This window comes from Mytilus californianus, unplaced genomic scaffold (assembly GCF_021869535.1).
Source record: "Mytilus californianus isolate M0D057914Y unplaced genomic scaffold, xbMytCali1.0.p SCAF_6, whole genome shotgun sequence".
Classification (NCBI taxonomy): domain Eukaryota; kingdom Metazoa; phylum Mollusca; class Bivalvia; order Mytilida; family Mytilidae; genus Mytilus; species Mytilus californianus.
In genome coordinates, this window is record NW_026262712.1 from 53,581,118 (window position 1) to 53,653,206 (window position 72,089).

Consider the following 72,089-nt stretch of genomic DNA (forward strand, 5'->3'; position numbering starts at 1 on the left):
TAAGACCGGCTTACTGTGTGGAATCTACGCCCGTCTGATTTATCTACCAATATGTAAAAAGATAGAACAAAGGGATTATCTTTGCTATCGGGACATTGTACTCGTTTTAAGATTTTCGCAACATTCTTACAAGTACCAAGAATACAAATTCAAAGATAACTAGTAATACTCATAATGATAGCTGTCTGTTTTCGCTAACTTTCTAAAACTAAAGTTACTTATGCTTTGTGACCCTATAACTTGAATATTTGATTCCCATTTTTGTTAAATCATTTCATCCTTTTCACCTAATTAATAATATGGCTTGAAAACATATGTTCTGTATGGACCTTGATATTCATTTCTTCTCTTTACTCCTGTTTGTGTTTTCTTTTAACTCGGCAACAAATCCATTGTAGACACATTACTGATAAAAACCCTATTGTTATAAAAGTGATAATTACATCTATAAGGTAGAACGAATACCAAGGCATATCTATAGAAGAATGTCGGAAGTGTTCGTTGCCATATTTGGTAACTAAATTAATCAAGTATGCAGCTCGTTCAGGTGGAGTTTGTGGACGGCTATGAAAAATCGCAGAAGCTTTCATTATGTTAGATTTAAAATGGCCCTTGAAGGCAATATTTCTTATATTTTCTACTAAGTTTTGAACTGTAAAATGGTAAAAATCCATAGTTATTCCATAATGTTTGGATGTAATTACGGCAGCATTTGCTGGTTGGTCTACGCCAATGGGGAAAACTATCATTGGGATGCCGTGGTGTAGAGCCTCAAAAACACTACTTTTACCTCCATGAGTAATGAATAACTTAGTCTTCGAATGTCCTAATAAGTCATTTTGTGGTATCCATGGCAACATCAAAACATTTTTCATATATTTTACCTCTTTTCCTGTGGCAACTACGAAAATTAAGTTCGTCACCATATTAAAAGCTTCGAGCATTTTGCCTAATGTGTTCGTTGGAAGAGTTTTAATAATGCTTCCGAATGAAACAACTACGATGCCATCTTGGGAACTTTGAACAAAATCATCTAGTTTGTAAGGTAACTGAATCGCAGGTGTTGCAGCAAGTCCACCACACATAATGACATTTGACGGGACTGGATGTGGAAATTCCAATAACATATCATTATCAGCAATATACATTAAGGACTTTTGTTTTATTTTTTCATTAGAAATACTTTGTTTTTCCGGTACATATCGTTCTGATAAATTCTCAAAAGAAGGTACTGAAGGACGTAATGATAGCATTAGATATCTAACAGTATTTATAATTCTTTCAAGGAAAGTCATTTTATCACTAAAACTAGAAAACAGTGTTGGCATGAATGATGGGTTAAATGGCACTCTGTTCACTGAAGGGTCAATAAAGGCCCCTAAAGAAATAAACGGCAGATTTAATTTGTACGCCATGACAGAGAAGCAGAGAGTAGGTGCATAGTCTACGATGGCATAATCAAAATGCTGGGCGGCTAATTCTTGCACATGCGCCGTGTCATTTAAATATCCATGACAGAGTGCGTTGGTCCCTTTCAACCACTCGGTCAATGCTGTTATTTTAGCTCCTGACATCATCGTTTCTACCATCTCTCTTATAATGTCTTCGAAATAAAATTGATCAAGACTCTTTGCTATAATGGTTGAAATATTAAATCCATCATTTATCAAGTCAGTGTTCATCCTTGATGCCACAGCAAATGTTACTGAATGATTTAACTTATTTAACTCCTTTGAAATTGCAATCATTGGTAACATGTGACTTTTTGACTGTGCCATAATCGCAATAAACTTTTCTGCGTGTACGTGTAAACTTATTTGGTTACTTAAGGACATCAAAAGTAAAAGTATTTTAATCATTTTTGTTTACCAAATAAAGACAGTTGTAGAATACGTAATGAGAATATTTTTCTTATCCTTCATGTATCAACTTATTATTATCATTTGGTTACTTTCATCCTTTTGCGACACCTTTTATAATGTTAAACTCGTGTTGTGTAGATCTATTTTCCAGCAACTTAGTGCATGACCTCTTTGTTGCAAAGGAAATACACTGAAACGAAATAAAAATACAAATATATTAATGTGAAATCCTCTTTGGTGGTTACAATGATTTTAATGTTAATTTGTGTTACTGTTTATGTGTGCATCTTTGTATGTGTGTTTGTGTGTTTGGATTATTGACTCATTCACGTTTTCCCAACATTTCCATTTATTCAACAAATCTATAAATAATAAAACCTTGCAATAACATTATCGAAATGTTTCCTTTGAACGTTTCGGATAAAGGTATTAAAAACGCGTCGGGTGCACTAAATCTATAAAGTTTTACATCATTCGATGTTGTTCTGGTTGACTGTCATTCTATGATGATAAAACTATCAACTTTATGACCACTAATGTTTAGTAATAATATAACTCGATTGATGCATTATAACTAAGTTCTTAGTATATAAATTGTGTAATGATACGAAAACGGGGGTTTCAACTCTCTCATGGAAAGTATTGGACGGTTTCATGCATGGGGCGAATTACATAGCAATGTAATGCATTGTATTCCAATTACTTTGACAAAACCAGCATTATAATACAATCACAATTACTTGTATTTTGGAAAGTAATGCATTACATTAAAATTACTTTACCAAAGTAATGCATTATATTACACATTACATTTTATAAATCTTATAATCAAAAGAAACATTATATATACAATATTTTGTATTGAAATCCTGGTAACCCTTAAATAGGTTTTTTTTAAGTCTACACAAGGTGGTTGTTATATTTAATCATCATTAAAGTTTCAAATGTTTCATCTTTCATACACATTCTGTCTGGTCTGAAAACTTTTCCAGCTTTACTGAATAATCGTTCAACTGGTGCAGATAAAGCAGGAACAGACATATATTTTGATGCTAATTTTGCCATTATTGGAAATTTATTTTCTTGTACTTTCCAATACAAAAGAGGATTGGCATCAGATGTGTCACACTCTTCTCCAATGCAAGTGGCAATACACTGAGTTGATCCTGACATGTGACGTTTTCGCTTAGGAGTACCTCTAGGAAGAAAACTGAACAAATCATCAGTTTTTAATTTTTTTAGCAGAAGAGGAAATGCTGTCAGCATCATCATCCTCTGATTTGAGAGAATTAATCAAAGAAAACTTCTTTTTCAAATCAACCATAAGATCATCAACATCTTCTGTCTTGCTCCATAAAAGTTTAAATCTAGTGTCAAGAATTGATGAGGTTGTGTATACATTATCCTCCTCATATTTACATAGCCTTTTTGAGAGTGATGCCAATAGAGCAGGCACACATTTAGTGCTGTAATCACTTAACAGCTTGCAAATGTTTTGTTCAAGTGTAATGTAACTGGGGTCACCATACTACCACTGACATTTTTCTCTCTTTGACCAAGAAGTGTAGCATCCTCAAAGTGTTTGAGAATCTTACAAATTTTACATAACACCTTTCTGTCATATGCAGTATTGCTTTCACAATCATTTTTTTCCAATTTACATCTAGAATGTTCAAAATTAAACGGATCATGTGCATTTTGCTATTCCACCTAGTAGCATTCATTGCATGCAGTCTTTTTTCATCCTTGAAATTACCCCATGCCTGGACGGTATTGATAGTTTTCGATTGTTGTAATTTGAGTTATACTAAGTACTTGTTTTGCTTCGTCGCCATCTTAAAAGGCAACCTGCAAGCAATCCTTCATCAATCGACCAATACAAATTGTTATCTAGACTGCTCAACTTTAAAAGATATAAAGTTTTTCGAACAATTTTCTTTTGTTAAAGTCTTGTCTTATATATTTTTTACATTGTATATGCCTATAAGTGGATTCTTTTGGAAATAAAATATTATTATTCATATTCGTCACTACGATCTAGTAAAGGTCTTTTATCACATTTGATTGTTCTACCATACCTTTTAGTTTTGTTTAATTACAAAATCAACAAGTTTGATCTTTAACATTGCAGCCAAGGACGATATCTCCAACTCAAATTATGTCAATGGAAATAAACTCATCATAGATATCAGGTTTTAAATATTGTATTTGCGACAAACTATCTATTTAATTGAATGTACTACTCAAAAGTTTTAATGCTCTCCTTTTAATTATTTTGCGTCTAAAACTTTTGATCCTGAGCGTTTCTGATGATGGTCATTGAAGTTGATATCAATATTGAAGACCTACTATTAGCCTACAGATGTCTTATGGTATCTGTTTCGTTGGATTAATGTCTAACTGACATACACCAACGTATCCGTTTTATAGCCTTGGTGGTTTCGATGAAGCTTACTCTCCTCGAGTACGGAAGGTCGTTGGTTCGAACCCCAGCCAGGTCAAACCAGGCACTTGAAAATTGGAATTGTTTGCATCTCCGCCTAGCACACGCCATTTAGAAGAAAGAGCAAATACTGTTCGGCTCGAAGTCAGAACAATGTGTTCGAGTAAGGTGATATGTCTTCCTACGGACTGTTACATTACAAAATATCTAAATAAATATCCGGCTCAGTATGTCAGTCTAGTACAAAGCATGTTTTATATTCATATCTCATGATGCATTAAATTGGCTACTGGACATTAAAAGCCATTCATCATCATCGTTATCACAAATTAATCGTTTTTGTTTCAAAATTACAGATGAAAAATGTTTTCGAAATATCATGCAAATTGTAAAGATCTTTCGCATAATAAAAATTTTATATTTTATTAATTTTACTTCAGCAAAAAGTAATAATTTAGAATTAAACGAGATCCAAAGTTCCTATCAGTAATGAAAACAGCATTGCTCAAATGAGCCCAGAGCCAATGTTGTGGATCCTGGAGATCAACGATAACATTTAGATTGAACTCGGAGCAAAGAGCCATTGTTATCCCCAAATGATATATTATTACACAGTTCGCCTTGTTCCAATACTTTATTTACATGTATAACGTGAAAATTGGTACGCTCTGAAATCGGTATAGTACGTTTATATTACGTTCAGATGGTTTTAATATTAAAAAGGCTTCCATTTACATAGCAACATAACTGTATATAATGAACTGTAGTTTCGACTGTGTGTAATTTCGATAGAGCATTATGCAAATGTTTTAATTTAGATAGCAACACGTCAATTACCGATGCTAAAGTTAAATTCAATGGATAAGTGGTTGACGCCGTCTCAATCGGAAACAGTACGTCTAAAAAAAATGTATTCGAGAAGTTATCTAATAGAAGTCACCGGAGAACGAAACATAGGTTTTTTATATTTTTATGTTATTGTATTTATACGTCTAAATATGTAACAACTTTACGACATATGTTTTCAATCAGATAACCTGCTGTTAAACAGGGCTAACACTATATTTTATACATACTTCGTCACAAATTTAACCCAACAATCTTAGATATGTAAATTGGAACCCCTGCATGTGAGACATCGTGACAACACCGCCTGCACTGTGTCTAACATCCTAGACCACTCGACCAACTAGACTATATAAAATATAGCGTTCGTCGGTCAAGTAATGCCTTTTCTTCGTCGGATTTATCCAGGGTTGTAACACAGAACATGATGTATAGTGGCAAGTAGATGGTTTACCTTGCACATCAGCTGTTATTTTTTCTGTCGTAAAGGATGATAATTTTACTTACTATGCCGTCACATCAAATTTTAGTTATATTATATACGTCTAAATATGGGACAACTTTACGACAGACGTTCTCCATCGGATAACCTGTGGTCATGCAGGGCTAACAGCATATTTTAAACATACTTCGTCACAAATTTAGCCCAACAATGTTAGATATGCAAATTTGAGTTGGAAAATTTTTGTTCCATCCTCAGCCGGAAGATATATATATATATGTCTTTTGATTGAGTTAAGCCATTTTAATTGATATTTTATAGTGTGTCTTTCTATGTTGATATGTTACACTATTGTTTCAGATAAGGGTGAAGGTTTGGTACCATTAAAACGTTAAAATCCGCTGCAATTGTTTGCAGCTGTTTTAAGTCAGGAATCTGATGTTCAGTAGTTGTCGTATGTTGATGCTGTTCAGAAGTGTTTCTCGTTTCTCGTTTTTTATATAGATTAGACCGTTGGTTTTCCCGTTTGAATGGTTTTACACTAGTAATTTTTGGGGCCCTTTATAGCTTGTTGTTCGTTGTGAGCCAAGGCTCCGTGTTGAAGACCGTACTTTGACGTATATTGGTTTACCTTTATAAATTTTGACTTGGATGGAGAGTTGTCTCATTGGCACTCATACCACATCTTCTTATATCTATATACATATGTAGGACTCTAAAGTGCGATGGTAATCCAAAGTGCGATGGTCACGCTAAAGTGCGATGGTCTACGCTAAAGTGCGATGATGTCAGACGCTAAAGTGGTTGTTTGTTTTTTAAATGCGATCAGATGACACTCTAAAGCGCGATTATATGACACGCTAAAGTGCATTGGTATAACACGCTAAAGTGCGATGGTGTAACGGGAATTGTGTTCAGGCTATGGTTTTTGTTTTTTGCTGTGTTCGAGTACCCATCTCTTAAACAAACATGACAAACCATATTGTGAAAAATTGTTTATAAAATAATTCAATTTAAATGTAAAAAGTAGACTTTATTTCACGCAAGTAAATGACATGGGATTACAAACATAGAAGGAGTTTCTAAATCAAATTTGGACGAATTAAATACTTTGACACTTGATGTATTTTGCCGTTTTCACTCTCTTTTACAGTATACACCTTCCCTTTATTATCGTCAGTTTCTCTGTCTATAAGAAGTCCTTTTTTTCCAGAACCCTGACAGAAACACGTTTGTTCCCGCTGACAAAGCTGAATTTGGTTTAAAGTCTATAGTGTCATTAACAACGGGATCAAAGGTTTGCATTTATGTTACTGTGGATGATTTTTTGGGAAATAACTCCTCCGGATACATACCACTGTCCCATTCTTCACGATTCTGAAAATCGTAAAAATAAAGTTACAATGAAATATAACATTGAATCAAAACATGAAAATAACAAATGTAACAAATTGAAACAATTTAAAGAAAAATGTTGAAGTGATTTCGAATTAAACAAAGTCCTCACGTAAAAGAAAATTTTCACTATGAATGCAAATATTATTTTTTTTTGTTTGGTAATTTCAGAATACTTTTATATAGCATTCAATAGTACATAACCAACATATACAAGCATACACTTTTTCGGTCACCTTAAATATAATTTATGTTTTGTCAAAATAAATAAGTTGCTTACTTCAGACACATAAATATCGGTTTCCAAATGACGGCGTTTAAAGCCTGTAATACCGGAATCAGTATGTTGTATGAATCTCCTTGCATATAGGTCCTTATAATATGGGCTAACTTCTGACTGTAAGCAAATACGAAAAGGTTTGAAAATATTCCATAATGTTTAAGCGTGCATAATATTTTGTACATAAATCAGGTCGTTAGTGTTTTCGTTTGAATTGTTTTACATTTGTTATTGCGAAGCCTTTTATATCTGTCTATGCGGTATGTGTTTTTCTCATTGTTGAAGGCCGTACGATTACCTATATTTGTAAACTTTTATGTCATTTGGTCTCTCGTAGAGAGTTGTCTCATTGGCTATCATACTACATCTTATTATTTGTATATTTTAACTTTTTAAAACAAAATTAATAATTGAATAAGTATAGTTTAGACTGCATTGTAACATATGCAATATACAAATGGCATTTAAAAGTAAATCCAGTAAATGACATATCTTTAATGATATTATATTTTATTTAATTTTTATCAAAAATATACATGATGTTGGACAAACGAACAGAGGTAAATTTATTAAAACACTTAGTACGCAAAAATAAATATTAATTTACATTTGTATAAAGTGTTTGAATAATAACTCATAATACTTTAACACACGCCCTGCTGTAAAATCGAAATACATTTCTATACATTTCTTTTAAAAATACCATTGAAGTTGATATTGTTTAGGCTATATTTTTAAGAGCTACTTTTCTCTAAGTTATTAAATTAACGTACTTGATGTAAAGTTGTATTGCGCTTCATTTGTGAATTTGAAATATCTCGAAGTGGCTAAGACATTTGAAGCTGCTGTTGTGACGGAATCATTTCATTCGATCTGTCATAAGTCTGTTAGGTATTGTTTACCTAAAAAAATAAAATTATTTTTTTTTATTAGGGTGTTAATTTTGAAAGTATACTAAGATTCACAAAAGTTAGGTAACCAATTGTACTTTTTTTTTCAAGAGTAAAAAATCAAATGTTATTCCAATACCCAAATTGTCCATATCTATTCTAAACGTTCAATAGTGATCAAACATGTAAGCAACACTTACCTCATAGTTTTCTACGCCATTAGCGGGCTGCATAGAATGCACATTGCTAGTTGTAGTTTCATTTTCCGTTATTACCTAAAATGTAAAGAAAACAATTATAATCATTCATATACAGGTATAATGTACACAAATTCAAAGTACTTTATCTGCTATTATCTATCCCCCCCCAAAGAAACAAATCGATTGTAAATATTAAAGCATTGAAAATTTTAAATAATTATATGAAATGACTTAATTTAAAAACAGTTGGAATAAACAGTTATGTATCATACCGATTCACGTTCATTGATCATGTTGGTAATTCTTGTGTTCCACAACGACTCAACAAATTCCTGATAATCATTTTGAGCATCCACACTGGCAATATCTTGAGCTTTTTTATGCATACTATCACAGTTAATCTATAAAAAGGCAATCAAAATGTGATATAAAGCAAGTTTTATAACAAGAAGGGTGATTTAACCTATTTTAAAAATAGAAAATTATATTATGCAATGTTTTACTTTGTTGTTTTAAAAACATTTTATTGAAATTTGAACAATCAAAATATCTATATCACCAATGCGCTATTACGTAGAACAAGGTTGTAGCACTCACCTCAGTATTTGTATCTGATGCACCAGCTGTCACAGAATTATTGGTTAAGATATTATGTATAATCACAGACTGCTGGTTTTCATTATTTTTCTATGAGAAATCTTTATAATACACTGGTACTTTGTTAGCTAACTCTGCAGGTGGACTATCAGTCCCCGAGGGTATCATCAGCTCAGTAGTCAGTACTTCGGTACTGACATGATTTATAACAAACCTTTCTAAAATTGTCCGTTTATAAATTTTGAAATTATAAAGAAACTAAGGTTTCAACTCCCTCAGGCAAAGTTGGCCTTAGATGAATTTGGTTATTTTTTTAGGTATTTTTGTCATATAGCTCTTCTACTGTTTCGGTACTTATACATCCTCGGATTTTAAATGTTTGGCTTTGAGTGTTCCTGATGAAGGTAAATCCAGAAAAGCGATTCGGACGCATGAAATTATAAAACGTGTTGTTTTCAGTTTTTTAACAAGTAATAGATGTATATAAAATATTGTAATTTCATTACATTTTTTTATTACGACAAATGTGCAATTGACAACTCACATAAATCAAATATTTTGTTTCCCAAAATCCATTATTTTTTTATTTATTTTATTTGAACAAACAACTATTTTCATACCTGTGTAACAATCCCTAGTTCTGCATCAGTAATTCCATTAATTTTGACAGATTTCAAGTTTTCCTCAGATGTCAAGTTATCGTTGTCGTCATCATTTTCCTTAACATCCAAGTGAGCCATCTCCAGAAATTCTTTTTCCTCTTTAGTTAAATTACACTTTGCAACCTTAACATAAATAGTAGAAAAAAATTGTTTAAGTAAAAATGAACAAACGGTGATGCGTGTGATCGTCCTGTATATGCATGTTATATTTGTCACTGTACGTTCAACATGCAAACATTAATTTACATTGTGTGTTATTAAAACTTGAAGAAATTACATGAAATAATAAAACCTTCTACTAATATTCTACATTAACACAATCTTTCAACTTTTTTACTTAAATCTAACTGTTGAATTTGTGTATACAATTGTAGAAATAAGAAGATGTGGTATGATTGCCGTTGCATTGTTTATATGATGATCTTTTAAACTGTACTTTTCAGAGTGGGGTTTGATCAATAAACAAACATCGTATAGTAACCTTTATTTGTTTTTATATACGTGATTTGTATTATAATGGATAGTTGTCCTATTGGCAATCATACCACGTTTTCTTATTTTCATTTTAGATAATATAACTTTTAACCATAACTGTGCGTGGAATGAACAACTCATTATTATTTACTTGTTCTAATGCCATTGAAAAGTTTGGCCACTTGAAAAATCTTTGATGGGGTGTCATTGGTCTAGTAGATTAGTTAACTCTGTTGTTATATTTGTAATAAAATTCTCCAAGTAAACTTGGCCAATCTCGTGTGTCAACAAATTGGGCTCTAAAGAATGTAACAACTGTCATATTAAATCTTTCTACACGTCCTGAAATTACCGTGTAAAAATGTTTTATGATACTTTTTAAAATTCTATATTTAATGAATATAGCATCTTGAAGATAATTGTTCAGTATAGTAATGTAAAGTTATACCGTTTGTCTACAATGAAGGTAATCAAAAATAAGGAATATTCATAAAATAAGTTAAAAAAGGGGGAATAAGTCAGGGTTAAAAAAAGCCTAATTAAAGATGTAAACCTGGACCTAATGTAAAGACAATATATATTTCTCTTTCTATTTCTATTGTAATGATTACGTGATACTAAATTATTATTTAATATTATAGTACAATTAAGTTTATTAACTAACCTTGTGATTGGGGATGGTACGGGCGACCATTATTTTTCTTGTTTTAAACTCATCCATCATTGCACAAAGATCTGCATTGTTAAATTCTTCCCCGTTATCCGTCTGGAGAATCCGAGGTAGACCAAATATGTACATAAATCTTAGGAGCAATTCGGAAACTTCTTTTGCCGTCTTTTGCTTTCAATGTCCACCAAAGGCAAGCCGGCTGTAGCAGTCGACAATATTACATATGTTATTATATCATTTACATGGAGGCATCTTCTTTAAATCCATTTTCCACCGACTATTGGAATAGGTAGCTGGTATTAGTTTTCTAGTTCTCTGTGTCTTCGGTAAATCAACAGCTGCAAGGCATATGGAACATGTTACATGTTGTTTAAAAAGTAATCTAGTATTTTCACTAATTACGGGAAAATATGATTTCCTTAGTGTTTCACTTTTACGGTGATCCACTTTATGATTTTTGTTGGTTTCCACTATCATATCTTCTTTAGATAAGACTCTTCTGTGAGATTCTCCTACCTTTTTACTTCTGTGGTACATTGAACAAGTATCGTCATCATACATACAGATGGCTAAATACTTTCTAATATTTGTTTCTCCCATTTGTAAATTTAGTTCCTCCTTTATTTTTTTGGCACCCCAGCTGTTTTGATCAAATTTCTTTTTACATATCAAGTTAACCTCTTCCAGCACCGACCAAAAATGTTCCGGATTGGGATCATTTGTTTCTCTCTTCTTTCTTTTTTTTTTGTCTAGTAAAAACCCTTCATCGAGACACACACTCTCGTTTACTGGCATTTTTTGTTCGTACAAACTGCTTGTAACGTCATAATGATACTTAACGTTTCAAACGTCCATACTTTCGCGAACAAACGCACTTTCGCGGAAAAACGCACTTTACCGTATTGAGGCATCGGACTTAAGCGTGGTTCATTTAATAGCACAGACCATCCCACTAATGCGTATCAAACCATCGCACGTTAGCGTATGCCATCGCACCTAAGCGTGACCATCGCGTTTTAACGTCCCCATCGCACTTTAGAGTCCTACATATATATGCCTTTGAAAGGGATGCTTTTATCGGTCCCATGTTGCATCATTACGATATTATATATTCGTTACAAAAATACGTCACTGTTTGTGATGTCCTGTGCATTCGTTAATGGAAGATGATCGTTGTTATTCTGCGGTTTACATGTTGTAACGACTATTATATTATTTATTTTTGCGTTTCTCTGTGCTGAGTGTTCTTTCGTTCGTTTGTGCTGTATATCTGTCACATAGTGTTGTCATTTTAGCTATATTTTTTAACATTGCCATATAAACGAGAGGTTTGGCTAGCCATGAAACCAGGTTCAACCCACCATTTGTTATTAAAATGTCCTGTACCAAGTCAGGGATATGGCAGTTGTTATCAAATAGTTCGTTTCTATGTATGTTGGCGTTTGTTTTTGTTGCACTTCAGTGTTTCTGTTGTTCCGTTGTTTTCCTCTTATAGTTGATGTGTTTCCCTCGGTTTTAGTTTGTAACCCGGATATGTTTTCTCTCAATCGATTTATGACTTTTGAACAGCGGTATACTACTGTTGCTTTTATTTATCTTGTACTAAGATATCTAACGTGGATGTTAGAAGTATTCCGATTTTAGAGACCACAAAACGTTTTTCTGCAACTTTTAAACCTCACTGGTGAAGTCAGTTAAGCGTGAGGTGAAGATCAGCTTGACCTTCTTTGGACACCACGAGGCTATTATTAGTACACTTCCCCAGATATATCCAAGTCCCTCTAATAACATATCCTACCCCTCCCCTTTTTCCCTTTTCAGATGCTCCCTTACTTTAGGTCAAAGTACCATTGATTTTTTTCTTTGTTTCTTAGAACGAATTTCATACAATGAACATGCAGAATTCAAATATATGCAGCATGAAATATAGATCAGATTGACCTACGTTTGATGAGAGCTGTTATTTTCGTCCAGGTGAACGTTAAAGCCAGTGGTATACTATCTTAGTAATGCAACAGGATATAAACGACCTAAGCTTATAGTTATGCCCCGCCCATGCTGTAGGTGTCATCATGTATTCGGTTTTTTCGTCCGTCCGTCAGTCATTCGGTCTGTCTGTTCAACCGTCATTCTATAAGAACGTCCCGAAGTTTTTGATAAAAGGTAGTTTGCCATGAAGTAATTTGTCGCATCAACTTGAAATTTAGTACACATTTTCTTTATGATATGAACTTATATAAAAATGTATGCCAAATTAGGATATTGACCCATATTTCATTGAAAATTTAAATGTGATAGTGTAAGCTGGCCATGGTGTCCAGTGGACACATATTCTTGTTTCTCCTCTTAATGTATATGCATAGTTTCATAGAGATGTGTGATTGTATGTAAGATAGTTTCTGTGAAATGAACTTAATTAAGTTACCCAAACAAAAACCAATGAGCCGTGAAATTTAAGTCATGATCTCGTTGCTTAGGATAAATGGTCATACTTTCTAAAATAATGATCGTTTTTTTTTATTGAGTGAGCTCATTATGTTTCTAGTATAATTCATATCAATATTGGAAACACATTCTTTTGGGTCCTCCTTCTGTTGACGAAATAAGCATAGATGAAGAGGTGATGAGGGGTTCGAATGGAAATTTTCCCTCAACATTCTGATTTTTAGATAATTGATCAATTAAATCAAACCGTTTTACTTTTGTTAATTTTTAAGGCGTTTTTTGACTTTAAAAAGTAATTGTTCTGATAAATAAACCTTACCTGTAATTGATGTCGGTTATTCAATTTACATGAAGGACTGATAAAGACACTTCATTATCAGTATCTTAGTACTTAGTACACATCTGGGTCATCGTTCGAATAATAAGTTATCAGTATATTTAACTTTGAAATAATCACAATTTCGTTGTTTATTGTTTTATAAAGGCAAAAATACTCCTTAGGTTTCGTAGCAATATATGCATACGTTTAATATGTTTAACGATTGAAGACTTTCCAACCTAAATCTAAAATGATAAATACTTTGCTTAAGTATCTGACTTATCTCATATAAATGTGATGCATTTGTAATGATTTTCATTTTAGTTAATTTTTAATGAAGATAGTTTTTTTTGTTTGCTTGAGGGGGGTTAACGGGATTTAAACCATATTGCATCACTCATTTTAAATGCATTATTCGCCCGATACCTACTTAAGTCGCAAGTTTGGACGGCTCTTTAATGAACAAATATTATAAGGATATTGCACATGCAATGCAGTGTTCCAATTACGGCCTGTACTATTAACATTTGATGCGGTTACCCTAATATGGGTAAGTTATTACTAATAAAAAATAATCGCCCAACCGTAACGACACTCTTACTTCACCTGTAACGTCTTATGTTATAGCTGTATACCAAATATATAATCAATTGCCTCGCGTATCACAGAACACGTATGGACACCTAAAATGTCCAAGCAATTTATCAATTTCTATAATCACCAACCATCCCTCAATTGAAACGTAACTTCAACTATGTCTATAACTTTTTATGATACAGCTTCAAATCAAATATCAAACCAATAGATAAGGGCATTACAGAAAAAAGTGGGAAAAAAAACAGATTTTCAAGTTTCTAAGGGTGAATCGAAACTCAAACTCGATATCTAACTTCTTCTTATATATATAAGATTATACCAAATATCAAACCAAAAGCAAGTTTCTAAGGGTCACAACTTTTGCAGAATATGCTCAACCTGAAGAAATCTCAAACTCGATCTGGAATATCTTATGGTATGAATAGCTGCCAAATATGAAACCAATTGATATAAACAGTACAAAACGTGCAAAAAACTTACCTAAAGGACATATGAATGGACTGACGGCCAGAGGGAATGCTCATCTGCAGTCCCTTTTAGCTTCGCCAGTAAGGAATAATACAATGGGATGTGGAGTATACGTCAAAGAGAAAACAATTATAGCAATATTCTAGCAGCGCCTGCATACGGAGTATATATCTCCCAGTTGATACGATATTCAAGGGCTTGTTTTTCTTATCATGATTTCCTTGATAGAGGGTTCTGCTCACAAGGAAGCTATTAAACCATGAGTTCCCAGTGGTGAAGTTGAAATCATCTTTTTCACGAGTTGGTTGGCCGTTATGGAATATCTGTTGCACAGATGACAACGTATATGTTCCAACTGTCATAACTACAATCCCATTCCCTTTTCCCCGAATGTGAACTACCGAATTAGACTTTAAATAAATCACCAGATTTGTACTTAACACGAGCAACATGACGGATGCCACTTGGAAAGCTGGATCTGCTTACCCATCCGAAGCACCTGAGATCATCCCTTGTTTTGTTTTAGAGGGGTTCGTGTTGCTCTTGCATTAGTTATAAGTGTTGCTCTTCGTGCTTTTTGATTTTCCAATGTTTGTGTTGTTTATAACGGTAACAATCTCGTCTATCCTTTATCATGAAAAAACATGTTTCAATACCAAAATTTCCCATTCGGTCACGTTTCAGGGTTAGAACATTTTACATGACCGATGGTCTGGAATTTGGTGATGTCTTAGGGTTAGATAAGAGTCAATTACCAATCCGCTATTGCGTGATGTCTAATCACTTGATATAACTTATCAACGTATTTTATAGGAGTAACATAACGGGTGTCGCATGTGGGGGGGGAAATGCTTACCCTTCCGGATCATCTGGGATCATCCCCAGTTTTTGTTGTGGTGGTGTTACTCAGTCTTGAGTTTTCTATGTTGTGTTTTGTGTACTGTTGTTTGTCTGGTTTTTTTTTTCTTTTTTAGCCGTGGCGTTGTCAGTTTATTTTCGACTTATGAGTTTGCATGTCCCTTTGATATCTTTAGCCTCTCTGTTATAGACACAAACATCAAAAAAACATTCGACTCTTTACATATAAAACATCACAAATAATAATACCGTAATACCTACAAAACTTAAAATGAAATGAATTCTGTTGTTCCATCAAACATAATGATTTACTTAACCATCAACATAATGATGTAGTACAGATTATGCAATGTATTGACACATACAAAAACTATTGTTCACAACTCATTCAAAATGACTAGTTTGTCTTGAATACGGATATTGTTTTACCGTCATTATTTGCAATGTAAACCTTAGATAGTTTCTTACTGTAACAGAATGCAAGAGGTTTGAACAAATTGTCTTTCAAAAAGATGTCTTCAAGGGTTCCAGAAGATGTGAGTTTATGAATGTTTTGTGAATCGCGTCCAAGGACGTATATGTTGTCGGCATCATCTATTTGAATATCCCGTGATTGACGAAGATTGGGAGAAGTATAAGTAAAAACAGTATTTCCATCTGACGTTATGCAGTAAATTTCATGATTGAATGAATAACAAATGTTTCCATTTGAGCAAACGGATATGAAGCCAGGATAATGCTCAACTGTTTGCGCATTTATTGTTCTTTCGAAATTTCCGCATAAGTCTAGGACATGTATGTTTCCTTTAGCTCCTACAAATATCTTATCTTTTGTTGCAGTAACACCATCGGTTCCTTTTTGTTTCAATTCTATTTGTTTTAATATTTTTCGTCCATCTATATCGACGAACAGTATGTACGAATTATATGCACAAGACACAACAGCAGTGGTTGTTTGTTGTATTGCTGATATATCCCATGGTGCATATGGATAGCCGATAGATAATAAGAAGGTGTCGTTTTCATCACAAAAATAAACTTTTTTCGTATTTACATCACAGAAAATCAATGTGTTATTGTCTGATATCGTGATGCCTGTTACTCCTTCCAATTTTTCTCCTTGCATGTCAATGTCGTAGAGATAGGTGATGGAGGTAACCTGACGCTTCAGAACGACTGGAACCTGTGACTGCCGCTGCGTGTATGGGTCAATTGAAACGGAACAAGGCGTGTATTTCCATTCTATTGAACCGAGATCCGTTAAATTTTCTTTCGGGACTCTTTCGACGAACCAAAGACTGGTGTCTACAAACGATTCGGTTAGCTCTTTAACTTGATTTTCAATGATATCTAAGATTGGTTTCGATGAATAAATTGAAATAAACGCTTGTTTTTCAGAACCATGATCTCTTATAAATTCAAACACTTCTTTTTGTGTTTTTGTAGATGTTACCAAGTCACCTATATCTTTCTCCTGTCGTTTAATACCAGTGACATCTTTGTTTTTTAGTTCGGATAGTTGTTTAAGAAGTGACTCTTCTAAAGATTCCAAACGCTTGATAATATTTTCTTTTGTTTTCGCTATTTGTTTTCGAATTTGTGTTTCTTCTTGTTCTATTCGACTACAATTTTCCTTTCGATTGGTGTTCAGTCTCTCTAATGCTTCTAAAATAAAGCACAACTGTTCTTTAAAATCCATGAACGTCTCTGATTGTTTAGAACTCTTTGATGCAATATCAATTGATGTAACGTTCTTGCATACTCTGTGATTTTTTGGCAAACATTCCTTACAACATACAATATCATGATCAACACAAAAATAGTCTAAAGGCAAATGTTGATGCATCGAACAATTATTGGATAGATGAATGTTCTTCGGTAGTTTACCTATCTCAACCAAATGGTGACTTCGTGACATTTTTTGGACTTTATGAGCTTCTGTACATTCGGAACACAATGCCTCTTCACATTCGGTACACCATTGGAAGGCTGTTTGGGTCATACCACGTGCAGTGCATGGTTCACAATATTTTGCTATCATATTCCTAGATCTACAATATTATGAAAATATTGTGCATATCATTTTCTGAAGGGAATCTTTTCTTAAATACACTACATGATGTCGAAAGTATTTAGTTTTTGAAATATTCTCATACTAATAAAAATTTTAAAAGTAGGCAGGAAGGATGCAAGAGAGGAAATGTGTGTTATTATATTATCGACAGCACATAAAGGAGAGATACTGTAACGAATAAAACACCGAATATGTGTAATTCTTGAATAAGAAATCATTTTGATTTAAATCAATGTTGAAGTCTTCTTTTCAAAGGTCGAAAAGAGGGAGGAGGTCTTTCTCCTAATTGAACTAAACTGTACAATCTAAATTAATTTATAACGATTACGTAATATAATTATCGTTTTCATTGGGTTAATTTTGAATGATGATTTTAAAAGTATTTGTTCTGAAAATAAAACATACCTGTGAACTGTGTCAGTTGGTAAAATTACATGAAGGACTGATAAAGACATTACATTATCAGTAGTTAAGTACACAAGTTTTTATAAACTGGTCGTGTTAAGTGTACCTGCGAGAATTATTTCCATGACAACATGATCTTTTAATTAATTTTGAATGAAAAAGAGGCGAAAAAAGCATACACTACTGAACGAAAAAATATTGTGTTATATGTTTCTTGTGATAACCAATGGTGAATCAGTAAATTCTGTAAAATATTATAAAATCAAAGATGGAAATAATACAGAATAAATAGAGAAAAAATCTTCCAAACCAACAAATAAAAAAAAAATATGGAAAATTGTCTTTGATTATATCTTAAACCATTGTCGTGACGTCAGCCTATTCATTTACCGTGGATTCATTTTCTAGAATCAACGCTTTCTAAATCTGTCGCTGAAATGGATTAACCAAATTATATTCAATTGTTTCCTTTGTGTGCCTAATTTCATTAGGTTTGAATAGCTAATTTACTGATTTCTATTCACTAATGGAATTAATTAAAAAACTGACCTTTAATTTTTGTAATTTTTACATGCCTTCACTGGGGATCGAACCCGTTCTTGAAATCTGTTATGTGTGACTGACATCAACATATCGACGAAACCTCTCGGCTACCAATTGGTTACAATTTAAATGTCTATTTTATATATATAAATGAACCTATGATATACATCGGTACAACGGACACACAGGGCTTGTACCTTTATATATACATATTAGGCAATCGTATAGTATAAGTTGGAAGCCGCGAGATTAGCATGGTTAAGATCAAAAAGTAAAAGAGTCAAGTTAAAGGTAGTGAATTGTCGGTTTAGGTTCGAATCCCTGTATTCTCTTTGTTGTCCCTATTCTTTAGTTTTCCTGATTTTTTTCTTATTTTGTATGTTATTGTGGATATTTTTGTAATAATAGTGAGTTTTACCGTTTAATTTTGGATTATCATTGGCTATTTCACATATTTGAAACGAAAATGATTACATTCAATTTGTCCATTTTTGTTTTATAGATATATAGTAAGATTTCATCTGTTTTACTTCATAATTTTACAAATGTTTATTCGCAAATTCCTATGCGAGTAAATCGTGATGTGCCTAGAATTAGGCTTCTTGCTAGAAATTTCGGTAACATACTTATTATGTAGACTTTATATATGCTCTTTGGTCAGGTTGTTGTCTCTTTGACACATTCCCCATTTCCATTCTCAATTTTATTAGAAATAAGTTCGAATATATCTTAATTGGTAAACACAGATAATATTCAGATGCCTGATAATTTAGAGACAGACGTGTAATGTTATATTTGTATTTTTCTAACCAATTAGTTGTGATCTTATATTTAGTAATGCATCGTTGAACATAATACCATGGTTAAACTCATTAACAATACCTTCTAATTAAGAAAAGGCTTTAATTTTGAAAAGATATCAACACAATAGTTTAAGTTATAGATACAATGGATAAGCGTTGATTCATGAAAAACAAACCATTCGCCCTCCGGGCTCATGGTTTCTTTTTTCAAGAATCAACGCTTTTTTAGTGTATATATTACATAACACAAAAAACTGTAATAAAATTGTCTTTGATTATATCATAACACAGAAAACTGCATAAAAAATCCCGACGAACTCTTTTCAGAGTAAACCAAAGTGCTTCGGAAGAAAACAGAATTGTTACTTAATATGTTGTACTTCTTGGAATTATACATTCTGAATATATATCTAAATTTCACACACATAACTCTAATAAGCCTGTAATGTCACAGTACCCAAATACTGTTCTATAATTGCAACAATTTGTATTTTAATGATTCGACATTATACACGTCTTTCAACATAGGTAAATATTATTAGTTACATGGTGTGTTAGTGATCTAATACGATATATATGGGGTATATATCGTATTAGGTCACTAGCACACCGTGTAACGAATTTATCTTACCGACTATCATCACATGTGGTATTTTGACTAGCGGCCTATCAAAGTGATCAAGTCTTCAATACTTAGTATTAAAATCCTACTTCCATTTGTCTATATAGAAAACAAATACCAACAATAACAACTTTTTAGCTTTAAATTTGTTTTATGAATTTATTTCAATCGTTCATTACATGTATCAATTTCTTCGTCTGTTGAATCCTTTCTTCTTTTTTTTTTTGAAAGGAAAGTAACTCCGTTAGGCCAACAATATCAACTTGTTAGCTTAAATTATATTTTATGAACTTATTTCAACCTTTCATCATCAATTTCTTCGTCTGTTGAATCCTTTCAGATTTTTCCTCAACACCGTGTTGTTTTTATAAAGGGTTGTGACTTCTTTTTTGTTTTGAAAGGGAATTAACTCCTTACTAACCCCATATGGTAACTAACCATGTATGGTAACTAACCCTATATTTTTTAGGACACCCTATATCAAATATACATAGTCACCACGTGTAGTCCTTTATCCAATCATATCTCTATAAATCTATAGGGGGTAAGATAAATGTAAATATACACAAAACGCTCACAGTATGTATCAACAGAAGAAACATTAACTGGAAAAGTAAAATCTACGGAAACGTCGCCGTGCAAAGTTCACAAAAAGTCTTCTTTTAAAAATGAGCAAATAAAATATTTTCCAAGCTTCAATTTCGTGAATGAATAGTAAGCATGGACTAATGTCAAATTGTTCTTAATATTTGAAGAAATAATACAAAACATCTGTTATTCGATTTTTAAGAATGTGAATTTAAGCATGGATGTATTTAGGGTACTCCTCGTCACAGACTCATTGATCTTTTAGGTCGGCTCAAACCTTTTTTCTATGATTCAATATGGATTCAAAATTAAATAAGTATAGCTATAAAGTAAATAAGGATAGGTTTACAAAATAAACACCAAACGGAAACTTTTGTATGAACCATAAAAAAATGGAGGTGAACAAAACTGTCAAATAGGTGCAATTTGGGTTCCCTCACGTTATGTGGCTTGTTATATGACACGTTGTCTGTCCCTATACATCATACCCTCTTTTTATATTGACAGTCTATTCTTTTCACATTATGCTCGATCGGTTCAATCCACCATTTTCTACATTTGAAAATGCCTGTACCAAGTCAGGAATATGACAGTTGCTGTCCATTCGTTTGATGTGTTTTATCATTTGATTTTGTCATTTGATTAGGGACTTTCCGTTTTGAACTTTCCTCGGAGTTCAGTATTTTTGTGATATTACTTTTTTAACCTCCTTGCTGGTTCTACCTATTGTATAGATTGTTAATTCGCTACTGTCGATAATGTGCTACTTTCGTTTATAATACAAATATTTTGTTCTAAAACTAACATTGGTGTTTCTAAAGGAAAGCATATGATGGTTTTGATAGTTTTCGATTGTCGTTATTTCAGTTACACTTATTTCGCTCTGTGCCAAAAATCCATTAAAAATCCATCATATTCAACCTGTTCTCCTTACTGCAAAAAATTTAAGCAAATAAAACATGATCATTTTTTTTTACGTATATGTCTGTTCTAATTCGTCACTATGATCTAGTAAAACAAGTTAAAAAAACTTAAATTTTTAAGCAATTCATTTAATTTCTATGTTCACAAAAAATATCATTACAATAGTTAAAGGCATTACAAGACCTCTTACATGTAAATAAAATGCGACAAAAGTAGATTTCAAAGTCTTTATTAAGGTCACAACTTCTGTTAACATTACCAAGCCCGAACGAAACTCGAATCTGATCTGTCATTTTTTATCACGTGTCTATTTTATTTTTAGAAATTTACCTGTGATAATATAAATACAAAAAAATCACTTGTTGTGACGTTGGTCCATTTATGTGACGCGCAGTGTATACTTTGTTTGTGGTGTCCTAGTGTGCTGTCGTAAATTCGTGGGAAGTGTCCGTTGTCATTCTGCGGTTTACATGTTGTGATGTACTATAATATTATTTATTTATGTATTTATCTGTGCTGAGTCTTCTTGCGTTTGTTTGTACTGTATTCCTGTCACGTAGTGTTATCATTGTAGTGGTATAACATTGCCATATAAGCGGGAGTTTGGGCTAGCCATAAAACCAGGGTTAACACACCATTTTGTCTTCAAATGTCCTGTAAAAAGTCAGGAATATGGCAGTTGTTATCTACGGTCCGTTTCTATGTATGTTGGCGCTTGCTTTTATTGCAGTGAAGTGTTTATGTTGTTCCGTTGTTTTCCTCATATAGCTGATGTGTTTCTCGCTGTTTAAGATTTGTTTTTGCTTAATCAAATTATGATTATTGAAACAGTGGTATACCACTGTTGCCTTCATTTTTCATATACCTGTATGTATAACTGTATACCAATATCAAAAAAATGGATAGACGCTTTACAGAAAAAAAGTATAGTAAGCTAAGATTTTAGGGCAAAAATGTGCTCAACATGAACATAATATCACTTGATTTGGAATTTGTATAATATTATGGATATGAATATGAGCCAAATATTATACCGATATATATAAACATTAACAACATGTACGGAAAGTTAACTGACTATTAGCCCCTTCATGGTTTCTTGGAGAATTCTTCAAGGATCATGACCGGCATTTAAGAGAGCCATACATTTCTGAGTAATAATAGGGTAATTTTATTAACTTCCTGGTTAAAATCGAAAACAAAATTTGGACCATTGTCTCGTACAATTGTCCACCCTTTACATTTCAGAATCACTTAAAATTTCACAGATCGATTTGAAAATTTAATGAATACCCTTTGGTAATAAAAAATTACCTACAAAACTTGAAATGAAATAAATTGTCTCATCAAACAAACTTTTAACCAACAACTTAATGTTGTTAACATTTTATGAAGTGTTTAGCTATGTTTTGACATGTACAAAAACTTGTGTTCAAATTCATTTATAATGTTACTTTTTTGCCTTGAAAACTGAAATTGTTTTTCCGCGATTATTTGCGATGTAGACTTTAGATAGTTCCTTGTTGTAACAGAATGAAAGAGGTTCTGACAAATTATCAATAGATAAAATGTCTACTAAGATTCCAGAAGATGTGAAAATGTCAATGGTTCGTGGATCGCGTCCAAGGACATATATGTTATCGGCATCATCTATTTGAATATCTCGGGATTGAAGAAGATCAGGAGAGGTATAAGAGAAAACAGGATCTCCCTCTGCCGTTATGCAGCAGACTTCATTGGTGATTGAATAACAAATGTTTCCATTTGAGCAAACAGCAATGTAGTCAATGTAATGCTCTATATTTTTCATACTTATTGTTCTTTTGAAATTTCCACGTAAATCTAGGACATGTATATTTCCTTTAGATCCGACATAGATGTTATGTTTTGTTGCATCAACACCACAACCCTGGCTTTGGTTCACTTTTACCTGCTTTGATATTTTGCGCATATCTATATCGATGAACTGTATGCACGCTTCCAATCTACAAGACAGAACAGCAGTGGTTGTTCCTGGTATTGCTGCTATATCCCATGGTTGGTGTGGAGAGCTGATAGATGATAGATAGGTATTGTTTTCATTGAAAAAATAAATCTTTCTCGTAGTTACATCGCAGATAATCAATTTGTTATTGTCCGTTATCGTCATGCCAGATACTGTCTTCAACCTTTCTCCTTTCATGTCGATGTCATTTAGGTAGGTTAAGGATCTAAGCTTCCCACTCGAAACAACTGGCACCTGTGACTGCAGCTGCTTGTAAGGGACCATTGAAACTAAACATGGCGTTTCCTTCAATTCGATTGAACCAAGATCTGTTAAAATGTCTTCTGATACACTTCCGACGAACATAAGACTGGTGTCTACAAACGAATCTGTCAGCTGTTTAACTTTGTTTTCAATGTCATCTAAGATTGGTTTGGATGAATGAATTGAAATAAATGCTTGTTTCTCAGAACCATGATCTCTTATAAATTCTAACGCCTCTTTTTGGGCTTTTGTAGATGTTAATAAGTCACCTATATCTTTCTCCTGATGTTTTATACCAGTTATATCTTTGTTTTTAAGTTCTGTTAGTTGTTTTAGAAGCGACTCTTCGAAATATTCTATACGTTTGATGAGAATTTCTTTTGTTTGGGCTACTTGTTTTCGAATTTGTGTGTCTTCTTGTTCTATTCGACTACTATTTTCATTTCGATTTATGTTCAATTTTCCTAATGCTTCTAAAATAAAGCGCAACTGTTCTTCGTAATCCAGGAATGACTGTGATTGCTTAGAACTCTTTGAAGCTATATCAATTGATGTGACGTTCTTGCATGCTCGGTGATCTTTTGACAAACATTCCTTACAACAAATAACATCATGATCAACACAAAAATAATCAAAAGTTAAAGGTTGATGCTTTGAACAATTATAGGATAGGTCAATTTTGTTTGGTATTTTACCTATCTCAACCAAATGGTGACTTCGAGACATTTTTTGAACTTTATGGGCTTCAGTACATTCGGAACACAGTGCTTCTTCACATTCGGTACACCATTTCAGTGCTATTGGATTCATACCACGTGCAGTGCACGGTTCGCAATATTTGGCTGCCATATTTCTACAAGAAAAAAATCCCATCTGAAATTTGTATTAATAACACTTACTATTTTCTAAACGATATTTTCTTTAAAAATAAAGAGTGTGTCATCTGCAGAAAAAGTGAAATTGCAATTTAAGATTGAGTTACATACTTTGTATGGAATTAACGAGCTCTTACGTAAATCTTTTGAATTCAAAATACTACTACGAAAAGCAAACAATGATGAAGTCAATGTGGTAATTCCCCTGTCGAAGTTATTGAGTTCAGATACATTCAACTGCCTGGAAAAACGCAGAGTGAGTAAACGTATTTTTCTTTGGCTAGAGGTATAGGGGGAGGGTTTAGATCTCACAATATATGTTTAATCCTGTCGCATTTTTGCGCCTGTACCAAGTCAGGAGCCTCTGGCCTTTTTAGTCTTGTATGTTTTTTAAATTTTAGTTCAATATATATCATTGAGTTTGGTTTGACGTCCATTTTTCACTAAACTTGTCCACATTTTTATTTCGGGGGCCAGTTTAGGGCCACTTCAGGGTGAGGGATTTTCTCGCTGCATTGAAAACCAATTGGTTGCCATCGGCTGTTATCTGCTCTTTGGTCGGGATATTGTCTCTTTGACATATTCCCCATTTCTATTCTGTATTTTATTTTTAAATGAATACAATAGTAGGTGGAATTTATTTTAAGTAATTACATCGTTTGCGTGGTATTCGTTGGTTTCTCTCTGTCTTGTTTTCGTTTGTTGTTTTTATCGTAAATGAGTCCATTGGTTTTCTCTTTGTCATTCCGTTTCCTTTTATGGCTAACTATACTATATGAGTGTTTCATTGTTTAGGCTGTACGATGACATATGGCTGCTTACATGTTCGTCCTTTGGTATATTTGTCTCAATCATATTACTTCGGCTTACTTTAACCCATGTTTTTTTTCTAAAAATGTGTTGTATCAAGTCAGGAATATGGCAGTTGTTATCAAATAGTCGGTTTCTATGTATGTTGGCGTTTGTTTTTGTTACACTGCATTGTTTCTTTTTTTTTTCGTTGTTTTTCTCTTATAGTTGATGTGTTTCCCTCCGTTTGCTTTGTAACCCGGATTTCTTTTCTCTCAATCGATTTATGACTTTTGAACAGGGTATACTACTGTTGCCTTTATCTTTATCGACAAAGATTACAACAAAACTACCGATATGGAGGAGGAACTAAGATGAACCGAAAAGAAGAGTTAGAAATCCAGATTACATAATGGTATTAAAAAGCTGGACCCAAGAAAAAAGAGAGGAGAAAAAGTGAGTGGGGTAGAAAAATGTTAAAAATGTATAACATGAAAGTGTGGGGACTTGGGATTACAAGATGGCGATTACTGAAAGGTATGTGACATTCAAAATTTCGAAATCATACACATTACAGTGAAAATTAGTCACAATTATTAGTTTTTACGTTTCATTTTTTTTGTATGTAACAGTTATGTTGGTGTCAAATTACAGCACTCAAATTGCTACGATAGGGTATTGCAGAATTTTTTGGTCATTTAGCATGCACACAGTTAAGACTTTACCTGAAGTTTATTTTTGCATTATATAAAACCAATAACACATGTATATTATGACTGGTTTATAGTATAAATATCGCTTTTGGTCAAATTCTCTAGTGAGTGTTCATGTTGTATTGGGTTTCTTATTGTATCATTTATTACAAAGGAAATTAGTGTATACTTATAGAGGAATTACAAAATCTCACTTAAAATGCAATTTATGACCAGTTTAGCAAGTTGTCTAGATGGGATATACATAAATTGCTCTTGTTGAAACATAAAATTATGTTTTTACCAAATCAATCTCCTTTTTCATCATGTAGAAAAAAGGGTGAAAAAAATTATCAATTATATTTCATGTTTGGACCACGTTATTTATATTCAAGGAAGATTTCTAAGATAACATAGATAAGAACATTGTTATTTCAGTAGATAGTAACAAATAAGAACTAGTAAAAATTTAGAAAGTCTCATCTGCCATTATTAGAATCCATATGGAGTTTTCTTTGTATAACGCATATGTTATTATTAGTCTAAATTGAGCTTGAATTCAGTGAAATAATGTTTTCACAAAAGCATTTTGTGTTTTCATATGCTAGAAACAGATCTTTGAGGAGATAAAGTAAGGCAGAGGTCAATATAACACATTTGATGATGTTGTAGGTATAAAGCCACTAGTTTAGGCCCGGTCGGAAAGAACATACAAAAAAATAGTACATATTTTAAACAAAATAGTTCTTAACCATATTTGTATCTTTGTCAAAAGGTGAAATATTTGGGTAGTTTTTGGTATAAAATGAAAGATTGGTGACTTTGGATCAATGTAGAACACTTGTTGAAAATTTCTTTTGATCGTGAACACTACACTGAATATCCAAATTGTTTTGTCTGCTACAAGTAAACGAGAAAGGAGAAGCGAAACGGAGAAAGATTTGCCTTGTCCGACTCTTCGTAGATTTTTTGAACAGAATAATAAGAACTATATCATTCATGGTCGTTCCAATGAAAAAAAAATATATTCCTTTCCCACTCTTGGCATAATGTGCATGTAATGTGATTTTCTGATGTCAACTTAAATAGAATTCGCTTATTTGTATTAATTTGAAAAGGTCATTTTCTAGCTTGCCTTCTCCAAAAGAAAAAAAGCTGGGTTACTTCCCATAACAAATCATTAGATTCTTTTTTTTTTTATTCAGTAATGAACATTATTGATATTCGTATCAAACATTTTAAATATAAAAATGAAGATGTGTCATGACTGCCAATGAGACAACTCTCCACAAGAGAAGAAATGACAAAGAAATTAACAACAATAGGTCACCGTACGGCCTTCAACAATGAGCAAAGCCCATACCGCATAGTCAGCTATAAAAGGCTCCAAAATGACAAATGTAAAAAAAATTCAAACGAGAAAACTAACGGCTTAATTTATGTACAAATAAAAAAATGAACAAAAAACAAATATGTAACATGTCAACAGACTACAATCACTGAATGACAGGCTCCTGACTTAGGACATGCGCATACATACAGAATCAGGCGGGGTTAAACATGTTAGCGGGATCCCAACTCTCCCCCTAACCTGCGACAGTGGTGTAACAGTACAACATAAGAACGAACTATAAAAATAATTAAAAATAATAAAGAGCATGTTATTCCTAACAACAACCATAATGGCCCTGTTTCTGGAATCGAAATCATAAGCTAAAAGGGTTCGCTAAGGAATTTGGTTTTGTCCCAGCTTATAAGGCTGCCAATAATACCATTATTGTTTGACATAATTGTTACATTGCGGTTCTGCAAAAGGAAATCACGAATTCGCCAAAATTCCAACTGACACCATTTTTGGAAAATGACATCTTTAACAAATATTAACTTTTAGCTTCCTCTGTATTAGCAGCACCAAACCAAGTACAATGAGAGTAACTATGTACTGGCTTCCGAGGCTGTACAACACAACTTACAAATAGATATTTATTTCGTCTTCAAGCCAATGTTCCATTACCAAACTTTCTATTTTTACTAACTAGTGCACTTGGTACAATAAAACACTTGATAATAAATTGTTCAAAATAAGGACTGTAAAAATAGTGGATTTCATTACAGTGAGTGTCAAATTTCGTTTGAAGTGCTTGATAAATTGAATGCTCATGTTGCTGATTTCGAATCTGTTTTAAGTTTTGAATTTTCTACCCTATATACCACTTTATTTCATATTCTCATTAATAAAAAAAATCCACACTCCGAATTAAATGGGCAAGTAAAAGTTAGAATGCGAATAGATATATATATATATATATATATATGTTCAAACTCTTTTATGTCATTTTTTGGTAACAACAAACAAAAGAACTATATGTCAGTTGGACCTGCTTTGATACGACAAATGCACATGACGTTTTATGAGATGTTCAGATTTTGAGCTATAGAGATTCCGTATATCGTAGAGTTATCAGCATTCCAATTGGAACTAACTGTGCAGCACTTATTATGGATATGTTTCTGTACTCAAAAGAAATATATCCTCCTGAACTGAAATAAAGCTAATACTAACAATGAACACTATCCTTTCCTGTATCTTGAAATCTATATCGCTAACGTGGAGCTTAATACCCAAATTTACAATAAAAGAGATGATTTGTCATTTTCTATTGTTAAATATACATTTTCAGATGGTGACGTTCCTTGTAACCATATCATGGTGTTCGTATAGCTCAACTTGTTCGATTCGCTCGTGTAAGTAATAACGTACTTGAGTTTAACGAAAGAAATCTCTGTATTACTAAAAAATTATAACACCAGGGTTTTCGATATCACGAACTAGTCAAAACATTTACTAAACTTTATCATCGGTGCAAGAACATCATTCGTAAATATAGGTCGACATACAGACCTCTTATACTTTAGGTTTTTCCCATAAACTCTTTAATGGTAAAATTCTATACAAATTAAAGCACAAACATGTTCTCATTCACATCAAAAGTTAACCAAACCTTTTAACAGACTAATATAGCGACTGAAAAGCTATATCGACAATAGAGGCCTCTACTTTATATTATATCAAATTGTGTGTGCATAGATGCTCATTTTTAAGACTTGGAAGGACATTGAAGTAGAAAAATTGTAAATAACTGTAACATAATTGTAAGAATAATACCTTAAACAAAATGGCGGTCAGGAACTTTATCACTGGGTACCTGTGTTAGCAAAGTAAGATCGATACGTGTACTTGTGGGATAATTTATTTCGCTGATTTGATATCGCCTAATAAAACTAGTAAATATAGAACTTAATGTATACATTTTTAAATCTCCATTTCGTTATCACCAAAATAATAAAAACATAAAATACGCAGTGTTGTGTGTATAAATGTAAATGTTTAACTAAATGACAGTATGTATCGCATTCTATAATGCATTTACAGTAAGAGACACGATGTCTAATAAGTATGCGTATATGTTTTGGAGTTTAGTGCGACGTTCATTTGATTAGGGACTTTCCGTTTTGAATTTTCCTCGGAGTTCAGTATTTTTGTGATTTTACTTTTTGTCACTGAACTAGTACAACAATTTTGTTGAGGGGCCAGCTGAAGCCAACCTCTGTGTGCTGAATTAAATCCTCGTTAATCGGGATTGTATGTTTGTATTTTGGAAGTCAAATTTAACTTGAAATACCGAGTTAATAATTTATAGAAAAGTTAAACGTCAGTGGATGAAATTGCTATCGCCTAAATAGGAAGCAGCACGCCTAAGTCTTGCCTCGAGAAGTCATCTAATTGAGGTCACTTGAGAATGAAATGTAGGTTAATGGCACATGATGTCTCACCGTTTATCATTAAGTAATTATATTTGAACAAATTTTATGACCTTTATATTTATTTAAGAGGGAGGCTATTATTGTCCTGTTGGTGCATCAAAACTACATTTTTTAGACAAAAAAAAATCTAAAGTCCTTATAATAACTTGCCCTATCCCTCCAGGTCCTCCCGTCAATGTATTTTTGATTTTTGCTCTGTTTTATTGAACCAAATTCAAAAGAGCATTGCATATGAATAACTGTGTCCACATTACCGGCTGTAATGTTGAACATGTTTAAATTGCATGCGGTTACAATAACATGGGACAAGTAGTAAGTTGTAACTGAATATCAGTGTTGGTCTAAATTTTCAAATGCTGTTACTTGTACTACTTTGCCCCAAGAAGAGCTATAGAAAAACAGTACATTAACATAATATAAGCTCCTATTTATTCTCGATTCCAAGAACTTAAGGGATGTAATGTAAAGCTGTAATGACGTAGACCAAGTGACTAATACCTACTATTTAGTATATCTATTGTGCACGAGCTATTCACACGTGCACTATTAGACGATACAAGGGATGTAGCAACACATTGCGATAAATGTATTATATTCTCCTGTGATACATGTATTATATTCTTCTGTGATACATGTATTATATTCTCCTATGATATACCAATCATGATTCGTGTGCCCTGTTATAGTTGATTCTTGTTTAGGTCGTCCTTATGATTTTTTAAACCATGTTGCTGCCGTTTATATATTCTGGTGTTCAAGGTGATTCCTTTTAAACCCTGTGTTTGTAGCTTTCTTGTTTTGTATTCTGGGTAGTTCTTTTAAAACCTTGTTTTTGTAGTTCTATTATTTAAGTGTTGCTGGTGATATATTTTTTATAGATTTAAGACTTATGTTAATGTACTGTTTTTCTATAGCTCTGCTTGGGGCAAAGTCGTACAAGTAATAGCATTTGATATTATGACAAACTGTAAAAATGATAATGATATCATTAATACAAACAAATAAGAATTGATCTTAATATACATGTATCTATAAATGAATTTTAACAAAGATATGTTAAATTAAACTAACTGTAACAGATCTGTTGCTGTGCATACTTAATAGAGAATTTTTCTGTTCTAACAGTAGTTATTCCGGTTGCATCTACCCTGACTGAGTGAACTGCAACCTCAGATAAACCTATAGGGTATTTTTTTCTTACATTATTCTTAGATTCAAGAATATTAATTATTGCTATTCAACATCATCATTATCACCGAATTATTCTAGTTTCAAAAATGTATATTTAATATTTCGGACTTATCTAACAAACTTTATATATACAAGGTATTCCAACGTTGGAACAAAGGGAAAATCAAAATTGCATTAATAAAAATAATTTGGCATCAAATCACATAACTATTACAATTTTATCATTTTGCTCGTTTATACAAGTTTTGAATATCATAGAGGTATCGAATCATTTTGAATATCATAAAAGTATTGAATTTTCATTTTTGTTTATTTTTTTTAATGGTTACCTGTAACAATGAAAACATCCTAGCAGTAACAAACACATACATTTTTTACCGCTTTGTTTGACGAATGAATAAAAGTATTTAGAGAATGTTCAGATGTTAGACGCCTAATAAAGATGACTATTGTACAACGATTTTGGTTCTTGTCGTGCATGGAATAAAATGGACATGATCTATGAAAGATGACAAAATATGAAATGTAGTTTATTCCTATCTGAACATTCACATGTCATTGTAATATTTTATTTCAATGTAAAATAGTTTTTACAAAATCCTAGTGTATTGTATTCATGCTGCCCATTAGGAGCCCTTTATTGGCACAATAAATATTCTTATTCTTGATATCACTCTTAACAACAAAAACTCACGCAAAATGGAAAATTACACAATTTTTCAATTTTCGTTGCTTCAATCCGCCTGAACATATCTTTAAGTTGAGACTGGCGATGAGGACACGATACAATATTTATCCTGGAAATGCTTCTTTTTACAAGTAGCAAAGGCAAACTCTCAAGCTTTACACCAAATCTACGTTCATCAGCAAAAAATATCTATTGGAATGACCACGTATACCGAATTTGTAATGTTTTCTTTTATTTTTAAGTTATTTCTGTCTGGTAAACGGGTCTGAGATAACCAATTTAAATCATGTACATCGCCAATAACAAATAAATGATGGATGGAGTTTTCATAAGAGAGAATAATGGAGCTATACTACTGAAAATTGGCCCAAGAAATTACGAATAAGAACCAACTGGTGTTAAAGTATACAGAAAAGAGAATGATGGACAAAAACTATATAGGATAGAGAAAATGTACTTAACAATTAAAGAATACAGAAATTAAGCACCCCTTCCAGACGCTAATACATGATACATCCGAAACTTATATTAACAGTTATGTCCGCTATATAGATGATGTTCTCTTACTTCATAATTTAAAATCTGGTGACTATGTTGAACGCATCTATCCCATCGAATTAGAGATAAAGGATACAACAGATACAGTTAAGTCTGCCTCATATCTCTACTAACATCTAGAAATTGACAATGAGGGTCGGTTAAAAACAAAACTTTACGACAAAAGAGATGATTTCAGCTTCTCAATTGTGAACTTTCCATTTCTATGTAGCAACATTCCAGTAGCGCCTACATACGGAGTATATATCTCTCAATTGATACGATATTCTCGATCTAGTATTTCCTATAAAGATTCCCTTGATAGAGGGTTGCTGCTAACAAGGAAGCTATTAAACCAAGAGTTCCAAATAGTGAAGTTGAAATAATCCCTTCGTAAATTTTACGGACGCCATCACGATTTGGTTAATCGTTATGAAATATCCGTTTTACAGCTGATATCAGACATGTTTCTTATGTCGTTTTCTTTTTAGCCATGGCGTTGTCAGTTTATTTTTCGATCTATGAGTTTGACTGTTCCTCTAGTACATTTCGCCCCTCTTTAGACGTCTCTATTATAGTAAGCGTATGTATTACAATGCCCTCTCCCGTCTGTAATGTTTACTTTTCAATGTATACATGCGTTTACACTTATATGGAACAAGCATTAAATTTTATTGAGATATTTTACCAAATATCTAATCAATTGATTCAGGCATTATAGACGAAAGTGCTGGAAACTGTTTATTTTCTACTCCAAAGGCCATAGTTTCGGCAAAATCCCTCAACTGGAACGAAATCCGTATTCGATCTGTAACTTCATATGACGTGATTATTTTGCAGACCATATGGATATAGGTAGCACACCACAGTTAGGTGTGCAGTTTCGCATGTTGGCCCCTGTGGATTTTTCACATAGAAGGGCTAATGTGCACTAAAATTCATTGTTGGATACCTGAAGATTAAAATAGACTTCAAAGTGGGTTTATATGAACATCAATATTGTGTAATGCATGTATTATGGGCTGTTTTCTGTATGACAGTCCGTATTTTCATATCCATACCAGACATTGGTCTGGCAATTACTGTAATGCTTCTCCGAGCTATTGTAACCTTGTAATTAAATTTTACGAAAAAAAATTGATTTGATCATTTGATATATTAATGACAACAGTTAAAGAAAATGTATCACTCAAAGGCATTGCAATTCTAGTTAGAAATAATATTAGGGAATATGTGACATCTTCATGCCCCTTTCTGCAATATGTTATTGTAAATAAAATGTAGAATGTTGTCATGGAAACACAAAAAAGGAATTATATTTCACCATTTTAACTTTTGAAAATAAAATCTATAAAAGATGCTTAACACATACAAATGCACATGTATGACACAAACAGTTGGTCAAATGTATAAGAAAGACGGGAAAAGGAGATGATTTCACATTTTGTGGTTCAATTTTAATTTTATTTTCTATCTGTGGAGTGCTACCATATATTCATATATATGGTCCAACCATCCGCGTATGGTCAGATCGTACGCTTATGGTCGGAGTAATTAACACGTTTACTTTTAATACGTAACTCTTCATAAGGTATGAACCTTCTAGTTGTCACCTCATTAAAATGACGCTAGCAAAGATCTTTTTATTATATCATAATTATAAAAAGATTATTTAAATAAAAAAATTCACACAGTTAATTGTATTTACTAGTCAAAACTGTAATAAACACATTTTATGCCTATGTTCATTACCGATTTGTAATTACGAGTGAATGACAATATGCCGACTTGAGAAGATAACTTCCAAAATTATCTTAACGAACCGTTACACATAAAGTAAACTATTTTACTATTTCTATTTTTACTGGATTTGACATTACGTTGACCACTTTATTTATTTAAATTTTGCCCCAGGAATACAAGTCTGCCCTTGAAGTCGCACATAACCTGAAGGAACACGTATTTTCTGTCATCGGCATTCCGTTATTTTTTCAACATGACAATGACCGTGAATTCTGCAATGATATTAAAAGAGAAACAATTAAGATTCGGCCAGTTGAAAATGTCAAGAATATAACAAGTAGGTCTAGACATCCTCGTACTCAATGTCTTTTTGAGCAAGGGACTAATTCATTAAAAAGATTACTTGCCGCAAAACGATCGGAAAAAACTTGGTTCTGGTTAAACAGGTGTACGACGTGCGATACTCTTTGAACACGCAACATCATTCAAGTATAAAGGTAACCCCGTATGAGGTGGTCTTTGGTCAAAAGGGAAATGATGAGGTCTTTGTATGAACTTACGCAACGGGCGAATTTATTAACTAAAAATCAAATACAGAAAAGCTATGGTATCGTGTGGAAGTAAATGTCACCCTAAGCATGCATTCGAAAATATAATTAGCAAAGAAAACTAAATGATTTTTGATTTTTGATTTTTGGTGTTTTAACGCCCGATTTAAGGACCGCTTTTGGGCTATTTCGTAGCGGCCAGTTTTTATTGATGGAGGAAGCCGGAGTGCCCGGAGAAAACCACCGACCTTCGATAGGAAAACTGACAATCCTAGTCAATTAAGATTGGAGTCGAGTGCACCCGCACGAGCGGGGTTCGAACTCACAACCTCAGTGTTGACTGGCTAGTGATTACAGTAGTAACTACTTAGACCACTCGGCCACCGAGGCCCCAGAAAACTAACTGAGTCATTAATATGTTAATGTAGCCTTTAAATACATTTTCATGTAACCATCATTGTTTTTTTTTAGATAAAATGTATGGTATAATATTGAAACGTTTTTAATGAATATTTGAAAAAATACCAATATAATCCATATGCCCAGATGGTCCAGCCCGTTAATAACCAAATAAGTACATACTCAAGTGGTCTGACCATACGCATGTGGTCGGACCATACGCATGTGGTCGGACCATACGCGTATGGTCCAAATACTCATATGGTTAAGAACAATTATAAATCAAATAGTAAAGCAATAAATACATGACACAACAGTAGTGTAGAAACAGATTTTCAAGCAATGATTTATATCCAAGGGCCACAACTTTGGCACATATCGCTCATCCCGAACAAAACATCAAACTAATGATAGAAACAGTTCACAAAGTTCAAAAACACTACCTAACGGACATACAAATGGGCAGAGAGACGGATAGAGTGCTCGTCTGCAGTTCCTTTTAGTTCGCTTCCTTCCTGAGCATCTTAGATAACCCACATAAACTTCAAATGAAATTACTTCTGTTGTACCATCAAACATTATATAAATAACACATAGCTGAGTGGGTGATAGAGCAGATTGTTACCCCGAGAAAACATTGTCAACTGAGGTGATGTCAAGGTTGACAATGTTTTTCGAGGGGTAGCAATCTGCTCTATCATCCTCTCAGCTATGTGTTATTTAATTTATCATACTTAAAGCTTTATCATTATTGTCTTTTATTGTTGAATTTTAGAATAAAAGTATTTTACCATAACGTCACGTACATAACAACTTTACAGATATTAGAAAAATCAACAGAAGTGAAGCAAGATACGTTTTTATTTTTTTACATTATGAAAAAGTTATGAGCCAAAACGTAAAACTTGAGCATTGTTATGAACTATTTGATGTAAATTCAATTCATTGTCGTTTACATTATCGATTTTTGATTGGTCTTCACGAGCGGGTGACATTCAAAAAGATGTCTTCCACTCAGCCATGGGATAGTGTAAATTGTCTCCCTCGTATTAGCCAATCAAAATCTGGCATTTCAATGTGAAGAATAATAAAATGATTTACTTTTAACCAAAAACGTAATGTTGTAGTACAGATTATACAATGTATTGACCCAAACAAAAATTCTGTTCAAAGCCCATTCGAAATGTTACTAATCTGTCTTGAATACGGATATTGTTTTACCGCCACTATTTGCAATGTAAACTTTAGATAGATCCTTACTGGAACAGAATGTAAGAGGTTCAGACAAATTGTCATTCAATAAAATGTCTTCTAAGATTCCAGCAGAAGTGAGTTTATGAATGTTTCGTGATTCCCGTTCAAGAACTTATATGCTGCCGACAGCATCCATTTGAATATTTCTTACTTTACGAAGATCGGGAAAAGAATATGAAAAAAACAGAATCTCCATCTGACGTAATGCAGTAGACTTCATTATTGGATGAATAACAAATATTTCCATTAGAACAAACAGAAATGTATTTGACGTGGTACTCCATTGTTGTCACTTTTATAGTTCTTTCGAAATTTCCACATAAGTCTAGGACACATATCTATCCTTTATCTCCTACCAATATGTTATCTGTTGTTGCATGAATACCAAAAACTTCACTTTGTTTCACTTTTATTTTTTTTAATATTCTACGGCTATCTATATCAATGACTGTTATGTCCGAAAAATGTACATTCGTCAGCATAGCAGTTGCTGTTCCTGGTATTACTGATATATCCCATGGTTGATAAGGACATCTGATAGAAGATTGGAAGGTATTGTTTTCATCACAAAAATAAATCTTTTTTGTAGTCAAATCACAGAAAATCAATCTGTTATTTATGATATAGTGATGCCAGTTACGTCTTTTAAATCCTCTCCTTTCGTATCAATGTCATAGAGATGGGTAAAGGAGGTAATATGGCGCTTCAGAACAACTGGTACCTGTGATTGCCGCTGCTTGTAAGGGACGATTGAAACTGAACAAGGCGTTTCCTTCAATTCTATTAAACCAAGATCCGTTTAATGGTCTTTTGGGACCCTTTCAACGAACTTCAAACTGGTGTCTACAAACGATTCTATCAGCTGTTTAATTTTGTTTTCACTGTCATCTAAGATTGATTTAGATGAATGAATTGAAACAAGATAATTGAAAGAAATCTTGTTTCTCAGAACCATGATCTCTTATAAATTCTAACGCCTTCTTTTAAGCTTTTGTTGATGTTACCAATTCATCTATATCTTTCTCTTGACGTTTTATACCAGTGATGAATTTCTTTTTAAGTTCGGTTAGTTTTTTTAGAAGCAACTTTTCTAAAGATTCAAAACGTTTGATGACATTTTCTTTTGTTTCCGGCATCTGTTTTCGAATTTGCGTTTCTTCTTGTTCTATTCGGCTACAATTTTCCTTTCGATTTATGTTCAATTTGTCTAATGCTTTTAAAATATTACATTTACTTCATTTGAACTTTTGGTGGATAGTTGTCTCATTGGCAATCATACCACAATACCTTAATTATATTTATATTGATAATACCTTCATCCTTTATTGTCATATTCATTATTGATATAATATCGTGTATGTAGGTAAAACATAGAGGTGTTGACAATCTTATACTTCCATGATTAAAAAGGTATATGCATGAAAAAAGTCATTGAACAAGTTAACACCATAAATAATACAGAACTCTTTAACCACGGGTAGTAACCTCGTCATATCGAGAAGCGTTTAGTACAGTGATTTTGTCATAGTTTGGTTAAGATGAACATGGTTGTGTTAAGTGTTTTTGATGACAAACAGTGTCAAAATATAAACATTCGAATAGTTTGTTAATGGAACTAATGACAACAAATTCAAGCTGGTAAGCATCTTTGTTTATAGGTAATATGTTAGCACATCAAAATTTGTATCATATAGTTATTAATTTGACACAGAATAATACTTGCGTATGTCAAAATTTAAAAGTTGTGATTTGTTTCTAATGCATAAAGAAAAGTGGTTTGCTAACTGTCTGCTACATCACATATTTTGTTATGATATAAAACTGCTGTCAATTATCCCGAAAAACTACCCCTAGTGCACACAATTTGAGATTACAGAATATTCGGTGTCATGGTTTGGTTTATTCGTGTCATGGTTTATTTCATGTTGAACATGGTTCAGTTATGTGATTCTATTCGTGAATAAAGGAAGAGTAACGATCAAAATAAACAGACATTATATATTGAATTACTCTTTTTTAAATCGTTTTTATTGGAATACAAAAGGACATATATACGCACATTCAATGTAGTATTATATATATTAAGTACATGCGGTCTGATTGCCAATGAGATAACTATCCACCCGAGACCGAAATGACGTAGATGTAAGCAACTATATGTCGTCGTACGGCCTTCAACAATGAACAAAATCCATACCTTTTAGCAAGCTATAAAAGGCTCCGACAAACTTATATGTAAAAAACAATTAAATGAGAAAACCAATGTATTATACAATATTACAAAAACATAATCATTTTTATTCGGTTCGTAAAAATAATTGATAAAAGTGGACATTTAATCGGCTTCATTCTGATTCGGAATTGTGATTTTTCATATATTTAAATTCTGAACTTGTGTGTATTTTTTTGTTATTTTAATTTTACTAATAGTTTATAAAACAAATAAGTTTTAACTGTTGTCCATGTCACGCGTTAACTCTTTGTTTCGTGGATGCTTGAAGACTTATCGTGTCCTCTTGATATCTTTTGGTTACTTAGTAGTTTTGTAGTTGGGATACTATAGCATGGGCGTATAACCCCACATCTCCATTAATTCATCATAGACTGGTTCAAAATAAAACAACAGATATATAGGCTGTGTTTGGATATACGCCAGAGGTGGCCTATGGTTATCCATAGGTACCTTTGGTTTGATATTCTATATATCAAAATATCAAACCATGGGTACCCAAAGATACCTATGGGTAACCATAGGCTGCCTTAGGCGTATATCCAAACACAGCCATAGTTTGGTAGAAAAAAAAGTAGAACAAAAATTACTTTTTGACTAGCTGATACGTTTTGCAACTTTAAGTAGACGTTTTTACACATTTTACAAGTGATGCCGCTCACGATATCATCGACAGAGTCAATCATGGACATACGGAGAAAATAATCTATGTGAAACAGAAGCAGCGCTTTCTGTTTTTGTAATTATTATCTCAAAAGTTTAAAAGAGCAGTGGCTATCTAAATTATAAAAGCAAAATAACAAAAATACGGGACTTTGAGGAAAATTCTAAACGGAAAGTCACTAATCAAATGGCAAAATCAAATACTGAAACACATCAAACGAATGGATAACAACTGTCATATTCCTGACTTGGTACAGGAATTTTTGCTGTAGAAAATGGTGGATTAGACCTGGTTTTATAGCCAGCTTAACCTCTCACATGTATGACAGTCGCATAAAATTCCATTATATTGACGACGATGTGTGAACAAAACAAACAGACATAATAGGTAAAAATGTCAAAACATAAGGGTACAGTAGTCAATATTGTGTTATAATCATAGTCACTATAAAAACAAAACAAATATTTCAACAAAGAAAAACAAAAAGGCAAAGCACATAAGCAAAAACGAAAGACAAGAATACAAAAATTTACCATAGCACAATAACACAATGACGGGATATATAAGTACCGAGCCACGTCAAATGGATTGGGCCAAAAATAGACTAAACAGTTAAAGTAATAATTTACAACAACAAATAAAAGAGTACCATAACACGTCATTAAGGTGACAAACAATGTCAGTACTTAGAATCTATACTTAAAGACCATCTTTTATTATTTGTGAAGTTGAAAAGGAATATTTACCCACAAGGTCTTCCGATGAACTTTTTTGGAAAAGGGACGAGACGTTCTTTGACATACCCCTGGTTCATCAACTTTCTGCTCAGACACTGGTGACGGTTTACAAAGTCTGAGTAGCATCTGCAAGCTCTTGAATATCGAATGAGTTGGGAAATGTATATCCTATATCCAGGAGAATTGGTATATTGCTACTAAGGTTGGAGAAAGTGATAATTTTAAAATTAAAATCGTCTCGTTTGTCATAGATTCTGGTACAAAGATGACCGCTCATGTCAAATTCGAGGTATAAGTCTAAAAATGAGGCAGAGGAAGCCGTGTCTGTTGTTCCTTTAATATTTAGTTCTGGGGATGTATTAATGGAATTCAATCAGAAAAGTCTGGATTGTTAATGGAAAGATCAATATATATGAATGTGAAATTAAATGACCTGGCTTCTTTGATCTTCTTGTTTTTTACAAATGTCTGAAGGAACTCCGACTAATATGGAGATAAGAAGAGGTCGCTGCCGCACAGTTCGCTCCCATAGAAATACCGACAATTTTGTGACAAAGTCTACCTCCAAATTCAACAAATATTTTGTCAATAAGAAACTCCAGCATACTGGTCACTTGTTCCTCTGTGTAGCATGTTTTATTTTTTTGTTCACTATTAACAAAATATGCCGTATGGTATCCAAAAGTAATAAATGTATAGCGTGCGCTACCATTTTTATGTTGAAAAGCATTGTAGATTTAAATTATTTCTTTTAGACGATTTTTCAATTACACATAGGGAATGGTGGTACACAGGGTTGAAAAATTAAACGTTTTGATAGAACTAATTTCAGAGAAAGATCGAGATTTACATTTATTCAGAAGTTCTTTAAGAGTTTTTTTAAAATCCATACATGGTTAATACCACTACGACAGTAAATTGTTTCACGGTATTTCTGAAAACCCTCTTTCATTGCGGAAAGAATCTTTGTCAATCTAATGAACAATTCTTTCGTCGAACATGCAGATGAGCTGGCAATGAACGACTGTTTGAATGGAATTTTGTGAAGCTATTTAGGTATCCAATACAAACAAGGTAAGTCATCCGAACTGCTGCTCAAAGTAATGATCATTGAAGCTATTAAGGACTTTGAATCACCAAAATCTCATCCTTGTCAAATGATGTTTTTGTATGTGGGATTACATGAGTGCTATTTTTTTCCTTATTCTTTTACAAGACACTCGTAGTAGTACGATTTGCATACAAAGACAAGTCACGAACAGTTAAATTGTTTAATGTACGCTTTGCCAATTACAGCATCTAATTTTGGTTTAAAAGGCTTTTTTTCTACTTAGTCAGTTGGTAAATTGTGTAACTTCGTTTAATTACAAGCGTTTTTAAACAAACTATCAATATTGAGCTGAAACAGTTATATATTAATTTTGATCTAAACCATGACAAACTTGATCAAAACCATGACGAATTTCTAGACACTTAACCGAACCATGTCATAACTTAACCAAACCATAGCAATTTCGATAGTTTGCTTATTTTGCGTTAGTTTCTAGAAAACAACACTTCCAATGTAGATCGTTTGACTAACAATGCAAATTAAAACATCGTATTTGCTTTTTATTTGCTCGTATGAATAGAACTGAGGCAATCGTTCGGGGAAGTAACTTAACACAACCATGTTCATCTTAACCAAACTATGACAAAATCACTGTACTAAACACTTCTCGATATGACGAGGTTACTACCCGTGTTAACGATCGCGGAAAAGATAATGGAAATAAACTTAGAACATACAGGCAATACAAAAGTAACTGTTCCGTGGAACCGTATGTTTCCAAAATTATTTTACGGTCGTACCGACGTGTAATGGCCCTGTTTCGTGCAGGCTCACTCCCGTTAGCCATCGAGACTGGAAGATACACCAAGCCGCCAATACCTGTTGAAGATCGTTTATGTATTTATTGTTCTGTCAATAGTGTTGAAACTGAGAAACATTTTTTATTGAACTGTTGTCTATAATGACTTAAGATTTGACCTTTACTCAGAATGTTCACAACATATTAATAGTTTCGAAAATTTGAATGATGATTTAAAATCTATACAAATCATGAATTGCTCCGAGATTCAGCCATTTTTATGTAAAAGTATTTATAAGTTTTTTATGCGACTTAAATTGTTTACATAAATTTTTAACCGTTTTTATGCGACTTTAATATTGTTTACTTTTAAAAAAATATTTAACCTTGAATAATCATTTTAATTAATTCTGTTTATTTTCATTATGCATATTAGTTTTTTTTTCTAGATATCTTTACGTAAATATTTTCACATATGTATGAAGTTTTAGATAAATGTAAAGTAAATATTTTTAACGAAAATGTTTTATATATTTTTCTTTCGAATTATTCATCATGTTGAAAATACTCTTAAATCATAGTTATTAGTTTTAAATATATATAGTATTTCAAAGTATTGTTGGATTTTTATATTTGTATATATTTTGTGCAACGTGTCTTATAAGCCAAATTGATATGGCTGGGTATTGATTGTTCTATGTATGTTTTAATGTTATTGTATAATATGTATGTCAATCAATATGTGACACAATAATAAAATAGATTATTATTATTATTTTATTCTATGCATTTAGCGGCTGATAAGCAATGCCACTAATGTCGACAAGAGAGGACTATGCTTTTTTAATTAATCTGAATTGTGACTGCCTCATTGGTCATTTTTAAGACTTTGATTGATGTTCAATTTGAAGAATTCTAAATTAACTAGTAGAAATAATATACCTTGAACAAAATGGCTACAAGGAAGATTAACACCTGTGTAATCAAGGTGTGATCGATATATGTACAAGTATGATGTAGTATTTAAATGTACACAAGTATTAGATTTTTACAATATCTCTTACAAAGAATGAAGAACTTAATTAAGTAAACATAACTTCACATCTAAGACGGCAAGAGTCCAATTTCTTTCCTTTGAATACAGACACTGTAAGCATGGAATCCCTCCATTCGGATTAAAACTCAAATCTATCAAAACTCGCCCGCTCGTCATATGATCATAGCGAAATCAGAGATCTATGTTTTAATTAGATTGGGAATTACTGTCCCTTATTGCTAACTGCTTTTCTGGTCCCTGATTTGTTTTTTGTGATCTGATCAAACGGCTTAAAAATAGACCACTGCTAGTTACATCTCACGCATTTTTCCAATAAGTTTAATGAATACAATTGCATTGACAATCTTTGTTATTATAAACAGCTGTTATTCCGTTTGAATTAAATTTGACAGAGCGATCAGCTACCTCAAGCAAACCCTAGGGGAATGTGATATCTTGTTTAATTCTAAGAGTATCAATCATTGCTTTTCAACATCATCATTGTCACCGAATTATTCAAGTATCAAAAATGCATATGTAATACTAAGAACTTATCTCACATACATATACAAGGTATTCCAAACTTTCAAAAAAAGGTAAGGTGTCAATTAATATGATTTTGCATCAAAACACATCATAACTATAACAAGCTTATCAGTTTGCTCTTTTATACATATTTGATTATCATAAAGGTATATCATTTTCATTTTTGTTTAATTTTGGTCGATTTGTTACAAGCAACAAAGAGAATCGGACAACAATCCTAGCAGCAAAACTCACAAACTTTTACCAATAATGGATCTGAGTTACGCCGCTTTGTTTGACAAATAAATGAAAAGTATTTAGAGAATCTAGACGAAATTTGAATTTATATACTTAATAAAGATGAATTTTGTACAACGATTTTGTGGTTCTGGTCCTGCCTTGAATTAAATATACATGGTTTATAATATATAAGATGAAGAAATATATGTAGGTGTATAACTATATGAACATTAGTATTTCTTTTTACTGTATTTTTTTTTATTTTAAGTTTTAAAAAATCATAATGTATTGTTTTGTGTGTTTTAATGTCGTGCTGCCCATCGAGGGCCCTTTATTTGCACAATAAATATTCTTATCTTTAATATCGCTTTAAACAACTAAAACTGGGGCAAAATGGGAAATCACACAATTTTACAATTCTCGGTGCTTCAATCTGCCTGAACATATCTTAACTAATGAGACCGGCTGCGAGAATATGATACAATATTTATCCTGAAAAATGCATCTGTTGCGAGTACAGGAGTAGCAATTTTAATTTGCTGCAAAGGAAAAATACTTACACCAAATTCACCTGCATCGGCAAAAACATTCTATTGTATTACCCACGTATACCGAATGTGTAATGTTTTCTTTCGTTTTAGTTATTTCTGTCATGATAAATGCTTACCAATTTAAAAATTGGATGAACAAAAAAATAAAGAATAGAGAACAACTGGGTGTTAAAATATACAGAATAGAGATTAATGGGGGTCAATAACAGGCAAAAAGTTATACATAATAGAGAAAATGACCGTAACAATTTGAAAATACAAAATGAAGCACTATCCCCCTTTCCAGACCCTCAAACATGATGCATCCCAAACTTATGTCGCAGGTTTGGACGTCTCTTTTATAGCAAGCATTCTTTCTGTAATGGTTACTTTTCATGTATTCTTTTACACATATATGGGTCAATCATTAATTTCTGATGATATATCTGTATACCAAATATCAAATCAATTGTTTCGTGCGCTTTAAAGAAGAAAGTGTGGAACACTGGGTTTTTTTTTATTGTTATTTTGTTTTCCTATTCCAAGGGCCATATGTTCAGCAAAGTCCGTCTACCGGAACGAAACCCGTACACCATCCGTGACTTCTCATGACATAACTATAAACCAAATAGCTCTTATTTTCAAGCAATGTTCTGTTTCCAAGGACCACAACTTTATTCGACACAAATCGCTCAACCCTCAAACTTAATCTTTAACTTTCTACGATATGACTTTATTTTCCATATATTAAACCAATGGATAGAAGCATTACATGAAAAAGTGCGACAAACTTACCGGACAAACAGAGTGCAAAACTTTATATAGTCCCCTTCGTCTCCGGCGGTAGGAAACTCATACATGAATGAGACAGCAACCTAACAACACGAATAACCGAATGACAATCGCATCCTTAATGAGGTTGCAACTTGAAAAAAATGAAACCGTCTAGAATAATTTTGTCTGGTACATTTAAGTAAGAGTGAGTGCTTGTGTTTTGTGCTGTTACACCACTGTTGATGTTTAAGAAAAGGGTATGGCGCCATCTAACTAGTTAAACACGCATTCTGTATGTGCCTGTCCTAAGCAAGGAGCAGGTAATTCAGTGGTTGTCGTTTGTTGTTGTGTTACATACTTGTTTTTCGTTCATTATTTTGTACATAAATTTGGCCGTTAGTTTTCTCGTTTTTATTGTTTTACATTTGTCATTTCTTGACCTTTTATAGCTGGCTATGCGGTATGGGTTTTACTCATTGTTGAAGGCCGTACGGTGACCTACAGTTGTTAAAGTCTGTGTCATTTGGTCTTTTTTGTCAATCATACCTCATATTTCTTATTTTTATACGTAATTATATATCCACTAGAATAATAGTCGAACATAAGCAATGTCTAACAAAATTACAACTATAAGTTGACCTTAGATGGTTAATTATTGGTCTCTTTATGTCCGTTAATTTTTTGTGCTCTTCAATATTTGATTTATTTGATTTCCCAAATTTTCTGACTATAGTTTACCCGAATGATTGAGGAGACACGAGTTATGCACTTTCTCTAGGGTTTTTAAACAGGTATTGATGTAAGTTTTCGATGAAAAGGAAGCAAAAATTCTATAGTAACATAAATCACCGTAAACAAAGATATGGTGTCTCTTTTGACCAAAACTATACCCTTTTTATTAGCGAACATAAGCACACAGTAACCTAGAGTAGTTAACTTCTGTCATTTGGTCTCTGGTGGAGAGTTTTCGCATTGGCACATCTTATTTTTATACCCAGAACAACGAAACTTATGAAAAAATACATAACTTTCTTGTTGAAATGCATTGAATACTGTGGATTCATTATTTTTCGTCGGATACCAATTTTTGTGGATTTCATGGGTACAGGTGAACCACGAATTCAAATGTTCAACGTATAACGTATTTTCAATAGGCTTTGTACACAGAGATTGGTAAAACCACGAAATTAAATATCCACGAATATGCAAGTTTTCAGCAATCCACGAAAATTGATACCCACGAAAATAAATGAATCCACGGTAGTACTTGCATGATAAACAAGAGACCCTCAAGAGCCTGAATCGCTCACCTGTTATTTTTTTGCTTCAATCTTTCATCAATGATTATTTTTGCTTTTCAATATATATTAATGAGCGGCATAAAAATGCCATTTAAATGTATCTGTCATATATACTTCAAAAGCAAATAAATGCATTTTACCCATATGTTCCATTTTAGCCATAGTGTCTATGTTTCTTGACGTACAAGAGAATAAAATACAAAATTTATACTAGATTCATTTGAGAAGATTTTTTAAAGTTAAAAAACATAAACAACTTGTGTAAAATTGTGCTTAAAGGGCAATAACTCCTGAAGGGGTCAATTGACAATTTTAGTCATTTAACTTTTTGGTAGATCTTACTTTGTTGAACATTTTTGCTGTTTACAGTTTATCTGTATCTTCAAAATATTCGAGATAATAATCAAAAACTGCAAAATTTCCTTAAAATAACCAATTTAGTGGCAGCAACCCAACAATGGATTGTTCCGTTTGTCTGAAAATTTCAGGGCTGATAGATCTTGACCTTTTGAACTTTTTTACTCAATGTCAGATTTTCTCTAAATGCTTTAGTTTCTGAGATATAAGCCAAAAACTGCATTTGACCCCTATGTTTTATTTTAGCCATGGCGGCCATGTTTGTCGATGGATCAAAACTTCGGATACAATTCATAAACTAGATACCCTAAGGAACATGCAGTTAAACTTTTGAAGGTATTTGGCCCAGTTAGTTTTAGAGTAGAAGATTTTTAAATGTTAGCAAACTTAATGAACAAATTGTGCAAAATTGTCTTTAAAGGGCAATTACTCATTAAGGGTTCAATTGACAATTTTGGTCGTATAAACTTTTTTGTAGATCTTACTTTGCTGAACATTATTGCTTATTTCAGATTATATCTATCTATAATAACATTCAAGATAATAACAAAAAACTGCAAAATTTCCTTAAAACTACCAATTTAGTGGCAACAAACTGTATTTGACCCCTATGTTCTATTTTTAGCCATGGCGGCCATGTTTGTCGATGGATCAAAACTTCGGAAACAATTTATAAACTAGATACCCTTAGAAACATTTAGTTAAAGTTTGAAGGTATTTGGCCCAGTAGTTTCAGAGGAGAAGATTTTTTAAATAGTTTACGACAACAGACGACGACAGACGGACGACGACGGACGCCAAGTGATGGCATAAGCTCACATGGCCATGATGGGGCCCTTCGGGCCCCGGTGAGCTAAAAAAAAACTTGCTAGTGAAGTGAAATAGCTGACCCTTCGGGAGCACTTGAGCGAATCTTGAGTTTTCTGGAAGGTCAATGTCGCTCAATTTGAAGTGTTTTGCGGAAAACGTTTTTTTCTTTTTCGACACTGTTTTGTGTGGTCCCGCCACCGTATCTCTTTTTAGTGACCGATAAATATGAAAAAATATCAAGCTAATGAAAACAATTTGTCGTCAAAATTAACCAATGAGTGAGTATTATCGATGCAGTGGTATGATATTTTCTTGTTGTCCTGGGACTTCTTTTTATGATTGATAACAGTTTTTTTTGTAATGGAAATTATTGTACATTCTTTGTTTTTTCAATGGCAGAGATCTGAAAAGGAGAAGTAATGAGAAGCTTGTTCAAATGTTCATTATGGATTTGTCTGTCTAATTTCAAGAACCTGAACAATGCTTTTCTTGACATATTTTAGACACTGGTCTACTGTTGAAAGTGGTATGCCGAAAACAAGATGTCTCGTGAATTTATGTGCATTATCAGCTGTCTCAAACAAACTGAGAATTGTCAAATTTGAAATACATAGTTTTTATTTTCAAAACATTATGAATTTACAATCATGATGGATGTTTTAAATGAAATGGCAGAATTAAAGAGTATTTCGGTACATTCATAAATTTTGATAAAATTTAACCCGTTTATATCCATATTACAGTACTTAAAATAGTACTTGATTAATTTTTTACATGAACTTACATATGTACAAATTTTACAACACACAAATTATATTTGAATAAAAAAATTTACATTATCAATCGTTCTTCGAATTCGAAGTCCTTGCTTAACACAAGTTCAAGATTTCTAGATGCTCGTTTCAGTTTGTTCTTCTGGTCTCGTCTTTGGCGACGGATTTGCCATGATTTAAGGTGTACGCTGTTAATTCGACACACTTCCATCGATGAAACTGATTTGTCTTTAAATGTTTCTTCAATTCCTGAAAACCGAACTTCTCTTTCAACGAAAGAGCCAACCCTGGTCAAGTCTCCTTCACTTTTACTTCCCGCTAAAATCTTAAAGTCGCACGAGCTGTAACACGAGTCGCAGTCAATTCCACGCCTTCGTTTCACATTTCTATGTCGTCTGCGCATTATCTGAAAGGAATTTTCTTGGATGCTCGAAGTTCTGAAGAGATTGTTCATTGAAGGAGAGCCACATTCAAAAGATTCATCACTGAACACCTCACATTTATCGTCACTGTGACGTAGACTGTCTAAAATGTCATCACATGATCTGCTTTGAAATTTGGAATGCGCCTGTATTGGATGAACCTCGCTGTCTTCCGAAAGGAGAGAGATTCCGGAATCTCTATATACAGACTTCCTAAAGTTATTTTCCTTATGCCCACTTCCACACACAAGTGAAATCCATGATTTTCTATTTTCCTCTTTGTTAATTTGTTTTGGTGATGATTTATCGGGTTTCATTGAAAGGACATGCTGGTTTTCGAAATCCAAATTTTTTTGACTCCCGCACATTAAAGACATCCATGACAGTCTTTTATTTTGTGAAGAAATCGGCGATTCGGTTAGGTTTTCAATGTCATCTAACTCACTTTGACTCGGTGTTGTTGGTTTTGTTTTGATGTCTTCTTCTTCTTGTTCTTGTTGAAGTTGCTTTGTAATTTCTACATCACCTTCCTGTTTATTTGACAATTTCTCTGGCCTTGGGGCTTCTTCATTTGGATCATCAAAGTCAAAATTATTCCTTCCACACATAAATGACATCCAAGATTTTCGATTTTCAGATTTCCGTGATTTTTCGGTTTTGCGAGATTGTTTAGGAATTTCCGGAAGATTGGAAGGAATTTCGTACTGAAAATCAACATCAAAAGAATGGTAAGAAGAATCTAGACCCTCGATGTTTCTGATTATATCTGTCACATCCAAGATACTACGTGGTCGGCTCTTTTTCTGTGTTTTCCTTTTTGACTTTCTCCATTTCGAAACTTTTTGAAATATTGCTAGTGATTCTCCGATTGGCATCCTGAAGACAAAATTATACGCAAATTAATAACATGAATAAGAAAAAAGAATATTTGATTGATTGATATCATAATTTTACAGCATTTTGAATATGAGGAAGTCAAATGCTGCACAGAAAACATGAATGTGAGCGTAGCGGAAACATTTGATACAAGTATATGTATGTATGCTATATCAATATATAGTTATAATTATGATAAATATCTCAAACTAATACATGACAATGTTTAATTTGATATATGTATTATTCTCATTTTGCTTTATTTTGCTTTTCCTTTTTTTCTTAAAGCTGCATAAACACGATAAAATCTCAAGAGTTGTCCGTGTATAGTTAAATCAAAATTAAAAAAAAAATACTTTAAAATAAAAATTAATCTTGAATATCAATACCTAAAATTAAAATTCATATTAAAGTATAGAATACTTAAAAAAATGAAAAACCTTTCACTGTTAGTTTTGAAATGTATAAATTGTATCTCTTACCTGAAATGAAATAACGTTTACAACCGTTCGTAGTAATTTAATGTTACGCTGTCAACTTCTTGAACCAGAATAAACTGTATGAATGAACTTCAAAGGTTTATATATTTAGTTGTTGGGGTTTCCCGCTTAAATCTCAATTTACTCGATGTCAATATTTTCTCTCGTTTGTTATGATAATACGATAGTTTATTTATGGCTATCCATCGCGTATACCCATTGACCCAAGTTCTGTTGTCACACGACCCCCTTGAGTCATCTGGATAATTAGGTTATTGTACGGGGTAGCCGTATTGTGGTCAGTGGAGTACTTGAGTTTAAGCAAATACTTACATAACCAAAATCTTTGATTAGATTAATTTTGACGTATTTTGGAGGTTTCTATGACCTTTATTTATTTACATTGCTATGGACTTCTGGTAATTTTAAACCATGTAAAGAGACGCCCCATTTTTACCCCAGGGATGGTTGCTGACAAAGATTAAGTGCATGCATCTACCCGTGAAATTATACAAGTAAATATTTTTTAGTAATTGATTTACATCTGCCTGTCCTTTTACTTTCCGTATTTAAAAAAGTATGTTAACATGTTCCATTACTTTGCAGTTTTATCCGATTTTCCGAAAAGAAAAGGAAGATTTTTAATTGTATAAAAATAGAAATTTATCAGTGATTCACAATATCATATCACAAAAAGATAAAATTACTTTTTAAGTCAAATATTGTTTCGGCATAGATATGTGTCAAATCTGAATGCAATTTAAATGTATTGTGATCGTATTTTAAATAGTGAACTAAACACCTGAAAGGGGCGTCATTTCCTAAATTTAACAAATTCAAAGAGTTAATTGAATCGGACAACAATTCGGTATGTAGAGCAGAAGATAATCGATGGTATTTCCTGATGAATTCCAATGCCTTTACTTTACTGACATTCGCACTAAGACTATTTTACGTAAAGGTCCATAGAAATTATACGTTTTGTTTTTAACCTTTTAACCTTAACTTTTTTTTATTTTTCATTGCAATTATTATTTACATTCATTTTCATTATAAAATTTATAGATGACAAAATGCATCGACGTAAACAAAAAAGATTGATAAATTTGTTGTTTAACCTTAAAAGTACGGTAGGGGAAACCGATTATGGAAGGAAGACAAAAATGTTGAATTTTGACATCTAGTGTTTTTCTCATTGTTGATAAACTGTCCTTGCACCATTGACATAACCTCCTCGGTGGTCTCGTTATGGTATGCTCGCCTGAAGTCCAGGGGCCGGGGATCACCGGACGAGTTAAACCAAAGACTTGAATTTTAGCATTTATTGCTTCTACGATTAGCATACAAGAGAAAAAAGAAAGACTGGTCGGCTCAGAGTCGTAATAATGTGCACAGGTAGTGGGACATATCTTCATCTGAGATGTTACCTTGTGAACTAGCACATAAAAAATCTGGCTGATCATGAACATTTTGGTCTTGTTCAAAGCAAGGGCTCATATTCCTATAATACTTACATGATCTTGTCCTGAAATGCATGTTTTATTTGCACGCTGGACGTTGAACACCAATTCATCCATGCATCATGATATTTAATATCTTGCATCGTAACAATAATATTTAACGGTTTCGCGCGCGAAAATAAGGAAAGGTGTTAATTTTAACGGTGTCTTTGCATTTTTGCTATAGGGTAACATCAAACCATTCAAGAATTAATAAAGTATTTTGAGAGAAGTTAAATTGGTAGGATGTTGCTTTCTAAATGTCCAGTGGCAAATATTTTATGTATATTCAGGACGAGAATGAATTACTTATTAGTAGCATAGGAAGGTTCTGCCGACTGGGATGAAAGGGAGAAGTCTAGAAGTCGTTCGGTTATTTTTATCTACGGGTTGCTGTCTTATATCCCGGTGTATCACTATTCATTTTTATCAAATTTGCTATTTTAGGAGATTAGGGAGCTACCATTTGATTTTTATGGGGGGGGGGGGGGGTTGATAGGACGAAATTTGAAAAAAATAGGCAGGACAGGAGTTTTGAGTTAAAAAAAAAGCAGGATGAGACACTTTGCAAAAAAAAAAAGGCAGAATGACAATTTATGTAAAAAAAAGTCAGGATAAGCTAAAAAAAAAAAAAAAAGACAGGACCGAATAGAGTGAAAAATAAAAAGGCAGGACAGAGGTTACAACTAAAAAAATGCAGGACAAAATTTTTTATCCTAGCCCCCCCCCCCCCCTTAAAAATCAAATGGTAGCTCCCTTACCTCATCATTTTTAAATATTTTGAATAACAAAAAGGCATACCCTATAGTGTTTGACAAAAATACATACATGTACCTATACTAATACATAGCTATCATTTTAAGTCAAATGTCTGATACATTTTCGATTGAGGTTTTAAAAAGTTGACATCTGAGTAGTTTCAGAATCAGCAACCTTCTCGGATATTTTATTTCTCGACCTTATCATATATCACGAAGCTTGAAACGGTGGCATATTCCAGCAGCTCAACCCTACCACTCGTTAAAAATAAGCACCCCACCCCAACACCCACCCCCATCCCAACGGAGATGATGCATGTATAGTAGGTGAAGCTTACGTGGCAGCGTATTTGAATTGTTGATCGTCGTGTAATTTCAATTGACATCAAACGTTATTTCTCCAGTACTATATATGTATAGAGTTTGACAGATGCTTCAACTTGAACATATAGGAGAAGGTATGGAGGGGTTTACAGATTAGGGACTAAAGGCCCAACAAATAATGAAGAGAGAAAAATTAGCAAAATAAATAAACAATAGAGAATAATGGGGTGCAAATGTATAAAGTATAACTGTGACATATTACAGAATGGTGTACAGAATAAAGAAATCATGTAATTACAAAAAGTTGGTTAGTAATATCAATTCAATGAGAATGTTATTCAATACGCGTTAGTTATAATGAAAAATGCCCCCCCCCCCCCCTAATCATAGAATGAACCAAAATTGTCGTTAAAGAAGTTATCATATATTTCCATATGAATCTATGAATCTTAAGTGCAAAACGTAAGTGTTAAAAATGAAAAAGAAACGACGCAGTTTCAGGTGCGATGAACAACCAACAGTGAATCACAAACCAAGATAACAAAAACTAAAAGTTAAAACACTTTTTAATGAAATTATTCGGTCTGTTCAAATAATTTTAACAATGAAACATATTTGATCGCAAACACTTTTTATCCGCAGCTGCAATTAATATGTGACCTCGACCCCTCCCTTCCCAAAATTTGACCATAAATATTTAAGTATTGTAATAAAGCAATTTTGCGCTGGATGCGCATCAAACGCAAAATGATTCCATTAATGGCGGGAGATCAACATTTGTCGTCATGTGTGGTTTACTATTGATAATAATTCACCTTTTCACAGACATTTGACAAATTTATCTATTTATTGTGGTTATTAAAATCACAAGATCAAAGTTCGATTACCACATCAGGAGTTTAAACTTGTTTCCAATCATTGTACCTGAATACCTACTTATATACTTATTGGTGGACAGGTGAAAATTCCAAGTATTATAAAGTTTTGAATAAAGCATGTCCTAATCGTCTGATACATTTCTACAATAAATAAATGTTAGAATGCATTTGATGTCCAGTAATTCCTTAAACAATATTAATGATCTATGTATATACGTTACAAACAGCGTATTACGTTGAAACGTGTCTATGTATTTATGAAAAGCCGGGGAAGGAAAGACAAAAATTGCCTTTGTTTAAGGTTAGCATTGTTCTAGTATATTGAAGATTAGCAATACGAGTATCTATTTAACCTGAGTTTCGAGCTCATTGTACCAGACAGACGGTATGACTTTTTTGAGTACATAAAAGCAGTTCATTGTCAGTTTTGTTTGTCCACCAATACCAATGGTTATAGAAGTTGTTAGAACTCTTAGTACTGTAACCTATATATAGTTGCTACTTCATTTGAACTCTGGTGGATATAATTCATAGGAACTTGTCTCTGAAAAACAAATTCCCTATATACCTTGATATAACATTATATGTTATATTAAGGTATATAGGATTTTTTTCAGAGACAAGTGCCTGTGTATAGGCGCTAGATAAATAAGAAAAAGGAGAAAAACTACAAAATAAAAGACACACACACCTTTATACGCGAAATCAATGTTTCGCGTTAAAGCAGATGAATCGTTCTGATAGTCAATTGGTTATATACCTCTTGTTTTATTTATTTAAATCCGTAATTTCAAATTATAAACCTAGTGACCACAAATATGACCTTAATGACCATGACATTTAGACTATTAATGGGTATAGATTTTACTACGACGAGCACGTATACTACGCTATAAATTATAAGATGGTTACTTACGCTATAGGTCGTAACCGTTAACAGTTTATCGAGTACAAATGGTCATTTGTGGTTTTTCTAGTGTTGCTGTGTACAAAAGTTCTCTTTTTATGTCTTTTGCTTTAATTTGTAGGACAAACTATGACGCCTACGTATGATCAGAGTTAAAATGTTGACCCAACAGTTGATGGTTAGAAGGGTGTGTATGTGGTCGTTTTAAGAGCGACATTCATAGCTATCTTCATACCTCTTTAAACCTAAGTTATAGCCTTTTAAAAAGGAAATAGAAAATACTATTCGTGCAGTGATAAAAACAAAACCATGGGGATCGACTTTTTCAGTAGACATATTAAGAGGAGATAAGAAAAATGTTAATTTTAAAATCCATGCTATAATATGAAAGATCTCCTGCACCAAAGTCAATGGACAAGTAACGTTCAACAGGTTAATGAGCAGTTAAAAAACGATTTGTACAGTTTAAAAACAAAATTTCGAGAGAGGTTCATTTACGCAACTTTCGTGGGAAGAAAAATGTGAAATCCCCTGGGTTGATTGATGTATAGAAATGAAGTCCCCTGGAGTTCTCCCATCCGACAGAAAAACCGATGCTAAAAGGGGTGTCCTCATGTTTGTGCGGGGTTCATAAATACGCAGTTACGTCTGGTCAGAATGTGGACTTTTAATCCGATTAAGCGTGTGGTGAGACTGCCACGCTTTCTGCACGCAAAACAACCGTTGCAATGATACTTTGAGGGTCCGTAGGTGGCCTGTTGCAAGGCAAAATTTCTGCCCTTATCTAACATACCCTCTTTTAGTGGCAGGCTTAATTTAAAAGTTCAGTCCTTCTTTAGGTCGACCTATTTTACAGAAAATACTTTTTATATTTAGTGGTTACCTAATTGTGTATTTTAGTCCTAAAATGTATGAAATACATGCAACTGGGCGTTAAGCAAACAACAATCAATCATCAATAGAACTTGGATCTTCTCTTACATAACTACACCAACAAAGTTAAAAATCGGGGAAAAAACAGCATCGAAGTCGACTAAACGGCTAAGTTTGTGAACAGTAGTCCTAGATATACTTAATCAGAATCGTTTGTTTTTATGTATTGCTATGATTGACAGAGGCAGATTTAGCTACATATATGGTTAATGCATAGACTTTAACGAGTCCCACTCCTAACTTTGCTCAAGCATAATATGATCTGTTTGAGTCCCTGTTTGCTAAGGGAAACCCTATAAAGATAAAAGAACAGAGTTCCAATGTCCCCCGCGTCGCACGTATTTCACCTGCCGAAGGGCAATAACTGTTTGCTAAGGGAAACCCTATAAAGATAAAAGAACAGAGTTCCAATGTACCTCGCGTCGAACGTATTTTACCTGCCTAAGGGCAATTACTAAAACAAACCTTCTTTTTGGAGGTTCTTTTAAATTTTTTGTAATATCGTAGAGAAATGAGGCTTTAAATTAGAGCAAATGAAATGCAATTTCCGATATGATTAATATTTCCAAGGGGCATAACTCATTTAAAAATAGTTGATCGGCACTGATTTTCGAACTTGTCCGAGACATTGCTAATATAAACCTATGACATAAGTTTTATTAAAGTCTGGCAAGAATTGAACACAGTATTTCTATGTCACACACAACGCGTCGCGAGGGAGATAATAATCCGACCAACAAATTAAAAAGAGGTGAACAATGCCATCAGACACTGAAATTTCTTAAAGTTTCAAGAAAATCCAAAGTAATTTAATTGAAGTAACAGGTACACAGTAATGGATGGAAGAAGATCAACAAAACGAAAAAACGAACGAATGGACGGTTACATTGGTCACTATATTAACTCCCGCTTTGCTTTGGGAGGTAATGTTACCTGCTTGATTAGAGATGATTTTAATTTTTAAAAAGAACTGAAAGCATAATCGCATGATTCATAATAAGCTTTTCTGGGGTTAACAGATAAGACCCGAAAATGTTCTCAACCAACTCAGTAGAATCATGTACTGGTCCGTTTTAATTGGTCATAACTTTTAACAACCCGATTTGTTCGTTACAGTTTACATACGTTGTTTTTTGGTATTTTCTGTAGAAAATGACAAGAAATTTCTTTATATACAACGATTTTGTAATAGTTTATTGGAATGGATTATTGGGGATATTTTTTATGTAAGAAAATTCGGAGAAGACGAGGATTCATAATGTTTTATTCTCGTCAACATAATGATGAACGTCAAGAAATCGAATTATCAACTACAGAAATAAATATAAATATTACTAAATTTAGACCCACATATGATATCCATCCTTTCATACAAACAGTTAAATCAAAAAAGGATCAGGCCAAATAGATTGTTGAAGTTCAGCTTTATAGTTATATAGTAACTTCATAATCAGTACAATTGTACTTTTACTTTATTATATACATTCATGAAATATGATAACAGTAAGGGAAACATGACGCAAATGTTATTCGAGACATTTTATTAAAAAAAATATGATTTTCTGAAAAAAAAGTTTCAACGGGAAGGGTTTTTTCAATGGTAACGTGAATAATAGTTTTAAAACGCTAAATGTTGAAGTTTTTATTCCGAAAAAAAAACACAATCGTGTATGATGTTTTGCTTCATGTCTATATTTGGTATATTTGAACATGTATATCTGTGTAAACATATCCCATTCTCTATATTATTATGACTGACCTTTTATCGTCAGACAGCAACATAACCGATAAATTATTATAGATTAGTTGTACTTTTATAGCTATTTAAATGCCTTTGCATGCAATAAGGAATAGATTAAAGGGGAAGAAGATAATTTCTGAAAATATGTTTGTCAATTACTTGTGATATCATATTCATTTTTATATATACATATTCTAATTCCAGAAGAATTTGATAAAATTTATGACGTCAATACTAAGTTTCAAGTGTTCTTTGATTTGAATTTTTGAAATTCCTGTCTTGCAAGATAATAAAAAGGACCATTCAAATTGCATTGAAACTGCTTTCGGAACTCCATTTTAGCCATAGTTAGCGATAACTCCTTTTCACATTATAACTATATTTCACGTAGAGCCGTGGTAGTATGCCTATAGTAAAACATAGCGAGAATTATTCAAATGAAAGTATGATATCATCCGAAACGTAAAATGTGTTGCTGCACTCTACCAACCGTCAATCAATGCTATCATCTTTTGGCGTGATATTTATGAAAAAAATTAATGTTTTAATTAACTATTTTGTTTAATGTAAAGTAACTGCCGATCACGTGTGATAAGTTTTACTCTATCATACTTGTTATTAGAGATTTATGTGATTGACTGATTGCTGTTTGTTTAACGTCCAGTGGCAAATATGTCATGCATGTTCAGGACGAGAAATTATTAAAGTGAGGAAACACCACACTTTTGACTACACAGGAAATGATGAAATGCACCAGTTTAGAAATATGGAGATGTGGTACTATTGCCAATGAGGCTGTTATCCACCAGAGAGCACGGTTGTGGATGTTAACTACTTGAGAGACAGCAACCAATAACAACCACTGAATTACAGGCTTCTAACATGAAAAAGGCGCACAAAAATGTGACGAGGTTAAACATGTTTATGATCATTAGCAGTTATATTCAAGACTTTCAATTTCGTAATCAAAATATAATTTGCAATCCTAGGTTTAACACGATTATCGATTGCTGTGCTGACTTTATTCAAAGGTAGGTTAACTTTGTCAAAAGAACTGACAAATTGAACTTGAATTTAATCAAATAAACGGGTGTGAACTCGAGCTATTGTATTTAATGTAGTGTGACTTGGGGTCATTTTGGACATATTGCAAAGTTTTTGTGGTCGCCGGTTAAAATTAAACTGATACACATTTCTTTATCAAAGGTTAATTATATACATAGCCTTTTAGTTAAAATGGATGTCTGACTATAAACAGCAAAATTAAACTCTTCCACGCTGTCGTTGTGCCCCGGGCGATGACCGATTATAATGCGTGCCAAACCGACTTGGAAATTCCAAATCTTTCTTTACCCTTTCTGTTGAGATAACCTATTGTCTGTCAAATGACGCCTTTTTTATTATCTTTTTTTTAAACGAAAGGTTTTGTAGTGCATGTTTAGTCCAGTTGGACACCTAGCATACTAATTAGTTTAATGAAGAGATGACTGCTTCAAAAAAGAGCTAAAGCGACAACTTTCTCCATTTTTTGTCTTTGCCAAGTTAAAAACTTATGTGTGTTATTAAGCTTAGTTCAAATAAAAACCCATCGTAAGGATAAGAAGAGAGGGTTATATAATATAGATTTTTGAAGGTTCTTTTATGTAATTGAAAATATAATTTTTTTGTAAATGTTGGAAAAGTTGTTTGTCCCAAGAAAAAAAAATGCCACCCCTCCTAAAAAATAGATGAATAGTCGGGGCACGTAGAAAATTCTTCGGAAAATTATCCTGGGAACGAGTGGAAGGAACCGGTCGCATTGATCAAACGCACAGTTATTGCGTGTAGCCAGGGTCGGGTAAATAGCTGTAGATATATGATGTGTGATCAACTCTTCATATATTTTTTAACCGCTTCTGGAGACCCTTTCTCCCATCTTTATTGCATAATTTTATATGCACGAGGCCTGAAAAAATTGCGTGTTAGCTTTAATATCTGATCGGGTGTTTAAAAGACCAAGAAAGGATCAAATCATTCTTTTATGATATTGCGAAAATTTAAAGTTTTTATAGTGCTGAAATATTCAATTTTAGATATTTACCGAATACGGTTATCTATAAAAATAAAAAAAATGATAGACAATGCAGAAACGTAAATATTTTGCACATTGCTGTTGTTTTTTAATCAAATTTGAAACAGTATTCTCTGTACACATAGCTTAATTAATTATTGGATCATACGAAGGTTTCCATATTGACCTATTTTTTGACAAAGAGAGAAAGAAAATAAGTGGCATTTTAATCATACCACAGGATAACTTAATATGTATATTGATACGTAAAGGGAGGTTTTAATAACATACGGTTAATTAAGAAGTTATTTAACATTCAACATATCCAGAATATTTGACAAATTCTTCGGTTCATCATTTAGATTACCTACCTTTGATCTTCCAGATGTTCAAACTAAAGTCTGCATTTATTATAGTAGTGATTCACTATACAGAATGAAATAAACGCTGGAAATGTGATGTGAAAAATGCGTTCAAACATCTGACGAATTGTACATGTGTAGCATCATTTCGCAACATGTAAAAGAATATCATAAAAATGGATAAAGCATAAAAAAAATAACAAGTCTCCTTTTTCAATACATTCGAAAGGTGGTACATGTATATGAAAAAATAAAATACCAACTATCACGGCTGGACAAAAACGTCTTCGTCTAACTCCTACGCATCCGATAAAAAGTAGCCGGGGTATAAAATTATGGGTTCCATCCGATGACCCCAGTAAGATTCGAATTGAGATATGTCAGTAAACGTAGCTGCGCAAGAATCTTGCAACACATGAAAGTTCTAATATGATTAAGGACTTCGAACGCTTTCTAAACGTCTTTAGCTAAAGCAAAAAAATATTTTGAGGTTAACTTTTATAGGCTTAATTTCTTATTCTACTTTATAAACTGTCGTTTTCCAGAGACAGTCAAACTAACCTCTTTAAGGTGCTACCCAATATTATATATCGAAACTTGACTGTAGGGAATAAAGTGTTCGCACTGTGAAAAAATTTAGACTCAGTGATCATTCCCTAGGCATTGAATTGGGAAGGTATAGAAACATTCCAAGAGCACAAAGATTATGTAAAAAATGTGGAGTCCTAGATGACGAATTACATTTCTTTTTGTATTGTGACATTAACATATCATTGCGTTCCAATTTTTTTTTGCTTATCTAAAAGACTATGTACCATTATTTCAACATCTTGATGCATTTAATAAACTAAAAAAACATTCTAAAACTGAACTTGTTTGTCATATTGGAGTCTTTATTAAGCAGTCTTTAGAACTGAGGGGGTCAGACCCATGTCAGACCAGCTTATGATTGTGTTTTTTACATAAATTTAAAATTGAACTCTTAAAATATGTTCTATTATATTGTATTGTATTACATTGTATTGCATTGTATTTAAAATGTATAATTGTTTGTATTGCTTGACCCTTATGGGTGTTATTTTGCAATAAAGATATATTGTGAAAGTGCATGCATTGGATCTACGGATTTTTGAAATTCGTTACTTGAATGTACTTAAACTGACTTCGAAAAGAGATGCTTAGATTTATGGTGTTTATTTCAATTTTGAATAATTAAACCATTTTCTTTTTTTCAGGATTGGACACTCCGACTAAGACGTTCATTACATGATTAAGTGAGAAAAAGGCAATAATAAACTGTACCAAATCGAAATAAATATTTAAATGAAGTACAATTTAAACGAATTTAAAGTCAAGCAGTGAAAAAAAACTGAGTGATTCATGTCGTTATTTAGTACATCCCGGGTTTTACCCAGGTATACCCGAAATTTAAAGATATCATTCAATATAAAGGTCAAATCTTAATTATGAGGATAATTGTAGAATGGTGTCATATTTGTACATAGTCAACTCAAAATTTCATAACATCACTTTAAACAGAATTAACTTTAAAAATGACATAACTTTTTATGTATGCATTACCACTATATTGCACGCCCCCTATTTTTTTTAAACAAGACACGCACACTCATGTACTACATCGTTTTTTGTTTTGTCATACATCAGGCCATTGGTTTTCTCGATTGAAATGTTTTACAATTTGCCGGGGCCTTTTATAGCTTACAATACGATAAGGGTTTTGCTGATTATTGAAAGCTGTACGGTGACCTATAATAGATTTTTTTTTAAATCCACGTCATTTGGACTCTGGTGGATAGTTGTCTCATCGGCAATTATACCACACCTCGTTTTTTATACAAATTTTTACAAATCAGGCTAAAATAGGAAAATGCCCTACTTGGATGATTATAAACAACGTAGTTCTATATTTATTAAAAAAACGGACACTCTAAGGTAATCAAAATTTGGACATTTACCTCCATCATAAATATGTTTTTAGTTTTAATTACTGGTTATCTCAGGTTATTCAGTCCATATATTATGGAGATGTTTTTCACGTTTTACTGCAGAATTAATTTCACACCAGGGTCATGTAAAAATGTACTTCAATTTCACAGTATTTCAGTGTTATGTGTGTTTTGAGGTCGTATCGACATTATGTCGAATATGTCTGAACATGATGTAACCCATTTATGAATGCTTAAAATTGGTTGGTTGTCCGATGAGGTCATCGGACACATTTTAAACTAGATACCCTAATGATGATAGTAGCCAAGTTTGGTTAAATTTGGCCTAGTAGTTTCAGAGGAGAAGATTTTTGTAAAAGTTAACGGACGACAACAACGACGGACGACAATGAAAGACGCGCACCAAGTGATGAGAAAAGCTTTGGGCTAGGTGAGCTAAAAATCTATCGAAATACAGCTATGTATTGATTTCCAAATTATGGATGTCCTTGAATAAAAATGACAAAATATGCAAAATTTAACAAATGCTTTATGTGACCTGCGTGTTCAACAGCAATGAATATTGCTAAATAAATTTTAATTTTAAGTAAATGTTTAAAATTGTGCATGGGAAAAAAATCTGTAACGTTTATATTTTTCGCCTCTCTGATAATCAAATTCCCTTTGATTAACCAACATTCAGATTTTTTTCCTGTGCAATTGAGGGCTATGTCTCTTGGAAATAATGGTAATTGTTGAAAACGAGTTCATTTTTAGATGCCGTGTATATTGTTGGTGCTTTCAAGAAATGCCTGTTTTCAGCTACATCACTACCTCAAGTTACAAGTTTTGCAACTATTTATGCATGTTAATGCATATCTTGTAATTGCCATGTATATGAAGAAAATTATGTGGGCAGGAGATACCAAAAATTCCGTACCATAGGGACAGGAGATACCAAAAATACCGTACCATAGGGCAGGAGATACCAAAAATACCGTACAATAGGGACAGGAGATACCAAAAATACCGTACCATAGGAACGGGAGATACCAAAAATACCGTACCATAGGGGCGGGAGATACCAAAAATACCGTACCATAGGGGCAGGAGATACCAAAAATACCGTACAATAGGGACAAGAGATACAAAAAATACCGTACAATAGGGGCAGGAGATACCAAAGGCGCAATGAAAAACCATAAGTCGAAGAAAAACAAACAACACCCTTTACAAAAGAGAACGATATACAAGTCAACAAAACACTATAAAAAACAAGGGGTGCCCCGGAAGAGTAAGCAATTCATACTCAACTCGTGGCACCCGTCATGTTACTAAAACATCGATGATAAGTTGCATTCTGTTATGTCGCAATCGAGAAAGCGAGAACGGTCATCTGTGACACAGATATTCCATAACCAAATCGTGATGGCGTCCGTAAAACTTTCGAGGGGATCACTTCATCTTTAAATATTAATTAGAACATTTGATTTCATAGCTTCCTTGAAAGTAGTAACCCTCTATCAAGGAAAGCATGATAAAAAATACAAGGATGCTCTTATAGTTGATAACATTCTTGGTATGGTATCAAGGTATTTGACCTTCTCATTTATAAACCCGTTCTTTACTTCCCGTTTTTACATATAAAGTCGATCAACAGATATGTGGTTTACTGAATATTTCCCTTCTCAGATGTTTGCTTATTTTTAATAAAATTTAGAAATGTTGCGGTGTAAAAATGTCAGTGGGGCCAGAAGTCATCAGTTTACTATCAAACATATAACCTTAGGTACATTATCTTTTCTGTTTATAATGCATTATTATACAATTATTATGATTGACAACTGAATTATCACCATTTGATAAGATACCAACGTGAATTTGGTAATAATCATAATAATTGTTAAATATCCTACTATATGAAAATAAGGAAATGCGGTATGATTGTCAATGAGACGAATATCCACCACCAGAGTTCAAATAAGATAGATGTAAGCATCTAAATAACATATTTGTAAAACCGCAATCATACACTAGCATATAAATATTCTTTTTTTTCCAAAACATTGAAAGACTGCATGGTGTTTGAATTACTATCCGTTGCTAAGGCCATGTTGGTTGTTATTTGTTTTTGCGACAAGAATTACGCACGCACAAACTGAGCACACTCTGTATATAGTTTTGAAGCCAATTTTACATTTAAAGTACTTTTTTCAATAATATTGTAACTATCATACGTCACATCATTATAGATTAATTTTGAAAACCTTGAAATAATAATAATATAGATCAAACATGATTTTAAATCTTTTTTTCCGAAATCTTTTTTTTTGGTCGTCATGATTTTTTGAAATTTCTTACTCTTCAACTTCGAACAGATTTGACCTTTCAGCTGTTTCGTTCGAGCACCCCTGGTGAGTCTTAAGAATATAAACTGCGGGTCTGACGAACTAAATCATAAGCCTGCTATCTTTTGAAACACGAGATTTAAAAATAATATTGTGACTCGGAGGTTTAAAAATAAGTATAAAGAGTTTAAAAATAATGCAATCTGAAACTAGTCGCATTTTTCAGATGAATAATTTCTGAATTACATCATGTATTTTTTTTTTATCAGCAAGGGTCTAATTTCATATCCCGAAATGTCCTTATACATAGCATGGAAGTATTATATTGTCAATATAATACTTCTATGTACATAGTAATTGAGATTGCAGAACAATTGTCATTATTAAATTGACAGACACAAACGGCTTCATTTTGTCAAGTTCCCTGAAACCCAAAAGTTTGATCGGACCATGGAAGTATTACATTGATCGGACTGTAAAAATATCAAAATATCTGCGTCGTATTTTTGAAAGGTGATGATTTGGTCTACAAGGGGATCACCAGACCTATTTCTATATTGGAACTTGGGTCTTTATTTCAAATAGTTGTTGGTGTACTAGTATTTCCATTTTGATATTGAAAGATTTAATTAGATATGTATCATACAAACTAATTAACTCAAATAATCATTTTAATCACTGTAACTGGAAATCTTGGTTGACGGTAGTCTATACAATTGGAAGGGTAGACAGAGGTTCTTTAACTAAGGGAGCTACCATTTGATTTTTATGGGGGGGGGGGGGGGGGGGGGGGCTAGGTCTATTCGATCCTGCCTTTTTTTTTATTAGTTTATCCTGACTTTTTCTACATACATTGTCATCCTGCCTTTTTTTTGCCAAGTTGCTCATCCTGCCTTTTTTTTTACTCAAAACTCCAGCCCTGCCTTTTTTTCAAATTTCATCCTAGCCCCCCTTCCCATCCCACCCCACCCCATATAAATCAAATGGTAGCTCCCTAATAGTTCATCAAAATATAAGATACAGATCAGAATAGCAGAATAGCATGACAGCTCTATAAATTGATACATCTTGATCAGTCACAGGTGCTTGTTAAGTGGGTTGGGCGAGGTGTTACTGCTAATGACGGTCGCTATCCTATATAGAATACCAATATTTGTATACAGGATATATAGCGACCGCCGTTGACAGTAAAACCTTATCTGACCAAGTAAACAAGCCCCTGTGGGTCAGTTGCACCAAGGTTGATAAAAAATTCATGGTTTTCACAGGAGTTGACTGGACAAAATTCTTAATACCTGTCTGGTAATGATTGCTTTAGGAATCCTCCAGTTCAGGTGTTATCAAAATTAGCCCGTTGGTGTCAGAGAACAAACCTTTTTATAAGTTAAGTTGACATAAAATAACCTGCATGGATGGACGAACGGATGGCTGTAGAATGTCCAGTGGCAACTTTTTATATATTTTAGGGCGTTTTACTAGTATCATTTGGTTGTCTCATTGACGTAAACCGAACATCTCCTTTTATTAATAAATTTATATGAATGCGATTCCGGCTTAAATTATAACAATAAAGGACTATAATTATTTCGAGCTGATAGGGTTTTTAACTGTCCATTTGGCACAGAAAATATGTGATTTGAAAACACAACAGTTTAATATTGTTTTTAAGTTATCTATTTCCCTTTTACATATATAAATCTTTATATATTTATTTACAACAATGTTAATAGTCATTTTGATAGCGTCTCAAATTATAAAATTTTCGCCCCCCCCCCCTCCCCCACCCCCAAGAAAAAATATCTTAATACACAGCTATATTCAGCATATCAAAGAACCCCAAGAATTTAAATCAAACAAAGATTAATTTTGGACCCTTTGGACCTTAATGTGAACCAATTTAAAAACGGGGCCAAAAATCCAAAATCTAAATACACGGTCAGATTCAGCATATTAAAGAACTCCAAGAATTCAAGGTTTTGAATTAAACCCCATTGAAATTGTTCAAGAAATCAGCAATTTATACAAAGTTTTAGAAAAGTATCGTTGTTGGCACCTTTTTCGTAAACGATTAGTGCCATATAACGCCCAAAATCAATCCCAACCTTCCATTTGATGTATAGAACCTTGTGGTACAATTTCATAGAGATCCGTAAGTTATTGTCCTGAAACAAGAAAAACGCTTGTTTTTGGTCCGTAATTCCTTAACAGTCAGGACAATCACCCCTAAAATCAATCCCAATATTCCTTTTGTGGTATGAAATCTTATGGTACAATTTCATAGAGATCCATACACTTAAACTAAAGTTATTGTCTGGAAACCAAATGTTTTCAAACGGCTTATGCGATTGTATAAAAACAGAATACCATAATATATCCCACAGTTCTCTGCTTTAAACATGTGAGACAGATGGTTAAAATTTACTTAAACCAAAACTACCTCTTAATCCATAATACAAATATAAACATAGGAAGTGAGGAAAATTATATTTAGAATAGTTGTTTGACAACAAACGTGTACCTAATAGACGGGCAAAATCAAAACAAACACCAAGTTTGACAAAATTTCTAGTGGCACACAATTTTATAAACATTTTGCTGCAACAAAAACACAAATAAAATTAAAATCACAATTTAAAGCTGTCTATAAAAGAAATCAATTTCATGTAATATGTGATACAATGGTCAACACATTTTTTTAGGTGGCTCGGGATCGGGTTTGAGATGTAAGCGAAACGAATAACTTTATCTTATTCCAAGGGTTCAGTTGAGAATTTAATTTAAGTAATGATACAAGTTTGTAATTTTTGTACTGTTGGTTGTTGAAACTTACAGGATTTTCCTCCTTTATAATATTTAATATAAAATCTTATATTAAAAACATTTTGATTCCATTCCGGAAATAATTTTCTTCAAATCAGGTCAGCGGAAAATGAATCAGAAAATTCTTTTTCATTTGACCATAGTTTTATTTATATTGACTCTGGAGTTCAAATAATTAAAATATAAAGTAATCTGGCTGATTTATATAGTTGATTAAAAAAAAAGAATCTGTGCTTCAATCGTGGTCAAATTTGTAAAATTCTGAAACTGATTTGATGAACATCTGATCAGAAATGAAACATTTAAGTACAAAATATATGATTTTAACTAATTAGTTACATAGTAAAACATGTAGATCAAAAGGATTGGGGAGCTAAAATTAATATTCCCTTTTTATACTAAAAGTAAATAGACTTCCACGGTTCAATTTTGAATTTCTGTTACAGAGGTCTAATTCGATAAAAGATGTTGTTGAAATCACTTGAGAATGGAAGAATGTATTCCTTTCTAATTTGCTTTCTATTTATAATAACAGCCATAAAATAAAAATATGATATCATTCCTGTACCTGCTTTTGGTCCTACATGATATAGAAGAGTCAAATGTTCTATTCATAAAAGGTCAAGATATTCTTCTCTGGAGGATATTTTAATGTTGGTTATGAGGTCCCAGGATTTAATTTGTTTTCTGTTCACTAAATTAACAAGGGAAAGAAATATACATCATGTATATTCAGAAATGGAAAAACACAACACTTGTTATTTCCAATATTTAAAATTCCTACAAAAGAATATTTTTTTAATGCATTGACTAGTTTCAAAGTCTACTGGAAAAGATTGATTGATTCATTGATGTTCACTTAATGCAGCATCACGAAAAAAAATGAAAGTGTGTGAACAAGCATCCTTAATCATACATGCATATTAAATTTTATTCCATAAAATAAAAATTCCATCTGAAAACAATGGAAGACAATAATTAACATCGTGAATTACTACATGACAAAAATCTGGTTATGCCAACACTTTTCATGCACTGCGAATATAAAAGTAAAGAATATTTGTGAACATGCTCACATACCCCACGCCCCACATTGTCACTGGGCAAACAAAATCTCACCAGATTCCTACGTTCAAAGATTCATAACTCCTACAAAAGTCAACTGATAAAATTTCTTGTGGATATGCACATCTATATATTATGTTCTTATTATCTACAAAGTTTCATGAAATTATGTTTTGTGGTTTCAATGGAGTTGCGATGTCAACCTGTTGCAGGAGTATAATTAGGCCAAAATTCTAAGTCAAAAAGGGCATAACTCTTAGAAAAAAAATTGAATCATACATTTCTGTCGATATGCACTTCTAAACATTATGTCCTAATCATCTTCAAAGTTTCATGAATTTCTGTTGTGTGGATTCAGGAGTTGCGATTACAAACTGCTACAGTAGTATATTTATCACAGGCACTTGTCTCTGCAAAAATTACGGTATATAGGATTTTTTTTCAGAGACAAGTGCCTGTGATATTTAGGCCAAACTTCTATGTTCAAAAGGGCATCATTCATAGAAAAAAAATTTAATCACAATTTCCTGTCGATATGCACATCTGCATATTATGTACTTGTCTACGATGTTTCGTGAAATTCTGTTGTGGTTTCAGAGGAGTTGCAATGACAAGAACAGGACTGACGGACGGGTCAAAAATATTATACCATGGGGTATAATAACAAGTACAAAATATGCATAAATTTTAGTATATTGATATTTCGAATCTAAAACCTTGACACACAAGTAAGTGGTGGAGACCAGTTCCCACAGCTTCACCATATTACATGATAAGCACAAACGTACCTTTTCATGATTTACAGGTAGAAGTTAAAAAAAAGACTGGATATCATTAAGACTCCATCAAACAGGTTTCTGTATAATAACAAATAGAGAGTCGCGAAATGCTAACAGGACATTTAAAACTCATAAACTGAGAGAAACTCACATGGCCATGGCAAAAAAAAAGAAAAACACAAAAAACAAAATAGTTTCCAAATCACTACATAGAAAAAAAAATTTTGAGCAACATGAACCTCATCGAATACTGGGACGGATCTCAGGTTCTCTGGGAGGGATCCTGCTTCAATAGTGGCACCTGTCATGTTGCTCATGGTAAGTAAAAATTCAGTGACGACTCTCATCCTCATTATAACTTTCCAATAGTCAAGTCAATTCCATAGATATTTCAATTCTAATTAACATTTTCTACAAAAGCTGAAGGTTTAAATTCTACTGCAAAACCACTGGACATTAAGCAACCAACAATCAATCATTTATTGGAAAATGTCAGGAATGGTTAAGGAACGTACTTGTACAACTAGGTTTATAATGAATTTGTGATGAGAAAGTAAGTTTCTCTCTTGAAAATAACACACAAACAATTCAGCAAAACAGTGTACAATAATCTCAATTTTTTTTTCCATGGTGGTCCTTGGAAAAAATCTGCTGGTCCTCAGTATTATTTCTATTTCAATATACCAAAATGTGTCTGTCCTTTGAAAAATTTTGGTGGTCAAAACCTCCGAAAACCACTTTTCGAGGAACTCTGAACAATCAAATGTTGCTCTTAATTCTTTAAGCAGCTTTATACAGTTCATGCATTTGGCAATGTAGAATATGTTCCTGTTGACTTTATTAAATTGACATTGTAAAAGAGGGGAGTCTGATGATGCAACAGAAAATGTTCATTGTGTTTTAAATAAGGTTTGCCTAATTTTTAGTTGTGCTTACATTTTAGTGGTGCTTTAATTTTAGTTATGCTTCAGTTTTAGCATGTTTAGTGTGAAGTCCATTTTCACTGAACTAGTACACATTTTTGTTTAGTGGCCAGCTGAAGCCCGCCTCCGGGTGCGGGATTTTCTCGCTGTGTTGAAGACCCATTGGTGGCCTTGGGCTGTTTTATGCTCTTTGGTCGGGTTGTTGTCTCTTTGACACATTCCCTTTTTCCATTCTCAATTTTATTGATGTGTTTAAAAATTTTAATATTGCTTTGAATGTATTTCAATATGCCTGTGCTATATTTATGCATAGTTATATATGCTGCTTATATATCTAATCTGCATGCTCTCTGTTTGTATGTTATGTATATGTTATTTATATTCTGTAAAAAGCTCTTTAAGAGCTTAAGTTTATATTGTTATATGTGAAAAGAATCAAAATAAAATTTTCATACTCGTATTAGAATGTCTTTTATTTAAATCCCACAACTTTTTGCTCTTTACATGCTAGACGAGTGGTTAAAATAAACTGTTAACTGATCCCAAGTCAACCCCTTCCAAACTACAAATATAAAAACATAGAAAGCTGTCAAAACTAGAATAGTTGTTTCACAACACACATATACCTCCTAGACAGGCCAAATCAAAACAAACACCAAATTTAACAAATCTCCTAGTGGCACACAATTTTATTGATAACAATTAGCTGCAACAAAAACAATTAAAAATTCAATCACAAAACTACAAAATGAAACTAACTGAAAATTATAGTACGGTTTGTCATCATACATTCAATAAGATGAAAATAACTACACTTTTATTCAAAGCCGACAGCTGAGTTCATCATTATAATTACTTTGAACTCTTAAACTGTTAACCCAAGAATTTGTTAATGAAATAAAATACATCAATGGTGGATTCAGGTGGGAGCGTAGAGCACATCCAAAAAAAATATTATTTTTTTTACATAAAATCATCAAAAACAAGATTGCCCTCACTATGTAGACACAATTTAATCATTACAGACAATTGCATCCCTTTCCTCAAAACTTTGGACCCTCTCCCACTTTCTTTTTGTACATAGCTGATAACAGTATGGGATTTTTCGTTGTAAGACAATATGTGTTCGTTTGTTTTGATATCTGTGATACCTAAATATATGGCCGTCATTTTCAACTAGCTGGAATAAAAAAATGGTAGTTTTAAAATTCTCCCTTATTCAAAATTTTAAACCAAATGCAAATTTCCAACCTTTTACCCAACCCAATTTGAACAATAATTTTTTTCCCAAGAAAATTTTCCATTGTATAAGTTTTTACTTCATTTATTTCTATTCTATGGACAGACAAGGTTATTGTAAAATGGCCCCCTTCTAGAGTTAGGGATATAAAAATGGTAGACACAATACTAATGCGCTTAAAGGACGTCAACAAACTTGTAGATGATTAATTGAAGTCCCATTTAACTTTGTAAATTGTGAGTATTTTTCTACACTTAGAAAAAGAAAAGAAAATTGTGAACTTATCAAAAAAAACTGAATAAAAATCGGATATATTTTGAAAGACTTGAATGTCATGTATATAAGAAATGGCAATACAGTATTGGGTCATCTCATTCCAAAATATCTTCATTTGGTGGTGTATTGGAGGAGACTATGTTTTTCAGCCATCAAATTGTAAAAAAAAAATAGAAATAGAAACGCATTTTAAGTCGCATGATTCCACACACTCATGAAGTCGGATTTACACTGCATCATTACATAATTGAACCTGCTTAAATAATAAGCCAATAATAAATCAAGAATAAACTTCAGCATCATACATGATAATATGACCAAGCACTGTGATTTTCTTTTATGTTATCAGAGAAAAATGAATGCTGTCAAGTTTGATGACATTTTGAGAAAAGAAGAAATTCTTGAATATCAATAAGCACATACAAAAAATAAAATTATTAGCTAGCAGTATAAATATTAGGCTGGTAAACTGTAGATTCATTTATTTTCTTGGGTATCAGTTTTCTTGGATTGACGAAAAATGGTATTTTCATGGATATTTGATTTTGTGTTTTTTCCAAAGTCTGCATAAAAGCCTATACAAAATGTGTACTTTGTTGAACTTGAAAATTTGTGGTTCATTTTTACCCACTAAATCCACGAAAATTGGTATCCAACGAATAATAATGAATCCACAGTACTTTGATAGTCTTATTTTGGAGGAGTGAGTGAAACCAATTAATGTTTGTTTCCAAAGAAAGATGAGGTTTATTACAGAAGATAAAACAGATCTCTATACACATTAATAATAAAAAAAATAAAAAACATAAATACAAAAAAAAATACCAAACCAATCAACCTAAACAATATAATAAAACATCTGAGGCCATATTAGCAACTACTGTGAGTTTATTTATTTTCATGGGTACCAATTTTTGTGAAATGAGGAAAAGTGTTTTCATGAATATTTTGCCAAAGTCTCCATACTAGCCTGTAGAGAGTTAGTACTTCATTAAAAATTAAAATTTGCAGTTTATTTATACCAACAAGTCCACAAAAACTGGTACCCAACGAATAATAATGTATCCACATAGTACAAATTCAAATACATAATATCAAAATGGAACTGAAATGGCACATATTAAATATAGTTTTTCAGGCCAATCTTATACATTTATAAGTGTCTTATGTTTCCTTTTGAGTATTCCGTTTTCTACCATTTAAAAAAAAAAATCTTTTTTACAAAAATATTAATATCAAATTTACGGTAAATCTAACACAGTAAAGTAAAAATAATATATATTCAAATATTCAGTAATTTTGAATTTGACAAATTAAAAAGAGAAATAGTTTTTTTTGAAGGGAAATAACCCTTCTCCTTTCTTCAGCTATGAAAACAGAACATGACATTTTGAACTTATATATACAACTCTCATACCCACTGTCATGTGAAAGCATTTT

General features: G+C 32.8%; 4 protein-coding genes across 5 annotated transcripts in view; all 4 read right to left on the reverse strand.

The window, feature by feature from the left end:
• LOC127706548 (uncharacterized) overlaps nt 1-1,415 on the reverse strand; it is a 9,316-nt gene extending 7,901 nt beyond the window's left edge. Inside the window, exon 1 of the mRNA XM_052211204.1 lies at nt 950-1,415. Within this exon, the coding sequence (XP_052067164.1) occupies nt 950-1,415 (466 nt within the window). The remainder of the gene's footprint in view (nt 1-949) is intronic.
• Nucleotides 1,416-16,881: 15,466 nt separating this feature from the next.
• LOC127704962 (uncharacterized) lies at nt 16,882-42,668 on the reverse strand. Of its 2 annotated transcripts, XR_007983591.1 has the most exons (3): nt 42,620-42,668; nt 23,925-24,508; nt 16,882-16,909 (listed from the first exon to the last, which is right to left on the reverse strand). XR_007983591.1 is itself a non-coding variant. In XM_052209204.1 (2 exons), exon 2 carries the CDS (start codon nt 24,502-24,504, stop codon nt 22,858-22,860), a length of 1,647 nt encoding a protein of 548 aa, XP_052065164.1. In that variant the 5' UTR covers nt 24,505-24,508; nt 42,620-42,668; the 3' UTR covers nt 22,555-22,857. The 2 variants fall into 2 exon arrangements, 1 of the variants encoding a protein (XP_052065164.1); XM_052209204.1 differs by lacking the exon at nt 16,882-16,909 and having other exon boundaries at nt 22,555-24,508.
• A 5,174-nt stretch (nt 42,669-47,842) lies between these two features.
• On the reverse strand, nt 47,843-49,904 carry LOC127705170 (uncharacterized). The gene is made up of 2 exons (XM_052209417.1): nt 49,804-49,904; nt 47,843-49,321 (listed from the first exon to the last, which is right to left on the reverse strand). The coding sequence occupies exon 2, from the start codon at nt 49,318-49,320 to the stop codon at nt 48,082-48,084; it is 1,239 nt and encodes a 412-aa protein (XP_052065377.1). The 5' UTR covers nt 49,321; nt 49,804-49,904; the 3' UTR covers nt 47,843-48,081.
• A 19,889-nt stretch (nt 49,905-69,793) lies between these two features.
• Nucleotides 69,794-72,089, reverse strand: part of LOC127707003 (branched-chain-amino-acid aminotransferase, cytosolic-like) — a 20,317-nt gene continuing 18,021 nt past the window's right edge. The window contains exon 11 of the mRNA XM_052211769.1: nt 69,794-72,089. This exon is cut by the window's right edge and continues 4,103 nt beyond it. The gene's annotated coding sequence lies outside the window, so the exon portion shown is untranslated.

Excerpts from the sequence above, each read along its gene's own strand:
- LOC127704962 (XM_052209204.1), bottom strand. The coding sequence starts at position 24,504 with ATGGCAGCCAAATATTGCGAACCGTGCACTGCACGTGGTATGAATCCA.
- LOC127705170 (XM_052209417.1), bottom strand. The coding sequence starts at position 49,320 with ATGCCAATCGGAGAATCACTAGCAATATTTCAAAAAGTTTCGAAATGG.